General features: G+C 46.0%; 3 protein-coding genes and 1 pseudogene across 3 annotated transcripts; 3 read left to right on the top strand and 1 right to left on the bottom strand.

Moving 5' to 3' along the window:
- Positions 1 to 2,288: 2,288 nt before the first annotated feature.
- On the bottom strand, positions 2,289 to 4,000 carry LOC136523936 (aspartyl protease family protein At5g10770-like). The gene is made up of 3 exons (XM_066517450.1): positions 3,940 to 4,000; positions 3,726 to 3,878; positions 2,289 to 3,649 (listed from the first exon to the last, which is right to left on the bottom strand). Exons 1-3 carry the CDS (start codon positions 3,998 to 4,000, stop codon positions 2,406 to 2,408), a joined length of 1,458 nt encoding a protein of 485 aa, XP_066373547.1. The 3' UTR covers positions 2,289 to 2,405.
- A 633-nt stretch (positions 4,001 to 4,633) lies between these two features.
- LOC136524848 (aspartyl protease family protein At5g10770-like) lies at positions 4,634 to 9,091 on the top strand. Its single transcript, XM_066518088.1, has 2 exons — positions 4,634 to 4,750; positions 7,630 to 9,091. Exons 1-2 carry the CDS (start codon positions 4,693 to 4,695, stop codon positions 8,973 to 8,975), a joined length of 1,404 nt encoding a protein of 467 aa, XP_066374185.1. The 5' UTR covers positions 4,634 to 4,692; the 3' UTR covers positions 8,976 to 9,091.
- Positions 9,092 to 29,866: 20,775 nt separating this feature from the next.
- On the top strand, positions 29,867 to 31,170 carry LOC136519559 (aspartyl protease family protein At5g10770-like). The gene has a single exon (XM_066512946.1). The coding sequence runs from the start codon at positions 29,885 to 29,887 to the stop codon at positions 31,124 to 31,126; it is 1,242 nt and encodes a 413-aa protein (XP_066369043.1). The 5' UTR covers positions 29,867 to 29,884; the 3' UTR covers positions 31,127 to 31,170.
- A 28,806-nt stretch (positions 31,171 to 59,976) lies between these two features.
- Positions 59,977 to 61,325, top strand: LOC136519418 (aspartyl protease family protein At5g10770-like; annotated as a pseudogene).
- Positions 61,326 to 72,089: the final 10,764 nt, after the last annotated feature.

Genomic DNA, 72,089 nt, shown 5'->3' with positions numbered 1-72,089 from the left:
CAACTCCAACTTGTGATGGTCACCACGGTCGCATGCGGACTCGGATTGGGGCGTTCAAGTACTTCATGGAATTCATATGAAGTCTATTTTCACATGGATTAAGAATCAAGTCCATATCTGTTCTGAGGTGGCCGCAATGACCAAATTACTACCAAGAGGTTTTCTGTCCAAAGGTGTTGTGTCGCCTTAGTTTGGCCCAATAGGTCGTGTATCAAGTCGGGTCCATTAGGGACACGTCCTAGGGTTGGAGCACGACCCCAACACCCTGGTGGTCGTCCCTCCACCTTCATATACCCCTTAGCCGCCACCAAGAACAGTTGGGTTTTGTTTAGATCAAGTTTAGCTCTCGCTACTTGCTTGTAAGCGCACGTGCTGGATCAACCGTCCGTCTTCTTGTCTCCGGAACCCCACCTTATTTGAAATTGAGTTTGAAAACCTTCATCTTCATCTAGTAAATTCAGTACTTGTTATACTTGTTTTTGCTAGTTCTTCGATTGCTTGCAGGACGAGTGCTCTAGTGGACGGGTGATGCGCTCCACAAGATCACGACAGCCATTGGAGGTGGTGTATCAGTTGCTAAGGCGCAGCTTGGAAGGCTGTAGTCGGGCCGTGAACGTCGTCTCCATCCACCAATCGAGTTATCCCACGCCCTCTCATCAAAAGTTCAAGATTCAACCCTAGCGGGTTCATACCAAGTGCTTTGTGAGGGGTGTTGTACCCGCCCCGTGGGAGACACGAAGAACAACTATAGTTGAGCGAGATGTGAAGAGCGTCAAGTGGTCCGGCTATATCAAGTGCTAGAGCTTGTGGTAAGCACTCCACGTGGAAGAGTGTGACTTGCGGGTCACCACTAGCAAGAGGACCAACGACAACCTTGAGCTTGTCTCAACAGGGATTAAGTGGTTGGCAAACCACTGAACTCCGGGATAAAAATCATTGTGTCATCTTCTTTCCATTGGTTTGCAATCTCCGTACACAAGCTTGTATTTACTTGTTCATATATCGTGCTTGTGTTGTTGCTCTTGTGTAGCTACTAGCTTGTTTTGTAGCTAAATAGTTGCTCTCTTACGTAACTAGTTGGCTTGTGTAGCCTTGTTAGTTACATTGCTTAGTTTGTGTAGCTAAGTAATTTGAGCTCTCTAGTTTTGTTTGTGTAGCCTTGCTATTGAGCATTGCTAGTGAGCTTAGGCTCTGTGTGCTTTGCATACTAGCATTTGTAGGTGCTCTCTGGTTGTTTGAGTATTAGTTGCATAGGTTTGTGTGACCTTACAAATTAGAATTCTTTGGGTGAGCTCTATCTAGCTCGGCACCTTAGTTGCTCATATTAGGGTCTTTGTAAGGTGCTTCAGAATATAGATAGAGGGTTGTAGTCTTAGCTAGACCGATTATTTTAATTTCGCAATTATTTTGGTTAACCGGTGCAATTAATTTTAGAAAGGACTATTCACCCCCTCTAGTCCACTATCTCGACCCTATAAACGCTCCTGCTTCCTTCCAATGTTGCACGATGCCCATCTTCTCGGATACGATCGAGAAAATCATGGAAGTTCTCATGGATGACTTTTATGTCTATGGGAAGAATTTAGATGATTGCCTCAAAAATATAGATAAAGTCCTGCAAAGGTGCAAAGAAAAGCACTTAATCTTAAACTAGGAGAAGTGCCACTTCATGGTTCGGGAAGAAATAGTGCTAGGACATAGAGTAGATAGCATGGGATAGAGGTGGATAGAGCAAGATCGATGTAATCTAGCAACTTCTACCGTTCACCAATGTCAAGGGAGTCCATAGCTTCTTGTGCCATGCAAGCTTTTATAGAATGTTTATAAAAGACTTATCTCCACTTGCTGGGCCTCTAACAAGTCTCTTAGCCAAAGATGTCCCCTTCGACTTCAATGATGAATGCTTGAGTTCTTCTCACATTCTTAAAAAAAGCTCTTGTTTTGGCTCCGATCATTCAAGCCCTTGAGTGGAACCTTCCTTCGAAATAATGTCAAAATAAGAAACATTCAAATAAGGATTTTTTCATTTTGCAGGACCAAGGAAGGGTTCATTTGAGTAGTGTCAAAATAAGAAATTCTCTCCACTATGAGAAAATATTCGCAGAGCAAAAGATTAAAAAGGAAGCTTTGTTTATGGTCCATAATAGTAGTAAGCTGCTGTACACATATATAATTCCCAACTGCACATATGAGGTGACTTTATTCGAGTTCCCTTACTAGATTATGAGAACGTTTAGAAGCAAATTAATACAACATGTCCTTATCAGAATATATTTAGTAATGCCAGATTGTGTGCTTGCCCCAGTAGGCTTGGAAGATGCTTACTATGAGGAACGCGGCCGTTTACAGAGCACGTATAACAAGAAAATCAATAAGCATCATGACACCGAACCACATATACTGCTTCAGCATGCATCGGCTCGGAATCCGACGATACCACGGCCGGCATCGTAGAGCACCTCGAGCGTGCGCTGATTAACGTTGCCGATGGTGCCGAGGCCGACGTCTGGCCCTGACTCCCGGAAGGCGAGGCAGTCCTTCACCAGAATCCCATTGGGGACGTCGAGGTCGATGGTGGCGCCGCCACGGAACGTGAACGCGACCCTCGGCACGGTGACATTGCTGTAACCGGTGAAGTTGTAGCAGGTGTCAAAGTCGTCGCTTGCCACCATGGGGTACGCCGCCAAGGCCGTCCGGAGCGCTGCCTCCACCGCGTTGTACGCAGTTTCCGGGAGCTCCGTGACGATCGTGCCGGAGTCTATGATCATGCCACCACGGAACGCCGATTGCGGGATGTCCAGCGGCTTCCCACCCACGCTGATGCCTGTCATGTTCACCATGTAAAACGTTGGCCACCCCGGCAGGTGCCCCATCGGCGTGAACACAAAGGCCGATGTGTTGGCGCTCGGCGCACCGAGGGATAGGAACCCCGCTTGGCTGTTCAGCGCCGGGAGGCAGTACGAGAAGGCGCCACCGTAGACCGAAGACGTCTGCACGGCTAGCGACTCCGGGGCGCCTCCAAGGCCCAAGAGGCCGTCGTACTTGTCATTAGGACCGCGCTGGTCGTGGCCACAGCCGAAACGGAAATCCTTGACGGTGACCCCCGGAGCCAGCGTTAGCGTCTCGTTGCTGTACACACCCCTCGTACGCGAGCCGTCTCCGTACCCGACGAAGTATCCGCACTCGGTGCCGCCGCTTGTGCAGCCGTTCTTGTAGCGTTTTCCAAGCTTCCGGCACGTGTCGGTGTCGCAGGCGATGGGAGCGTAGGTGGAAGACTTGCTGGGATCAAAGAGAGGATCCTTCTGCGGGTAGCACTTGGTGGAGTTGCATGGCGTGCACTGCACCCACGTGAAGGAGCTGCCGGTGTCCATGAGGAGGACCTGCGGCACGGATGGCGTGCCGAAGCCCAGCGTGACAACGTACTCCAGCGAGTCCACAAAACCACCTAGGTGGGTTGGGGCGGTCACGGCGGCATCGTCTGGTGTACTGCCCATGTCCATGGACGCTCGGCTCTTGATGTAGTACGTGCGGGCGCGGCTACGGCGTAGCGTCTCGGAGAAGGACGGCATCGGCACGTCAGAGTACCGTAACGGCGCGCACGGCCCGTACCGGTGCACTAGTGGCACTGAGCTGCTCCGCTCCAGGTTCACTGAAAGTCGTGATGCGTATATATGGTTACGTAATCTCAAATGAAGTGACGACCACGAAATACTGAGGTCCCGTACCTCTGGATGCAGAGCATACTGCTTGTGGCTCATAAGACCTGCGTGGCACCACTACAAACCCATGCTCGTCGCCTGCATGAGCGATGTAGCAGCAGTAGCTGCACAAGACAACGACCAGAAGCAGAGGAGAAGCCATGGAAGAATATGTGTATTCTGTACAAAGGAAAGGATTAGGACCATCTAATAACTTATCATAGATGAATTATATAAGCACGCCTCAACTTGGATTCGCTGATATCCGCCTTGAAGCTGCGAAGACTGCTAAGAATTCCCATTGTCGTTTGTGTTGCTGCTTTGCCACGTACCGCATCTCTTTCGTTGTAATTGACATGCACCTTTGAATCCTAAATCACCGCCATTAAGAATTTTGAGCATAGGTGTCTTCACCGCCGGGTGAATAGCTTCCCTCGAATTTTCTAAACCGTAGACTTACGCATCGTTAATCAATCATTGTCGAGGACAACCGGTATTGATGTTTGGACAATGATCGTGTGCTCTGACATAGTAAAACCTAAAATAATTTGACTTAAGATGATTATAGAAATTGGTTTATTTTGGCATAGAGAGTACGTTTTGCTTATAGCTCTGGTCCATCGATCATGTGCCAACCCTTGCATCCGCCGGCCCAGCTGGTCGAGGAAATTAAAAGAAAACCAACCTTTGCATCGATTGCATCGTGGTAATTTCGGTCGCCGTCGGGGCAACGGGTAGATACAAAAATGTATCTTAGTTTCCTCAGCCAAAGCTGATGTGCTCGTTTTGCGAGGCATAGCGCGGCTATTTACTGACCGGATCACGAGTCCACCCTCCATCAGCTCCACGGGGCCCTCGAAACCGGCTGTAGCATTAGCGATCGCTGCCGCACCTGCACGCAATGGCCTCGCAACGGTCGCTGGTGAGTGTGCTCGTGCTCTGCCTTCTCTGCGGCGCTTGTGCAGCGGCGAAGCGGCGATACCTCTCCGTCAGCATGGACCAACTGCTGAGGTCCAAGGCTCACCTCGACTGCCCTCCCTGGAAGAAGTCAGGTACGGACGAGCATCGAACCATCGTGTACTAATAACGGCCTTGCTGCACAAAATTGTTTGTATGAAATTATGTAGTGTGGTTATTTCATTTCGAGGCGCAAATGGCTATTCTAGTCCGGTTATGGAGCTTCAACGGGAGCGAGGCCATCTACTGATTTTGCCCTAAAATATAAAAGGACTGTCGATTTATTTTTGAAAAATTGTTAGCATTTTATACTGTCAATTTAGTATTAGTATATACTGATTTCCTAGTGAGGCCATCTATCTTATAGCAAAGTAATGTTTAATTTACCCTCTCAAACTTATCACTGAATATAAAAAGCATCCTCGCACTCAAATATCGGACAATTTACCACCTCAGCTTTCAAAATCGGATAAAAAATCCCTGGACATTTCAACATGGTTTCGAGGGTGGCTTGACTTAGACACGGTGGTGGGACACATATGTTGGGTGGTCTCTCTTTCTTCTATATCAAAAAATCTTAACATTTTCATATTGAGTTTGATGAAACACAAACTTTATATGAAACTGTAGAACTCAATGAGATCTACAATATTGTAGAAAACTTTTTTAGTTGATATTTTTTAGAGGCTTAGATATTCGTGTAAGCTATTAGATTTTGAAATACAAAATTTTAAATTCTTTTTTTTTGAATTTTTAAATGACCTCACACGTTGGCATGGTCTATACCAACTTATTGGTCTCCATATGATCTGTAACTTTATGGTTGAGAACCTTTTTTTTGAGATCGTTTAGACGCGTAAATATTTATTTTAAGTTATCAAGATTTTAAATTCAAAATTATGAATTTTCCAAACGATCTCGTTTGGAGACACGCATTGTACCTTGTAGCGCTCGAAGACATCTAAAACTTTCTAGTTGATTTTTTATTTGAGATCATTTAGGAGCATGTGACAAAACAACGATCGAAATCACTTGCCGCATCTACTTGCAGCATGTGAGATCTGCATGATTTTTTAATATGGCATGACAAAAAAAATGAGGACGTGAGATGTGTTTGCCGCATGTGTCAAAACAACAATCGAAATCACTCTGAACTATTTTAGGGGGTAATTTATCCTATTTTGAAAGTTAATAGGCTTCTGAATGTTTTTAACACATCCGCTAGAATTCAGTCGCTTGAGATCTTAGGCAATGAGCTCATGCTTTGTCAGCTGAGCTGACGTAAGCAACAAGAGAAGCCTGACCGATGGCCAGCAACGTGGCCTGATCATTTGCAAAACAAAAAGGAGGCGTTTGTATAATAGCAATTCCCTTTTGTTAATTCAACGATAAGTTTAAGGGGCAAATCGACTTTACACATTGAATCATGTATACTGCAAGAAATCTTGTGATACATAATTACATATTGAATACATATTTTATGACAAATTGTCGGAATAAGTAACCTGACGCTTTTATTTGCAAATATCTGGACGCTACAAATTATCCGAATAAATAACCAGACGTGATATCTCCACATTTAAGAAGCTAAATACATGATAAGTGGCCATGCCTTGACCTTTCTCTCCATGTCAAATATGGTAAATTTTGGTTAGAATCTTGAGATACCACTAATAAGGTTGCTATGAAAACAGTTACCGTGCAATCACTCAAAGAAGAAATAATCCATATTAAAACACTAAAAATGGCCTATTAAAAAACTCTAAAATGTTACAGTGGGTTGCTGATGTCATAAATATGCAAATAAATAAGATTAAACTCAATTTTATTTGTAAAATTATCATAAATTATACATGTTTATGTAATATATGAATGTGATGTTTATTTCACAAAAAGAAAATCTGGAATTTTGAACACAAAAACATATCCATGAAATTTAGAAAATAGATCCCTTGTCCCTATATACTTGTAATGATAATAAAAAAGGGGATTGAAGAGGAAAAAGATAGCTCCAACAACTCTACTTTCCGGTTCTTTTTCCTAATTTTTTTCTTAATTTAGAAAACTCCTCTTGTAATCCTTCAACGAAAGGGGAGAACAATTCATCCCTTTCCCCCGGACGCCGAGCCACACCGGATGGGTAGCAGGCGAGGAGCAACTGGGCCATCCCCAAAGAAGTTGTCGTGGCAGAGCATATGGGCCACCCGTGCAAACGGGCAGACGGATCTACAACGAGAAGATAAGATAAGAGAAACGAGAACACAGGGAAGAAAGGAAAGATATTTTTTACTAAGCGATATGTGGATTCCATGCCTAAAGGAAGAAGAATCACAATTTGCAAGAGTACATCTCCTTTATTATATGTAGTTATGTTTTCTTAATCCTCTTTAGCCTGATATAGGGGATTAACTTTTCTCAATCAAGTGGAGTTACTCGGAGGTCCCTATAAAATCTTGAACAAGCTCAATAAGTAAACATTATTGGACAACTTTTTAGACAATAGAAGGAACATGGAGGTTCATCATCTACGAGCACTACGGGAAACCAAGATTCCCCTATTGGGTTGCCTTGAACCGACAGGAAGATTATACATTGGTATGTTGGTTAGAAACTGACAAGGAAAATTGAAAACCGACAGAACAATTCTGGTTTCCAGTAGTGGACGAGTATCTTATTAAAAACATTACTTCAACACATACTGTCAGACAAATGAACAGTTTACTGATCGTTCGAATGCAGTAGCTGCTTACTGGTACATGGTAATAGACACCTCCATAATGCATACTAAAACTGGCAAATTGATTTTTTTTGGTAAAAAAGAAAGCAATATTAATACGCGGGTCCTCTAGAACCAATTTTCAGTTCAATGTGTAGAACCATTGTTTCAGGTTTGCAATATACAAACACAGCTGATCGATAATATTCAAGCTTAACGTGTACCTGACTCCGTTTACTGCATGCCAATGACCCACAGTGACATCTTCTGGCAACAAGCTCACAATCCCAGCAGTCTGCGGGCTTCCAGGTCCTCCACCGAAATGTTGCGGCGCATTTGAGCGCCACGTCCTCAACCACGACATGAATCGGCTGAGCACACTCCTCCAGAGGTCCTCCGTGTCATCATCAGCTGCCGCACCAGCTCCATCGGCAGACCCCTTCCCCGGGATTCCCTTCGGTCCAGCTCCGTCGCCTCGCCCTCGAGGAATTCCGTTTTATCCTCCGGTGGCGCCGCCAGCTGAGGCGCCGGCCGTGACGATCCCGGACAGCACCGGGACGTCCCTCGACACGCTGGAGTTCGTGGTCACCGTCGGCTTCGGCACGCCGGCCCAGAATTACACGCTGAGCATCGACACCGGCAGCGACGTGTCGTGGATCCAGTGCCTACCCTGCTCCGGGCACTGCTACAAGCAGCACGACCCTGTCTTCGACCCGACCAAGTCCACCACCTACTCCGCCGTCCCCTGCGGCCACCCGCAGTGCGCGGCCGCCGGCGGGAAGTGCAGCAACGGCACTTGCGTCTACAAGGTCGAGTACGGCGATGGCTCGTCCACCGCTGGGGTCCTGTCCCACGAGACGCTGTCGCTCACCTCCACGCAGGCACTCCCCGGGTTCGCGTTCGGATGCGGCCAGACAAACGTCGGTGGCTTCGGCGACGTTGATGGGGTCATCGGCCTCGGCCGCGGCGCGCTGTCGCTGTCCTCGCAAGCCGCCGCGACGTTCGGCGCCACCTTCTCGTACTGCCTGCCGTCGTACGACACCTCGCCTGGGTACCTCACCATCGGCTCCACCACTCCGGCCTCCAACGACAACGTGCAGTACACGGCGATGATACAGAAGAAAGATCACCCGTCCTTGTACTTCGTGGAGCTCGTCTCCATCGACATCGGCGGCTTCATCTTGCCGGTGCCACCGACGGTGTTCACAAAAGACGGCACGCTCTTCGACTCCAGCACCATCCTCACCTACCTCCCAGCGGAGGCGTACACTTCGCTCCGCGACCGGTTCAAGTTCACCATGACGCAGTACAAGCCGGCGCCGGCGTACGACCCCCTCGACACGTGCTACGACTTCACGGGCCAGAATGCAATCTTCCTACCGGCTGTGTCTTTCAAGTTCAGCGACGGCTCCGTGTTCGACCTCAGCCCCGTCGCGATCTTGATATACCCTAATGACACGGCACCCGCCACCGGCTGCTTCGCGTTCGCGCCGAGACCTTCGACGATGCCGTTCAACATCATCGGCAACACGCAGCAGCGGGGCACCGAGGTGATCTACGACGTTGGCGCGGAGAAGATCGGATTTGGCCAGTTCACTTGCTGATTTTTAATATAACTCCTCGATGATACATATATAATATTCAGTGAAGACAAGGGTTGTGTCGTTGGAGTCATTTTGATATGCTCTTTCTTGTATGATTTACAGATAGGAATAAAATGAGCGTGCTGCAAGTTCTGAGTTTCCGCACAGTATTGCTTTGGTCTGGTTATAAAAATCTCTAGTGAACTAGCAGGTAACCCTGCGTGTTGCGTGGGAAAAAAATAAGCAAAAAACAAAAAAAACCCGAAAAAATGATCTGCCAGTAGGTAAGGGACAAAAAAAATAGAAAAAAGGAAAAATATAGATATGGTACCCGTGAACAGTACAAATCTCTTTCAATGATACGAGTGGTTTTGATTATGGGAGATCGTAAAGAATAACGGGGGAGAACCCTATTTTGGGAGATGGTCCAAGAAAGGAAGGAAGTGGATTAATACCACACATGGGGACATTAGCATGGACAAGATATGTTCTCAAAGTTTGTTACAAGCAGTATCTTTTTAGCATCATATGATTTTGCCTTTGCATTGTAACCTAGTAAGTATATCGCATTTTAATTTTTGTATCTATTATTTGCTTTCTTTGGTCGTGTTATCATCGGTCACCAAAATGAGAGATTGTAAGGAATGGAGCTTTGGCCCATTTAGTTTGGATTTTGGTGTTTGATGATCAAAATGACCATTTGGACTAATATTGTTTGCTAGTGCTTTTCGATAAAGTTCAAACGACGCAAAGTGGACTTGGACTTTGGCAACGTGGTGACACGGATGTTCAACCCCTCTAGCAAGACATTAGAAGACATGTAGAAGACCTACAAGAACAAGTAAGAGTCCAAGACACAAGAGGGAAGAAGCATGGACGAAGACTCGTGAAGAAACAACGACTACTGCAACTGCAGCACCGGACGTGTCCGGTGCAGGCAATTGGGGTACACCGGACGCCAAAGTGTGCACGAAGCATAGTCACAGGCGTTCACCAGACGTGTTCGGTGATGCACCGGACGGGTGCACCAAACTGGGTTTCTAGAGACGATGCAAGGGGGTTGGAGAAGGTCAAAATGCACTGGACGTGTCCAGTGGCGCACCAGACATCACAGCGGATGCCCGAGTCTTCAACCGTCGGCAACGGCTAGTGCCTAATGGCTAGCTAACGTGGACGCATCGGACATGTCCAGTGACTGCACGGAAAGTTTTTGTAGCCTCCAACGGCTAGTTTCAAGTGAGGGGCTATATATACATGACTAGTGTTTATTGAGATTTGCATACCACTTGATCATATGGTGCTTGCGCACACCGTGTTTATACTCGGAGCGGCTCTATAGAATTGGTCATCCCTGCCGGCAACGTGAGATGTCTAGGTTTCTAACCATCCTACGTGACAACGTGCGCGAAATGTTCTCAAATTTTTACCATAGCCTCCACATGTGATGTAAAGACGCGTCACCAAGTTTCATGATTTTCGAACTTTGTTTGCATTTTATATAATTAAAAAACACTTCACCCACAATTTTGTCGCCATGTTTCGTGCGTGAGATGTTTGAAACTTCAGGCGTGCTCCTGGAAACGGCATCAAAATACAATAAGTAACACGAATATCATTTTTCCACTCGTCAAATTCCATGATTCGATGCACCTGCAGTTCAAACTTACATTTCCCGGAAAAATGCAATTAAATGAAATAAATTAAGGATATATAGCAAAAAGATCGAGAAATGTGCCAAATTTGAGGATGTACTTCAACTTAATGTGTAAGGGCTGAAGAAAAAGTTTGGAGGCAAAAACAAAAAAAAAATATGCTTTGCCGAGTGCCCAACTCTGGCACTCGGCAAAGCCTCTTTGCCGAGTGCCTAACGGGGGGCACTCGGCAAAGGTGAAAGTTTTTAAAAAAAACGCGGACGATTTTGGTTTTTTAATCTGAGCTTTGCAAAGAGGTAAGTTTTTTTCTTTTAAGTACGGTTGTTTTTTTTAAAAAGAAAACTCTTTGCCGAGCGCCATATCTACGGCACTCGGCAAAGATATTTGAAAAAAAAAATTAAAAATCCTTTGCCGAGTGCCAGTTCGCGGGCACTCGGCAAAGGAAAGGAATTTCCTTCGGCCGGCCCACCCGGAGGCCCCATCGTCCACACACGCCCCCCCCCGCACCCGTCTCTGTGGCCCGCCGCCGCCGCCGCCCGCCCGCCCCCCCCGCCGACGAGCCCTGCCCCCGCCGGCGACCCCCGCGCCCCCATCCCCGCGCCGCGTCCCCACCCGGCGCCCCCAGCCCCGCCGCCCGCGCCCGCCCCCAGCCCCGCCGCCCGCTGCTATGGGCCCACGCCGCGCCGGCGGCCACCGACCCCGCCGCTCCGGCCTACCCGCCCCACCCGCGCGCCTGCCTCTCCTCCCCTCCCCTCCCCTCCGCGCCCCCGCCGGCGTCGCTGAACGCCGGTGGCCCACTGCCGCCAGAGAAGGAGAGGGAGGGCCGCCTTCACCTCCCCTCCCCGTGGGGGCCGCGCCCAGCCCGCCGCCCCCCCCTCGCCGTCGGTTCTTGGAGGGGAGGAGGCAGAGGTGAAGTAGGAGGAAGGAGAAGAGGAGAAGGAGGAAGGGGAAGAGAAGGAGAAGAAGAGGAAAAGAAGAGAAGAAGGGGAAGAAGGAGAGGAGGAAGGAGGAAGAAGGAGGAAGGGGAAGAGAAGGAGAAGGAGGAGGAGTTCTCAGCGTCTTCTTCTACGCGTGCACGTCCCACCACCGCCCAAGGTATATGCACCGTCCCTTTGTGAATGTCGGCCTTCGTGCCGTGAATGTTGGCCTTCATGCCGTTATGAACGTCGTGAATGTCGGCCTTCGTGCCCTTGTGAATGTCAGCCTTCGTGCCGTTATTTTTTGCAGGTTTTGGAAACCTCCCTGTACAGGGGAGGTTTTGCCGAAATTTTCAACTTATAGTGTTGTGTTTCTTGTTTTACAGAGCAGGACCTGTCAGAGGGGACCCATAGTACCTAGGCGACCCCAATCGTCTTCGTCGGTGTTGCGGTCCTGCCTGCACAGCCTCGCTTCGCCACTGCACCGACTCGCCACTGCCCCGCTAGCCTGACTCCACCGCCACCCTAGGTATAAATAACCTCTCTTCCTTATCGTTGTCGTAGATCGGTGTAACCCAGTTAGGCATCTCCCGTCCAAAAGAGATACGGTTGGAAGTATGCAGATCTTTGCATATGTATAACCGTATCTGTTTTGGATTGTCCATGTTTTCTGGACAGCCCGCGGATGCGTAGACGAGGTTAGTTTCCATGGTCTGCTCCAATCCGAGACAGAGTTTTGGCATCACCTCCGTGTTGTTCTCCGGATACACACTCTCCCTGCCAGGACGTGTATCTGGAGAATAGCGGGGAGGTGCTACTGAAATTCTGTCTCGGCTCAGAGTAGACCATGGAAACTGACCTCGTCTACGCATCCGCGGGTGGGATTAGGACATATCCTCACCTATTAGATAGTAGGAACACCATGTAGATGCAATTGATGGTTACATTACTCGTTGATATCTATTTTAGAGGATGGATGACTGTGAGTGGATGTACACGGGATACAGAAGTTAGAGTGATTTCAGCACTGAATGGGGGCAGAAGACCGAGGCTTTCTTGGACCGTGCATTCGGCAGGGGTGCGAATAGAGCGCATCTAATGAAGTGTCCCTGCAACATGTGTGCAAACAGAAAATGGCAAAAGAAGGACAACATGGGTATACATCTTTAGAAGCATGGCTTTATGCCGGACTATACCCGATGGATCCACCACGGTGAAGCCCATCGGATGAGAGAGGAAGTGGTGAGACCACGCCTCGAGCATGTTGATGATGATGGCGGGGTTGCACACATGTTAGATGACTATCAACAAGCACAGATCCCTGATGGACGTGCGGAGGAGACGGAGGCATCCGCAAAGGCGTTCTATGACATTATGTCTTCGGCATAGAAACCCCTTCATGATCGGACAATGGTTTGTCAACTCGATGCCATTGGACGCGTGATGGGGTTCAAGGCCGAGATCAACATGGGTCGACAACACTTTGATGGTATGTTGGCCTTGATTGCTAGCATGCTTTCGGAGGGCCACGTTCTGCCAAAGAGCCTATATGAGTGCCAGAAACTCCTTGATGGACTCAAGATGTCTTACGAGTAGATACATGCTTGTACGAATGGGTGTGTCCTCTTTAGGAAAGAACATGAGCATGAAAAGTACTGTCTGAAGTGCAAATCCTCCAGGTACCAGGAGGTAGACTCTGGGGATGGCCACAAGAAGCAGCTTACCGTCCCGATGAAAATCTTACGGTACCTCCCATTCATGTCGAGGATCCAACGTTTATACATGAGCGAGGAATCCGCTAAGCAGATGATGTGGCACTAACAGGGCACACGATACAATCCTGACAAGATGGTACATCCGTCCAATGGTGAAGCATGGAACCACTTTGATGGCATTCATCATGAGAAAGAATCAGAGCCTCATAACGTACGTGTTGCGCTGGCAACAGATGGGTTCAATCCTTATGGTTTGATGGCTACCCCCTACTCATGTTGGCCCGTGTTCGTCATCCCCCTCAATCTCCCCCCCGGCGTCGCCTTTGAACGTCAGAACGTATTCTTGTCATTGATAATTCCTAGACACCCGGGGAAGAAGATGGGTGTCTTCATGGAGCCTCTGATTGATGAATTGGTCAGTGCTTGGGAGGATGGGGTATGGACATACGACAGAGCTACAAAGACATCCTTCAAAATGCATGTTTGGTACCAGTACTCCATGCATGACTTCCTAGCGTATGGGATATTCTTCGGTTGGTGTGTCCACGGGAAGTTCCCATGTCCATTATGCAAGGATCGTCTGAGGTTCATCTGGCTCAAGAAGGGTGGCAAGTATTCATCGTTCGACAAACATCATCAATTCCTCCCTCTCGAGCATCCATTTAGGCAAGACACCAAGAACTTTACGAAAGGTGTCGTAGTGACAGAACCTGCACCACAGATGATGACTGGTGCCGAGGTTCATGCTCAGATAGATGCTCTTGTGGAGAATCAAGAAGGTGATGGCTTCGTGGGATACAGCGAGGAACACATGTGGACTCATAAGTCAGGCTTGACGAGGCTCCCCTATTTTGATGACCTTCTTATGCCACATTACATTGATGTCATGCACACAGAAAAGAATGTCGCCGAGGCACTCTGGGGAACAATCATGGAAACTGAAAAGTCAAAGGACAACCCTAAGGCTAGAGTGGACCTGGCAGAGTTGTGTGATAGACCACATCAAGAGATGCGTGCTCCTAGAGGCGGCAAGACATGGAAAAGGCCTAAGGCAGATTTCGTCTTGACCCCCAGACAAAGGAGGAAAGTACTCCAATGGATCTAGACATTAATGTTCCCTGATGGGTATGCAGCGAATCTGAGGAGGGGAGTGAACTTAACTACTCTCCGAGTGAACGGGATGAAGAGTCACGACTACCACATATGGATTGAGCGGCTTCTTCCGACGATGGTTCGAGGCTTTGTCTCTGAGCACATATGGACAGTGCTGGCAGAGTTGAGCTACTTCTTCCGCCAGCTCTGTGCCAAGGAGTTATCTCGGACCGTGATTGCTGACTTAGAAAAAGTGGCACCTGTCTTGCTTTGCAAGTTGGAGAAGATCTTTCCACCTGGCTTCTTCAATCCGATGCAACATCTGATATTGCACCTCCCGTATGAGGCATGAATGGGGGGGCCGTGCAGGCCCGTTGGTGCTATCCAATCGAGAGATGCCTAAAGACACTTCAGAAAAAGTGTAAAAACAAAGGCAAAATTGAGGCTTCCATTGCAAGTGCATTCACTATGGAGGAGGTGTCAAACTTCACAACATTGTATTATTCTGACAACCTTCCAAGTGTGCATAATCCACCTCCTCGTTACAATGCTGACGAAAATGCCTCAAGCCTCAGCCTTTTCCGAGGGCAACTTGGAAGAGCAGGTGCATCGACCAATAAGCCCCTGACAAATGTGGAGTGGCACAAAATCATGTTATATGTGCTGACCAACCTTGAAGAGGTGGACCCATATATTGCGTAAGTTCTCAACGAACTTATTTCAATAATCCCGCACTATTCTACATCCAACCCCCTTGTTTGTCGTTACAGGGAATTCATTCATGAATACTGGCCCCATTCAAGGGAACCAACCCCACCGGAATGTGATACCCTTCTTTCCAAGGGTGCGGGACAAGGGAGCCCCGATTTTATTTCCTGGTTCAAAACCAAGGTACCGTCCAATTTAGCCCCGATTTGTTGTTGCTCATATGTCCGATTAATATAATGATGTATCCTGCTTGAGCTTGCAGGCCCGAACCGATGCATCTATCAGTGCCGAGTTGAGACAGGTTGCCAACGGCTATGACCAAAGGGTCAAGTCATCGGACGCCTATGACGTGAATGGATATCGATTTCACACATGAAGCTACGAGTGGAGGCGGCCCAATCGAAGATCCACAAATAGCGGGGTTTTTACGCCCGGCACTGATGACATAGACTATTATGGAAGAATTGAAGAAATATATGAACTTTCATTCCGTGGTAGCACAAATCTTTATCCTGTCGTATTCAGATGCCATTGGTTTGATCCGGGAGTAACGAGGAAGACCCCTCATCTTGGTCTAGTCGAAATTCGACAGGATTCCGTCTATCCAAGAGACGATGTGTACATTGTGGCGCAACAGGCCACACATGTTTATTATACGCCATATGCTTGCAAGACTAGACCGAATCTTAGTGGTTGGTTTGTTGTGCACAAGGTCTCGCCACACGGCCGACTACCTATCCCAAACGATGAAGATTACAACTTCAACCCAAGCACGTATGACGGAGAGTTCTATCAAGAAGATGGGCTACAAGGGAGGTTTGAGATAGACTTAACCGGCGAGATAGGAATGGATGTAGACAATGTAATGGTTGATGATGATGACGATGGAGATGAAGTGTGAAATGCAAAGGACTTACAAATGCTTGAGCGATTACATGTAGGTAATGACAATGAAGACAACATTCCTCCATCGGATAGTGTTGATTATTTCGACATGGTTGATAGTGATGATGAGACTTACGATCCAGCTAATCCCGATCATGAAGATTATTTGTAACATACATGTAATACTTTGTAATTTTGTAATTTTGTTTTGTTTATTTTGCATCTATTTCTAATTACTTCTTTCTTCTTTTTAATTGCAGGTGACTGAACAAAAATGCCGGGCGGTCGGCAGAGGAACCTGAGCTCGTTCTACCATGGAGCCTCTGGTGTAGGAGCCTCCAGCGGAGGGGGCGAGGAGGAGCAGGGGACGTCTTCGACGAAGCGGAGGAGCACGAGGACCACGACCAGGAGGAACAGGAGGACCACGCCCGTGGTCCAGCAGCAGCAGTAGGAGGAGGAGCAGGTGCAGCAGGAGGTGGGCGAGGAGGAGACGCCGGTCCAGGAGGAGGCGGACGAGGACGAGGACGAGGACGAGGGCAGGACGGGAGCTAGCGCTTCCTCTAGTTCATCAAGTGTCTACTTGCGAGGACCCTCCACCTTCCCTGACCGACCACATACTCGTCTATGTCCAGTGATTCGCCCAGAGGGGCAAAGGTAAGTGCCTTTGCATGTTATCACTTTTACTTCATATGCTATGTTCGATATCGAAATAGAGACTAATATGTTTTCTTAATCACTTCTGTAGGGGGTGGGAGATTGTGTCGGGGAACACTACCTCCCGCCATGTCAATGGCATCCTAGGTCTCCTGTGCAGGAGACACTTCCCTAGCATGGTCATGCATGCCGGGAACCTCGAGCCCGCCTTCACGTTTGCCCACTACGAGTCCGCCCCCCACATGGAAGCAGGCACCGTGGCTGCGCTCGTCATTCGGGAGTTCTAGGTAAGTCTTCCTCGCACTACATGGCTCAATACAATGCACTCATTGGACTCTACTTGAAATAACTAATGCATACATCGTGTCTGTATATGCAGGAGTACTTCAAACTTGACGACGGATTCGAGGGCACGGCGGAGGCAGTGGCTAAGCGAGCTTGCAGGAAACGCGTCGTCGACGTCCATCATGAGGCACGACTCCAGGCCATCATAGATTACTATGGGACGAAGCTCGGACAGAAGGTCACCAAGAAGGACATCCGAGAACAAGACTTGACGCTGACCAAACCCTAGTTCCTTGAGGTAGCTAAAGAACATTAAAATTGGTTCCTTTTGAGATTAAGTATGAATCACTTGTTTTTCTAATATGTCAACTACTTGATGACGTGTAGGTGATTCCTTGGTGGTGCAACAGGTGCCTCGTGGCTTGGGCGAAGATGGTGGACAGGTGGTTAAGCGCGGAGTGAGCCGCTCAGCACGCGGCTGCCCGGCAGCGGCGTTTGTTCATGCCAGGTGCATCACACCATCAAGGCAACCGCAACCTCTCCAGATACGCCCGAGTGTGGGTACGTGGTCATGTTTCTATTCTTCTTGCTTTCGTTGAACTCGGCAAAGAATTCTAATCATCTTGTTTTCGTTCTTGCAGTCGGCGGCACATCAAGGCCAAGAGTGCTCCAACTTCGCCGCATTTGCCATGGCACACAAGGGCAAGGCGTCGTCCGACGTCTCCTTCAACCCGGACGACCCGGCCGAGGCGTACACAAACTCGAGCGCCTACGAGAAAATCATGGAGTACACGTCGGCGGCAAGGTCGATCCATGGGCCGGAGTACGATCCATGGACCGACAACATTGATGCAAACACCGTCATGAGGATTGGACAAGGCAAGAAGCATGGCCGCTACTGGATTGGCGACAGCGTGATCGACATAGCCACTACTCCCACTCTCTCCCAGATCCGAGCACAGAGCACGACCGCCTCCTCACTCCCAGCGATACGCTCATGGCCGAGCATTTCACAGCACCGGGTCGATACACTCCAGGTTATTCATGTTTTACTCATCGTACATTGATCTTTACACAACTCTATTTCCTTTGCATTATTGTAACATTAGCTTTGCAACAATTTGTAGGCCCAGGTGGAAGAAGCAAACAGGAGGGCCCAGGGGCTGGAGCTGGGGTTGACGGCCGAGCGGGCCACGTGGGAGGCCGACAAACTCGCCCAGGAGAAAAGGTTGGCGGACATTATTGCCTAGATTCAAACTACGACGGGTGCTGCTATGCCTCTTGGATTAATGGGTCCACCTCAGCCTCCTCACTCCGCTACTCCAGTGAGTAATATCACACATGCAAGGAATTGCTACAATCGCTATTCAACTAATCTTGTCTCATGCAATCTCTTCTCCTGTGTGCAGCCTCAGTCGGCGGGTTCGAACAACCCAGCTCAGGGCACTCTGAACCGGCAGATGTTTCCTTCCCCGTCGTCAGCAGGATGGCCACATCAAGGGCCGCTTCAGTGAGTAGCGCTTGTAGTTTCATGTCTTGTTCTCTTCGCAATGGATTTCTGTCCGAGACAATGTTGTTGTCATGCATGTGTTATTGTGACATGTGGTGATGGATTTGAACTACTTGTTGAATGATGTGGAATCCTATCGAATAATGGATGGAATTACTGTGACATGTGGTGAACGGATGTGATTCATGTGGTATGTGTGATGGATTGTGACATATAAGGTGCTGGATGTGGTATATATGTGATGAATGTGATATATATGCTATATGTTGTGTTTGCAGTGATCGATAGCAAAAAACAAAAAAAAAAACAAAAATTTTTGGTCACTTTGCCGAGCGCCTGCCAAAAAATGCGCTACCAGGTCTCTTTGCCGAGTGCCAGTACCCAGGCACTCGGCAAAGCTGTGTACACTACCATGTGTTTCCCAGCTTTGCCGAGTGCCAGGACTCTGGCACTCGGCAAAGAATTTTCCAAAAAAAAATATTTTTTCTTCGCCGAGTGCCGTCTCAGCTAGGCACTCGGCAAAGGATTTTTTTTAAAAAAATATTTTTTTCTTTGCCGAGTGCCAGGTCAGGAAGGCACTCGGCAAAGGATTTTTCAAAAAAAAAAATTCTTTGCCGAGTGCCGGGTTAGGAAGACACTCGGCAAAGGATTTTTCAAAAAAAAAAGGAAAAAGCTTTGCCGAGTGCCTTCCTGACCCGGCACTCGGCAAAGACACCGTCAACGGCTGACGGCCAATTTTCTTTGTCGAGTGCCGTCCTAGCACTCGACAAAGCCTTTGCCGAGTGCCCGACAAACGGCACTCGGCAAAGAACCCTTCGCCGGATGCGGCTTTGTCATTTGCTCTTTGCCGAGTGTGGCACTCGGCAAAGCCTTTGCCGAGTGCAATAGGGCCCAGGCACTCGGCAAAGAGCGCGTGAAGGGTCGAGATGGCGACTAGAGGGGGGGTGAATAGTCTTTTCTAAAACTTAATCACGTCGGCTAACCGATACAAATGCGGAATTAAAACTATCGGTCTAGCCAAGACTATACCACACTATATATGTTCACTAGCACCTTGCAAATATAACAATTATGCAACAAAGGTGCCGGGCTAGTTAGAGCTCTCCTAAACAATTCTAGGAGCAAGGTTACACAAACCTATGCCACTAGTATTTTAAGCAACAAGAGAGCTCCTACACATGCTAGTAAGCAAAAGCACAAAGCTAACAAAGCTCACTAGCAATGCTCAATAACAAGGCAACCAATGCCTAATTAGAGAGTGCAAATACTTAGCTACACAAACTAAGCAATGTGACTAACAAGGTTATTAAGACCAAATTAGCCACGCAAGGGAGCTACTTCTATGCTACACAAGCAAGAAGGTAATTAGCAAGCTACACAAGCTATCTAATTACAAGAGCAACTACACAAGCTTAATATGTATAAAAGTAATTGCAAGCTTGTGTAATAGGGATGCAAACCAACGGGAAGAACAAGGTTCACACGATGATTTTTCTCCCGAGGTTCACGTGTTTGCCAACACGCTAGTCCCCGTTGTGTCGACCGCTCACTTGGTGGTTCAGCGGCTAATTAGCATCACCCGCTAAGCCCGCACGTCGGGCGCCGCAAGAACCTACCCCTTGAGTGAGGGTAGCTCAATGACACGCTTTACTAGAGTTGCTCTTCACGGCTCCTGCGGGGCGAGCACAATACCCCTCACAAGCACTTCTCCGGAGCGCCGCACAAGCTTCTTGCGGGCTTCGACGGATACCACCACCAGGCCATCTAGGAGGTGGCAACCTCCAAGAGTAACAAGCACCACCGGCTTGCAACTCGATCACCTAGTGCCACTCGATGCAACCTCACGATGCAATCGCACTAGTATCGCTCACTCACACAATCGGATGATCGCTATCAAGTATGTGTGAGATGGAGGGCTCCTAAGCACTCTCAAGCATGGACACAAAGTCCCCCAAGGTGCTCCCACCAGCCATGGCCGAAGGCCACTTCTATTTATAGCCCCAAGGGCTAAACTAGCCGTTACCCCTTCACTGGGCAAAAATCGGGCCGACCGGACGCTCCGGTCGTGTTGACCGGATGCTGGACCTCAGCGTCCGGTCGCTCGCAGACGACCACGTATCCCGATTCCAACAGTCACTTGACCTGACCGGACGCAGCAGCTTCAACTGACCGGACGCTGAACCCCCAGCGTCCGGTCGTTTCCAGTAAGCTCTCCGAGGTGTATTTCTTCGACTGGACGCGTCCGGTCCACCTTGACCGGACACAGACAGCGTCCGGTGCAATACCCTCGGTACTGTGCCGACCGACCAGCTCGACCGGACGCATGCTCCCAGCGTCCGGTGCTTTCAGACCCAGTGTCCGGTCAATTGACCAAAGCCAGCGTCTTCGCGACCAACTCGTTTTCGCTTCTAACTTCTTCACCCTTGCTCCAATATGCCAACCACAAGAACTTGCATCCGGCGCAATAGAAAATAGGCATTCCATTTTCCCGAAAGCGCCGAACCCATCTCAACCCTGCAAACACCACCACCTTTGTAAATGTGCTAACACCACTAAGTGTACACCACCATGTGTATGTGTGTTAGCTTTTCACAATCATTTCTCAAAGGATGTTAGCCACTCAACTTGCCACGCCACTCGATCCTAGCGACGATGCAAAGTTAGATCACTCGAGTGGCACTAGATGACCGATATGCAAACAAGTTTGCCCCTCTTGATAGTACGGCCATCTATCCTAAACCCGGTCATAAACTTCTTTACACACCTATGACCGGTGAAATGAAATGCTCTAGGTTATACCTTTGCCTTGCGCATTCCATTCCATCTCCTCCAATGTCGATGCAACACATGCACCAACACGATCAACAATGATATGATCCACTTCATATCATCACGTGATCATATTGGTTCATCGATCTTGACTTCACTTGCTCTTCACCGTTGCCATCGTCCATCGGCGCCAAGTCTTGCTCAAGCTTCACCGCCACGCGGTCCATCACTCCAAAGCCTTCGACTTGCCCTTCACGCTTGTAACCGGTCCATCAAGCCAAGTCTTGTCTTGATCTTCTCCACCTTGATCACATGACTCAATGTCATGTCTCATGTGCAATAAGCTCCTTCATCATCACATGTGTGAGTTTTGCAACTTCTCCAAGCCATTTTCACCTCCATGGCATATGTTGCTCATACACATGTACCTGTGGACTAATCACCTATGTATCTCACATAAACACAATTAGTCCACCTAAGTTGTCACTCAATTACCAAAACCAAACAAGGACCTTTCAGCGCATCTCCAGTAGTATACTTGCAGCATGTGAGATCTGCATGATTTTTTAATATGGCATGAAAAAAAAATGAGGACGTGAGATGTGTTTGCCGCATGTGTCAAAACAACAATCGAAATCACTCTGAACTATTTTAGGGGGTAATTTATCCTATTTTGCAAGTTAATAGGCTTCTGAATGTTTTTAACACATCCGCTAGAATTCAGTCGCTTGAGATCTTAGGCAATGAGTTCATGCTTTGTCAGCTGAGCTGACGTAAGCAACAAGAGAAGCCTGACCGATGGCCAGCAACGTGGCCTGATCATTTGCAAAATACGGTGTAGAGCCGCTCTGAGTACAAACACGGTGTGCGCAAGCACCATATGATCAAGTGGTATGCAAATCTCAATAAACACTAGTTATGTATATATAGCCCCTCACTTGAAACTAGCCGTTGGAGGCTACAAAAACTTTCCGTGCAGTCACTGAACATGTCCGATGCGTCCACGTTAGCTAGCCATTGGGCACTAGCCGTTGCCGACGGTTCGAGACTCGGGCATCTGCTGTGATGTCTGGTGCGCCACTGGACACGTCCAGTGCGTTTTGACCTTCTCCAACCCTCTTGCATCGTCTCTAGAAACCCAATTTGGTGCACCCGTCCAGTGCATCACCGAACACGTCTAGTGAACGCCTGTGACTGTGCTTCGTGCACACTTTGGCGTCTGGTGTGCCCCAATTGCCTACACCGGACACGTCTGGTGCTGCAGTTGCAGTAGCCGTTGTTTCTTCGCAAGTCTTCGTCCAGGCTTCTTCCCTCTTGTGTCTTGGACTCTTACTTGTTCTTGTAGGTCTTCTACATGTCTTCTAATGTCTTGCTTGAGGTGTTGAACATCCGTGTCACCACGTTGCCAAAGTCCAAGTCCACTTTGCATCGTTTGAACTTTATCGAAAAGCACTAGCAAACAATATTAGTCCAAATAGTCATTTTGATCATCAAACACCAAAATCCAAACTAAATGGGCCAAAGCTCCATTCCTTACAATCTCTCATTTTGGTGACCGATGATAACACGACTAAAGAAAGCAAATAATAGATACAAAAATTAAAATGCGATATACTTACTAGGTTACAATGCAAAGGCAAAATCATATGATGCTAAAAAGATACTGCTTGTAACAAACTTTAAGAAATCGACAGTGATAGTCCATCACTGTCGGTTTTTTGCTAAAACCGACAGTAATAGGATCAACCGACACTGATATTCGGGTCTTCACTGTCGGTTCATATCACTATCGGTTTTAGCCAGAAACCGACAGTGATATTGGGTCATCAGTGCCGGTTTCAGCCAAGGACCGACACTGATACTATCACTGTCGGTTCGTGGCTTGAACCGACAGTGATATGCTGCAAGAAAACTTCATAAGTTTCTCATATGATGTTCGGTCAAGACGAACTTTATATCAAAGTTATAGAACTCGACGAGATCTACAACTTTATAGTTTAAAAGTTCTTAATTTGAGATCATTTGAATGTCCAAATATTTTTATTTGAAAACATCTATCTCACGAAAATTACGTTGGATTTCTCAAATTAAAAATTTGAAATTTTCAAACGACCTCGGATGGAGAAATGCCCAAAACAAAAGTTGTAGATATCGAAAAGTTATGCAACTTTGTGGTTGACAACTTTTTCATTTGAAATCATTTACTAGTTCAAAATGCTGTTTGAAATTAAATTTTAAAATTATTGAAAAACTCCGATTTGTCTTTTTAATCTCTGGCTAAAACTTGTAACTAGTCTTTCTTCCTCATACTAACTTCAAATTTGATGATTTTTTTTCTAAAAAATTCTAAAATCATGCTTTATCAATTTATTATGTTCTTAAAACTATTATTTTATCCATCTTTTTATGTGATTGTATTTTATCTATTTGAATTTTGAATTTCAAAAAATGCCAACTTCAAATGTTATTTTGGAACACTAAATGGTTTTAGCTGAAAAAACCATAAGCATAGAAGTTGTAGAACTTATCAAGATCTATAACTTTTATTTTTGTCATTTCTTCATCCGATAAAGTGGTAGTGACATTGTTCACAAAATTTATGTATCTCTCTTATAGTTTCATAAACTATAAGAGGGATATTTTACATTTATGAATAATGTTACTACCACTATGTCAGATGGATAAATGATCAAATGACCAAAAATAAAAATCATAGATCTCGGAAAGTTATGAAACTATGTAGTTGACAACTTTTTGATTTGAAATCATCTCGAGGAAAACTATGTTTGAATTTCTAAAATTTAAAATTTAAATTTTATAAACGATCTCGGATGGAGAAACTATCAAAATAAAAGTTGTACATCTCAAGAAGTTATGAAACCTTGTAGTTGACAACTTTTTGATTTGAAATCATCTTGTCAAGAAAAACTACGTTTGAATTTTTAAAAATTTAAAATTTAAATTTTTTAAATGACCTTGGATGGAGAAACAGCAAAAACAAAAGTTGTGGATATCAAAAAGTTATGAAACTTTGTAGTTGATAACTTTTTGATTTGAAATCATCTTGTCATAGAAAGCTACGTTTGAATTTCTTAAATTTGAAATTCAAATTTTGTAAACGACCTTGGATGGAGAAACTACCAAAATGAAACTTCTAGATCCCAAAAAGTTATAAAACTTTGTAGTTGACAACTTTTTCATTTAAATTTGATTAGGGTCCCAAATACGCATTTCAAAATCAGATAAATATAAAATGGCTAGGACGAAAATCTCATTCGAACACAGACAACTTGCAGGTGGAGTGATTAGGGGCTGAAGACCAGAAGTAGGAGGTGAGGGGTTCGAGCGTCGGTGGCCGCAAAGTGTGTGGTTTTTGCGTGAAAAATCGTGTGACTTGTGACTTGCGATGCCCGACCGTGTGGCTGTCCAATGGGGCGTCTCCCAAAATTTAAAAAAAAATCCTTATTTTTTACCTGTTTTTTGGATTTCCTAAAAATCATATCAGTGTCGGTTCATAAGAACTGGCTGTGATGTCAACCCACATCACTGCCAGTTCAAAATCAGACAGTGAAGGGGGATTTTGAACGGACAGTGAGGTCGAAAACTGGGGTAGTGACACCGGACGCCAAAGTGTGCACCAAGCACAGTCACAGGCGTTCACCAGACGTGTCCGGTGATGCACCGGACGGGTGCACCAAATTGGGTTTCGAGAGACGATGCAAGAGGGTTGGAGAAGGTCAAAATGCATTGGCCGTGTCCGGTGGCGCACCAGACATCACACCGGATGCCCGAGTCTCCAACCGTCGGCAATGGCTTGTGCCCAATGGCTATCGGACATGTCCAGTGCCTGCACATAAAGTTTGTGTAGCCTCCAACGGCTAGTTTTAAGTGAGGGACTATATATATATAACTAGTGGAGTGAGGTTTGCATGCTACTTGATCATAAGGTGCTTGCGCACACCGTGTTTATACTCGGAGCGGCTTGTAGTGTCTTATGAGACCACACCAACTGCGTTTAAAGTGTGGTCGGCCGCCACCGTGTACCGAAGGGAATGAGGCCCGCAGCAGTTTGGCTGAAAACTCGATTGTGAAGACGGCGGGAAGCGGTACAGGTGAGGCATTCCGGAGACTCACTTGCACGTGGGGAAGACCCGGTGGTATCCACAGAGTTACTCGATCGGGAGCTTGGCCCTTGTGAGGGCTTCCTTGAGAGGGGCTCCAACGAGGACTAGGGGGCAAGCTTGCGTGCTTCTTGATACCTCGTTAAAAGTACTAGCGTCGTCAAACAGGAGTTTGCATTCTATCACCATTTACCTTTCGCATTTACTTTGTGTACATTGGTTGTGTGCTTTACCTTGTTAGCTTAGTTGATGGGCTAGTGGATTGGACTGGAACATAGGTTGTATAACTCTTTTGTGATAGAAATAGCAACACACCAAACAAACTCTTAGTTGCACATCTATATAGTTTATCATTGCATAGGTTTTGCTTTGATTGAAATTAGATACCATAGTTTAGAATTAGAGTTTTAATATAATAAGTTACGTAGATCACCGCCCCTCTTAGCTGCTCCGCTCCAGGTTCACTGAAAGTCGTGATGCGTATATATGGTTACGTAGTCTCAAATGTGGAGACGGCCTAACAAGTGACGACGACGAAATACTGAGGTCCCGTACCTCTGGATGTACAGCATACTGCTTGTGGCTCATAAGACCTGCGTGGCACCACTACAAACCCATGCTCGTCGCCTGCATGAGCGATGTAGCAGTTGTAGCTGCACAAGACAACGACCAGAAGCAGAGGAGAAGCCATGGAAGAATATGTGTATTCTGTACAAAGGAAAGGATTAGGACCATCTAATAACTTATCATAGATGAATTATATAAGCACGCCTCAACTTGGATTCGCTGATATCCGCCTTGAAGCTGCGAAGACTGCTAAGATTTTCCATTGTCGTTTGTGTTGCTGCGTTGCCACGTACCGCATCTCTTTCGTTGTAATTGACATGCAACTTTGAATCCTAAATCACCGCCATTAAGAATTTTGAGCATAGGTGTCTTTACTGCCGGGTGAATAGCTTCCCTCGAATTTTCTAAATCGTAGACTTACGCATCGTTAATCAATCATTGTCGAGCACAACCGGTATTGATGTTTGGACAATGATCGTGTGCTCTGACATAGTAAAACCTAAAATAATTTGACTTAAGATGATTATCGAAATTGGTTTATTTGGGCATAGAGAGTACGTTTTGCTTATAGCTCCGGTCCATCGATCATGCGTCAACCCTTGCATCCGCCGGCCCGGCCGGTCGAGAAAATTAAAGGAACATCGATTGCATCGTGGTGTTTTGCATCGGGGCAACGGGTAGATACAAAAATGTATCTTAGTTTCCTCAGCCAAAGCTGATGTGCTCGTTTTGCGAGGCATAGCGCGGCTATTTAGTGACCGGATCACGAGTCCACCCTCCATCAGCTCCACGGAGCCCTCGAAACCGGCTGTAGCATTAGCGATCGCTGCTGCACCTGCACGCAATGGCCTCGCAACGGTCGCTGGTGAGTGTGCTCGCGCTCTGCCTTCTCTGCGGCGCTTGTGCAGCGGCGAAGCGGCGATACCTCTCCGTCAGCATGGACCAACTGCTGAGGTCCAAGGCTCACCTCGACTGCCCTCCCTGGAAGAAGTCAGGTACGGACGAGCGTCGAACCATCGTGTACTAATAACGGCCTTGCGGCACAAAATTGTTTGTATGAACAACTTTAAAGCTTGCAGCACAGTTGCAGCATGTTAGTGCTACACATGCTACCCGTCAGGCCAAGCTAGAAATTATGTAGTGTGGTTATTTCATTTCGAGGCGCAAATGGCTATTCTAGCCCGGTTATGGAGCTTCAACGGGAGCGAGGCCATCTACTGATTTTGCCCTAAAATATAGAAGGACTGTCGATTTAGTTTTGAAAAATTGTTAGCATTTTATACTGTCAATTTAGTATTAGTATATACTGATTTCCTTGTGAGGCCATCTATCTTATAGCAAAGTAATGTTTAATTTACCCTCTTAAACTTATCACTGAATATAAAAAGCATCCTCGCACTCAAATATCGGACAATTTACCACCTCAGCTTTCAAAATCGGATAAAAAATCCCCTGGCCATTTCAACGTGGTTTCGAGGGTGGTTTGATTTAGACACGTGGTGGGACACATATGTTGGGTGGTCTCCCTTTCTTCTATATCAAAAAATCTTAACATTTTCATATTGAGTTTGATGAAACACAAACTTTATATGAAACCGTAGAACTCAATGAGATCTACAATATTGTAGAAAACTTTTTTAGTTGATATTTTTAGAGGCTTAGATATTCGTGTAAGCTATTAGATTTTGAAATACAAAATTTTAAATGCTTTTTTTTTGAATTTTTAAATGACCTCACACGTTGGCATGGTCTATACCAACTTATTGGTCTCCATACGATCTGTAACTTTATGGTTGAGAACCTTTTTTTGAGATCGTTTAGACGCGTAAATATTTATTTTAAGTTATCAAGATTTTAAATTCAAAATTATGAATTTTCCAAACGATCTCGTTTGGAGACACGCATTGTACCTTGTAGCGCTCGAAGACATCTAAAACTTTCTAGTTGATTTTTTATTTGAGATCATTTAGGAGCATGTGACAAAACAATGATCGAAATCACTTGCCGCATCTACTTGCAGCATGTGAGATCTGCATGATTTTTTAATATGGCATGACAAAAAAAAATGAGGACGTTAGATGTGTTTGCCGCATGTGTCAAAACAACAATCGAAATTACTCTGAACTATTTTAGGGGGTAATTTATCCTATTTTGAAAGTTAATAGGCTTCTGAATGTTTTTAACACATCCGCTAGAATTCAGTCGCTTGAGATCTTAGGCAATGAGCTCATGCTTTGTCAGCTGAGCTGACGTAAGCAACAAGAGAAGCCTGACCGATGGCCAGCAACGTGGCCTGATCATTTGCAAAACAAAAAGGAGGCGTTTGTATAACAGCAATTCCCTTTTGTTAATTCAACGACAAGTTTAAGGGGCAAATCGACTTTACACATTGAATTATGTATACTGCAAGAAATCTTGTGATACATAATTACATATTGAATACAGATTTTATGACAAATTGTCGGAATAAGTAACCTGACGCTTTTATTTGCAAATATCTGGACGCTACAAATTATCCGAATAAATAACCAGACGTGATATCTCCACATTTAAGAAGCTAAATACATGATAAGTGGCCATGCCTTGACCTTTCTCTCCATGTCAAACATGGTAAATTTTGGTTAGAATCTTGAGATACCACTAATAAGGTTGCTATGAAAACAGTTACCGTGCAATCACTCAAAGAAGAAATAATCCATATTAAAACACTAAAAATGGCCTATTAAAAAACTCTAAAATGTTACAGTGGGTTGCTGATGTCATAAATATGCAAATAAATAAGATTAAACTCAATTTTATTTGTAAAATTATCATAAATTATACATGTTTATGTAATATATGAATGTGATGTTTATTTCACAAACAGAAAATCTAGAATTTTGAACACAAAAAACATATCCATCAAATTTAGAAAATAGATCCCTTGTCCCTATATACTTGTAATGATAATAAAAAAGGGCATTGAAGAGGAAAAGGATAGCTCCAACAAGTCTACTTTCCGATTCTTTTTTCCTAATTTTTTTCATAATTTAGAAAACTCCTCTTGTGATCCTTCAACGAAAGGAGAGAACAATTCATCCCTTTCCCTTTTCCCCGGACGCCGAGCCACAACGGATGGGTAGCAGGCGAGGATCAACCGGGCCATCCCCAAAGAAGTTGTCATGGCAGAGCATATGGTCCACCTGTGCAAACAGGCCGACGGATCTACAACGAGAAGATAAGCTAAGAGAAACGAGAGCACAGGGAAGAAAGGAAAGATATTTTTTACTAAGCGATATGTGGGTTCCATGCCTAAAGGAAGAAGAATCACAATTTGCAAGAGTACATCTCCTTTATTATATGTAGTTATGTTTTCTTAATCCTCTTTAGCCTGATATAGGGGATTAACTTTTCTCAGTCAAGTGGAGTTACTCGGAGGTCCCTATCAAATCTTGAACAAGCTCAATAAGGAAACATTATTAGACAATTTTTTAGACAATAGATGGAACATGGGGGTTCATCATCTACGAGCACTACGGGAAACCAAGATTCCCCTATTGGGTTGCCTTGAACCGACATGAAGATTATACATTGTTATGTTGGTTAGAAACTGACAAGGAAAATTGAAAACCGACGGAACAATTCTGGTTTCAAGTAGTGGACGAGTATCTTATTAAAAACATCACTTCAACACATACTGTCAGACAAATGAACAGTTTACTGATCGTTCGAATGCAGTAGCTGCTTACTGGTACATGGTAATAGACACCTCCATAATGCATACTAAAACTGGCAAATTGATTTTTTTTGGTCAAAAAGAAAGCAATATTAATACGCGGGTCCTCTAAACCAAGTTTCAGTTCAATGTGTAGAACCATTGTTTCAGGTTTGCAATATACAAACACAGCTGATCGATAATATTCATGCTTAACGTGTACCTGACTCCGTTTACTGCATGCCAATGACCCACAGTGACATCTTCTGGCAACAAGCTCACAATCCCAGCAGTCTGCGGGCTTCCAGGTCCTCCACCGAAATGTTGCGGCGCATTTGAGCGCCACGTCCTCAACCACGACATGAATCGGCTGAGCACACTCCTCCAGAGGTCCTCCGTGTCATCATCAGCTGCCGCACCAGCTCCATCGGCAGACCCCTTCCCCGGGATTCCCTTCGGTCCAGCTCCATCGCCTCGCCCTAGAGGAATTCCGTTTTATCCTCCGGGGGCGCCGCCAGCTGAGGCGCCGGCCGTGACGATCCCGGACAGCACCGGGACGTCCCTCGACACGCTGGAGTTCGTGGTCACCGTCGGCTTCGGCACGCCGGACCAGAATTACACGCTGAGCATCGACACCGGCAGCGACGTGTCGTGGATCCAGTGCCTACCCTGCTCCGGGCACTGCTACAAGCAGCACGACCCTGTCTTCGACCCGACCAAGTCCACCACCTACTCCGCCGTCCCCTGCGGCCACCCGCAGTGCGCGGCCGCCGGCGGGAAGTGCAGCAACGGCACTTGCGTCTACAAGGTCGAGTACGGCGATGGCTCGTCCACCGCTGGGGTCCTGTCCCACGAGACGCTGTCGCTCACCTCCACGCAGGCACTCCCCGGGTTCGCGTTCGGATGCGGCCAGACAAACGTCGGTGGCTTCGGCGACGTTGATGGGGTCATCGGCCTCGGCCGCGGCACGCTGTCGCTGTCCTCGCAAGCCGCCGCGACGTTCGGCGCCACCTTCTCGTACTGCCTGCCGTCGTACGACACCTCGCCTGGGTACCTCACCATCGGCTCCACCACTCCGGCCTCCAACGACAACGTGCAGTACACGGCGATGATACAGAAGAAAGATCACCCGTCCTTGTACTTCGTGGAGCTCGTCTCCATCGACATCGGCGGCTTCATCTTGCCGGTGCCACCGACGGTGTTCACAAAAGACGGCACGCTCTTCGACTCCAGCACCATCCTCACCTACCTCCCAGCGGAGGCGTACACTTCGCTCCGCGACCGGTTCAAGTTCACCATGACGCAGTACAAGCCGGCGCCGGCGTACGACCCCCTCGACACGTGCTACGACTTCACGGGCCAGAATGCAATCTTCCTACCGGCTGTGTCTTTCAAGTTCAGCGACGGCTCCGTGTTCGACCTCAGCCCCGTCGCGATCTTGATATATCCTAATGACACGGCGCCCGCCACCGGCTGCTTCGCGTTCGCGCCGAGACCTTCGACGATGCCGTTCAACATTATCGGCAACACGCAGCAGCGGGGCACCGAGGTGATCTACGACGTTGGCGCGGAGAAGATCGGATTTGGCCAGTTCACTTGCTGATTTTTAATATAACTCCTCGATGATAAATATATAATATATATTCAGTGAAGACAAGGGTTGTGTCGTTGGAGTCATTTTGATATGCTCTTTCTTGTATGATTTACAGATAGGAATAAAATGAGCCTGCTGCAAGTTCTGAGTTTCCGCACAGTATTGCTTTGGTCTGGTTATAAAAATCTCTAGTGAACTAGCAGGTAACCCTGCGTGTTGCGTGGGAAAAAATAAGCAAAAAACAAAAAAAAAACGAAAAAATGATCTGCCAGTAGGTAAGGGACAAAAAATAGAAAAAAGGGAAATATAGATATGGTACCCGTGAACAGTATAAATCTCTTTCAATGATACGAGTGGTTTTCATTATGGGAGATCATAAAGAATAACGGGGGAGAACCCTATTTTGGGAGATGGTCCAAGAAAGGGAGGAAGTGGATTAATACCACACATGGGGATATTAGCATGGACAAGATATGTTCTCAAAGTTTGTTACAAGCAGTATCTTTTTAGCATCATATGATTTTGCCTTTGCATTGTAACCTAGTAAGTATATCGTATTTTAATTTTTGTATCTATTATTTGTTTTCTTTGATCGTGTTATCATCAGTCACCAAAATGAGAGATTGTAAGGAATGGAGCTTTGGCCCATTTAGTTTGGATTTTGGTGTTTGATGATCAAAATGACCATTTGGACTAATATTGTTTGCTAGTGCTTTTCGATAAAGTTCAAACGACGCAAAGTGGACTTGGACTTTGGCAACGTGGTGACACGGATGTTCAACCCCTCTAGCAAGACATTAGAAGACATGTAGAAGACCTACAAGAACAAGTAAGAGTCCAAGACACAAGAGGGAAGAAGCATGGACGAAGACTCGCGAATTGGGGCACACCGGACGCCAAAGTGTGCACGAAGCACAGTCACAGGCGTTCACCAGACGTGTTTGGTGATGCACCGGACGGGTGCACCAAACTGGGTTTCTAGAGACGATGCAAGGGGGTTGGAGAAGGTCAAAATGCACTGGACGTGTCCAATGGCGCACCAGACATCACAGCGGATGCCCGAGTCTTCAACCGTCGGCAACAGCTAGTGCCTAATGGCTAGCTAACGTGGACGCAGCGGTCATGTCCAGTGCCTGCACGGAAAGTTTGTGTAGCCTCCAACGCTAGTTTCAAGTGAGGGGCTATATATATATGACTAATGTTTAGTGAGCTTTGCATACCACCTGATCATAAGGTGCTTGCGCACACCGTGTTTATACTCGGAGCGGCTCTACAGAATTAGACACCACTGTCGGCCTCATCACTACCGGATTTTAAGAAACCGACAGTGATAGTCCATCACTGTCGTTTTTTTGGCTAAAACCGGCAGTAATAGGATCAACCGACACTAATATTCTGGTCTTCACTATCGGTTCATATCACTATCGGTTTTAGCTATTAACCGACAGTGATATTGGGTCATCACTGTCAGTTTTAGCCAAGAACCGACACTGATACTATCACTGTTGGTTTGTGGCTTGAACCGATAGGATATGCTGTAAGAAAACTTCATAAGTTTCTCATATAATGTTCGATTAAGACGAACTTTATATCAAAGTTGTAGTACTCGACGAGATCTACAACTTTTTAGTTTAAATTTTTTTAATTTGAGATCATTTAGATTTCCAAATATTTTCATTTTAAATCATCTATTTAACGAAAACTACGTTCGATTTCTCAAATTAAAAATTTGAATTTTTCAAACGACGTCGAATAGAGAAACGCCAACCCGTAGAGAGCACTTGATCCTTGCGCGGATCAAGGGGGAGCTACACCCTTGCACGGGTGCTCCAATGAGGACTAATGGGGAGTGGTGACTCTCTGATACCTCGGCAAAACATCGCCGTGTTCCTCTTTCTCTCTATTTACTTTGAGCATTTACTTTGAGCAATTCAATACTTGTTTTTACATTCATAGAATTTCCATGCTAGAGTAAGTTTGAAACATAGGTTGCAAGTCCTTTGTGCATTAGTTTAATAGAAACACCTTTGTAGGCACAAGGGGTTAATTGGGCTAACCGTAGGATTTAATTATTGCAAAAAAATTTAGAATTAGCCCAATTCACCCCCTCTCTTGGGCATCTTAATTCTTTCAATTGGTATCGGAGCCTCGTGCTCTAGTTTTAAGCTTAACCGCTTAAGAGCAAGATGTCTCACGAGGATGGACCTCCTCCTATCTTTGAGGGAGATGACTTTCCATATTGGAAAATCCGCATGGAGGAGTACTTAGAAGCTCTAGACGTTGGTATACTTAGAGCCGCCTCACAAGGCTTCCCAAACCTCGGGATGCTACACACTTACAAGGCGATGAGGTTAATTATGAAAAGTGGAATGCAAAGGCTCGAAACACCATCTTTAGAGGCCTTTGTAAAGATGTGTTCAACCGCGTAAGGAACCATAAAGACGCCCATACACTATGGTCGGACGTTTGTGCACTCCATGAGAGAACCAAGAGTGAGCGTGAGGAACGCTATCATCTTGTAATCAAAAAGCTAAATTCATTTGAGATGCTTCCCAAAGAATGTGCTAATGAGATGTATTCACGTTTGAATGTTCTTGTAGAGGAAGTCAATGGGCTTGGACTTACTCAAATGTCACCATCCGACGTTGTGAGAAAGATCTTGAGTGTCCTCCCCATTGACAAGTATGGGCATATTGTGACCGTGCTACACCAAGGTGATCTTTCCACTGCTACACCGACACAAATCTTGGGAAAGATCAATGCTCATGAGATGTATATGCACATCACACCACAAGATGGCTCATCCTCTACCAAGAAGAAAGAGAAGGACTTAGCATTCAAAGCTAGCCAAGATAAGGGCAAAGCAAGACTTGAGTATGAGAGCTCAAGTGATGAAGAAGATGAAGATGAGGATCTTGCTCTCATGGTGAAGAAAGCCACCAAAATGCTAAAGAAGCTAAACAAGAGTGGCATCAAGTTCGACGGCAAGAAGAAGAAGTTCTTCACAAGCTCTAGAAGAAAGCCAATCTCCAAAATGGATTGCTTCAATTGTGGTGAACTTGGTCATCTAGCACATCAATGCACCAAGCCCAAGAAAGACAAGTTCAAGAACAAGAACAAGGGCAAGAAAGATGACTCAAGTAACGAAGATGAAGATGAGAAGAAGAAGAACAAGCCATACAAGAAGAGAGATGGCAAAAGAGTGAAAGGGTCGAGATGGTGACTAGAGGGGGGGTGAATAGTCCTTTTTAAAACTTAATCACGTTGGCTAACCGAAACAAGTGCGGAATTAAAACTATCGGTCTAGCCAAGACTATACCCCTCTATCTATGTTCACTAGCACCTTGCAAAGATACTAATAAAGCAACAAACGTGCCGAGCTACCTAAAGCTCACCTAACCAATTCTAGGAGCAAGGTCACACAAACCTATGCCACTAGTACTTTAAGCAACAAGGGAGCTCCTACACTTGCTAGTAAGCAAAAGCACAAAGTCAACTAAGCTCACTAGCAATGCTCAATAATAAGGCAACCAATGCCAAATTAGAGAGCGCAATTACTTAGCTACACGAACTAAGCAATGTGACTAACAAGGTTATACAAAACAAATTAGTCACGCAAGGGAGCTACTTCTATGCTACACAAGCAAGAAGGTAACTAGCAAGCTACACAAGCTAACTAATTACAAAAGCAACAACACAAGCTCAATGTATATGAATGTAATCGCAAGCTTGTGTAACGGGGATGCAAACCAACGGGAAGAACAAGGTTGACATGATGATTTTTCTCCTGAGGTTCATGTGTTTGCCAACATGCTAGTCCCCGTTGTGTCGACCGCTCACTTGGTGGTTCGGTGGCTAATTGGCATCACCCGCCAAGCCCACACGTCAGGCACTGCAATAACCTACCTCGAAAGTGAGGGTAGCTCAATGACACGCTTTACTAAAGTTGCTCTTCGCGGCTCCCGCGGAGCGAGCACAATGTCCCTCATAAGCTCTTCTCTGGAGCGCCGCACAAGCTTCTTGCAGGCTTCGATGGAGACCACCACCAAGCCGTCTAGGAGGTGGCAACCTCCAAGAGTAACAAGCACCACCGGCTTGCAACTCGATCACCTAGTGCCACTCGATGCAACCTCACGATGCAATCGCACTAGAATCACTCACTCACACAATCGAATGATCACTATCACGTATATGTGTGATGGAGGGCTCCCAAGCACTCACAAGCATGGACACTAAGTCCCCTTAGGTGCTCAAGACCAGCCATGGCCGAAGGCCACTTCTATTTATAGCCCCAAGGGCTAAACTAGCCGTTACCCCTTCACTGGGCAAAAGTCAGGCCGACCGGACGCTTCGGTCGTGTTGACCGGACGCTGGACCTCGGCGTTCGGTCACTCGATGACAGCCACATGTCACCTGCGTTCAATGGTATTCTTCTGATGTCAACGGTCATCTTCTGACCAGACGCAGTAGCTTCAACTGACCGGACGCTAGACCTCAGCGTCCGATCATTTACAGTAAGGTACCAACCTTGACCGAACGTGTTCGATCGCCCGTGATCGGACACAGCCCAGCGTCCGGTCAAACTCCAGCTCCTGCATCATCATGCATCAGCCTGACCAGACACGCCCAGCCAGCGTCTGGTCACTTCCAGTGCCAGCGTCCGGTGCACCCAGTGAGACTCTATCTTTTCTGTGTAGGGCGCCGGTGGCACCGTCGGACAGTCCGTATTCTATGGGCAGACACTCCGCCAGTGGAGTTTCTTCACCAAGTTGATCCACATCAACTCCAACTCCCTCTCCTTTATAAATGTGCCAACACTACCAAGTGTACACCACCATGTGTATGTGTGTTAGCTTTTCACAATCATTTCCCAAAGGATGTTAGCCACTCAACTTGCCACGCCACTCGATCCTAGCAACGATGCAAAGTTAGATCACTCGAGTGGCACTAGATGACCGATATGCAAACAAGTTTGCCCCTCTTGATAGTACGACCATCTATCCTAAACCCGGTCATAAACTTCTCTACACACCTATGACCGGTGAAATAAAATGCCCTAGGTTATACCTTTGCCTTGCGCATTCCATTCCATCTCCTCCAATGTTGATGCAACACATGCACCAACATGATCAACAATGATATGATTCACTTCATATCATCATGTGATCATATTGGTTCATCGATCTTGACTTTACTTGCTCTTCACCATTGCCATCGTCCATCGGCGCCAAGTCTTGCTCAAGCTTCACCGCCACGCGGTCCATCACTCCAAAGCCTTCGACTTGCCCTTCACGCTTGTAACCGGTCCATCAAGCCAAGTCTTGTCTTAATCTTCTCCACCTTGATCACATGACTCAATGTCATGTCTCATGTGCATTTAAGCTCCTTCATCATCACATGTGTGAGCTTTGCAACATCTCCAAGCCATTTTCACCTTCATGGCATATGTTGCTCACACACATGTACCTATGGACTAATCACCTGTGTATCTCACATAAACACAATTAGTCCACCTAAGTTGTCACTCAATTACCAAAACCAAACAAGGACCTTTCAAAGAGGGACTTTCACAAGAAGAAGAAGAGTGGAAAGGCCTACAGCGTCGGTGATTGGCTCACGGACATTGATTCATCTAGTGGATCATCCGATGATGATAGTGAAAATGAGAAGGTGGCTGCCATTGCTATTGATCTTTCATCTTCACCGCCACCATCGCCATCATGAAACAACGACTACTGCAACTGCAGCACCGGACGTGTCCGGTGCAGGCAATTGGGGTACACCGGACGCCAAAGTGTGCACGAAGCATAGTCATAGGCGTTCACCAGACGTGTTCGGTGATGCACCGGACGGGTGCACCAAACTGGGTTTCTAGAGACGATGCAAGGGGGTTGGAGAAGGTCAAAATGCACTGGACGTGTCCAGTGGCGCACTAGACATCACAGCGGATGCCTGAGTCTTCAACCGTCGGCAACGGCTAGTGCCTAATGGCTAGCTAATGTGGACGCATCGGACATGTCTAGTGCCTGCACGGAAAGTTTGTGTAGCCTCCAACGCTAGTTTCAAGTGAGGGGCTATATATACATGACTAGTGTTTAGTGAGCTTTGCATACCACCTGATCATAAGGTGCTTGCGCACACCGTGTTTATACTCGGAGCGGCTCTACAGAATTGGACACCACTGCCGGCCTCATCACTGCCGGATTTTAAGAAACCGACAGTAATAGTCCATCACTGCCGTTTTTTGGCTAAAACCGGCAGTAATAGGATCAACCGACACTAATATTCGGGTCTTCACTATCAGTTCATATCTCTGTCGGTTTTAGCTATTAACCGGCAGTGATATTGGGTCATCACTGCCAGTTTTAGCCAAGAACCGACACTGATACTATCACTGTCGGTTTGTGGCTTGAACCGATAGGATATGCTGTAAGAAAACTTCATAAGTTTCTCATATAATGTTCGATTAAGACGAAATTTATATCAAAGTTATAGTACTCGACGAGGTCTACAACTTTTTAGTTTAAATTTTTTTAATTTGAGATCATTTAGATGTCCAAATATTTATCATTTGAAATCATCTATTTAACGAAAACTACGTTCGATTTCTCAAATTAAAAATTTGAATTTTTCAAACGACGTCGGATAGAGAAACGCCAAAACAAAACTTGTAGATATCGAATAGTTATGCAACTTTGTAGTTGACAACTTTTTCATTTAAAATCATTTACTAGTTCAAAATATTTTTTGAAATTAAATTTTAAAATTGTTTAAGAACTCTGATTTATCTTTTTAATCTCTGGCTAAAATTTGGAACTAGTCTTTCTCTCTTATACTAACTTCAAATTTGATGATTGTTTTCTTAAAAAATTCTAAAATCATGCTCTATCAATTTATTGTGTTCTTATAACTATTATTTTATCCATCTTTTCATGTGATTGTGTTTTATCTATTTGAATTTTGAATTTCAAAAAATGCCAACTTCAAACGTTATTTTGGAACACTAAATGATTTTAGCTGAAAAAACCATGAACATAGAAGTTGTAGAACTTATCAAGATCTACAACTTTTATTTTGGTCATTTCTTCATCCGATAAAGTGGTAGTGACATTGTTCACAAAATTTACGTATCTCTTTTATAGTTTCATAAACTAGAAGAGGGATATTTTATATTTATGAAAAATGTTACTACCACTATATCGGATGAATAAATGATCAAATGACTAAAAATAAAAGTCATAGATCTCGGAAAGTTATGACACTATGTAGTTGATAACTTTTTGATTTGAAATCATCTTGAGAAAAACTATGTTTGAATTTCTAAAATTTAAAATTTAAAATTTATAAACGATCTCGGATGAAGAAACTATCAAAATAAAAGTTGTAGATCTCAAAAAGTTATGAAACTTTGTAGTTGACAATTTTTGATATGAAATCATCTTGTCAAAAAAACTACGTTTGAATTTTCAAAAATTTAAAATTTAAATTTTTTAAATGACCTCGGATGGACAAACAGCAAAAACGAAAGTTGTAGATATCAAAAAGTTATGAAACTTTATAGTTGATAACTTTTTGATTTGAAATCATCTTGTCATGAAAAACTATGTTTGAATTTCTTAAATTTGAAATTCAAATTTTATAAACGACCTCGGATGGTGAAACTACCAAAATGAAACTTCTAGATTCCGAAAAGTTATAAAACTTTGTAGTTGACAACTTTTTCATTTGAATTTGGTTAGGGTCCCAAATACGCATTTCAAAATCAGATAAACATAAAATGGCTAGGACGAAAATCTCATTCGAACACAAATAACTTGCAGGTGGAGTGGTTAGGGGCTGAAGACCAGAAGCAGAAGGTGAGGGGTTCGAGCGCCGGTGGCCGCGAAGCGTGTGATTTTCGCGTGAAAAATCGTGTGACTTGTGACTTGCGATGCCCGACCGTGTGGCTGTCCCTCTCCCGAAATTAAAAAAAAATCCTTATTTTTTTGCCTGTTTTTTGGAATTCCTAAAAATCATATCAGTGTCGGTTCATAAGAACTGGCTATGATGTCAACCCCATATCACTGCCAGTTCAAAATCCGATAGTGAAGGGGGGTTATGAACCGGCAGTGAGGTCAAAAACTGGGGTAGTGACACCGGACGCCAAAGTGTGCACCAAGCACAGTCACACGCGTTCACCAGACGTGTCCGGTGATGCACCGGACGGGTGCACCAAACTGGGTTTTGAGAGACGATGCAAGAGGGTTGGAGAAGGTCAAAATGCACTGGACGTGTCCGGTGGCGCACCAGACATCACACCGGATGCCCGAGTCTCCAACCATCGGCAATGGCTATCGGACATGTCCAATGCCTGCACGGAAAGTTTGTGTAGCCTCCAACGGCTAGTGTTAAGTGAGGGACTATATATATATAACTAGTGTTTAGTGAGGTTTGCATACTACTTGATCATAAGGTGCTTACGCACACTGTGTTTATACTCGGAGCGGCTTGTAGTGTCTTGTGAGACCACACCAACCGTGTTTAAAGTGTGGTCGGCCGCCACCATGTACCGAAGGGAACGAGGCCCGCAGCGGTTTGGCTGAAAACTCGATTGTGAAGATGGCAGTGAAAGCATCTAGGCCCCTAATTGGGTTTTGGTGATTAATGACAATACAAGATTACTATGACTAACGTGTGTTTTACAGAGGCAATCAAGTTAGGTCATGGTAATGGAGATCAATTGGGCAATCAAGGTGGTCATGCCCCTACGATGGAAATTGTTTCGGTTTTCAAAGGATGGACGACAAGGCTAAGGATGACTAGTTCTAAGTGTCGATTGGAGTTGGAGAGACACTTAGAGTAGTTTAGGACTTTGTTTTTTTTGTCGTACTATTAAGGGGGGTATGGACGGGTAGCTTGACCTAGATGAGTCTAGTGAGTTAGGTGTGGTGCACACTTGTCAAAACTAGCGCTAGGTAGCTCCTACATATGCCTATGATCCTATGGAGCAAACTTCATTCACATATGATCGAGAGTTGGAAGTGAATGGAGGGTCAAATGCTGACCGGACGCTGGCTCCGGTTGGACCGGACGCTGGCTGCAGGGTTCGGTCAGTTCATTTGATCAAGGAGAATGCATCTGGCGCGACCGGACGCTGAGTGGTCGAGTGACCAGACACTGAGGGCCAGTGTCCGGTCGACTCCAGTAAGGTTCCAGAAGAGAAAATCTGCGACTGGATGCGTCCGGTGAGTACTGACTGGACCCTGGGGGTTCAGCGTCCGGTTGAGTACAGTAAGGTTCTAGTGAGGGTTAAATGCGACCGGACGCGTCCGGTCAGTGGTGATCGGACCCTGCCAGCATCCGGTCAGCACTAAAACACTGGTGTGCGGGTTGAACTGACCGGAGCATCCAGTCAACATGACCAGAGCGTCCGGTCACCCCGTAGAGGCACATAACGGTTCATTTTTCAGCCAATGTTATAAATAGAATCTCCACTCGTGTGTGGAGTCACTTTTGCTCATTTCAACAGCTGAGAAACACGTTTGTGAGTACCAAGAAGAGCAAGGTCCTAGTAAGATGATTGAGATTCGAGAATTCAAGAGAGTAGCCTCATTAGTGAATCAAGAGTAGCAAAGTGTGCATCCACCGTTCTCATTAGGCTTCGCGTGGTCAAGTGAGAGTTCGTGCTTGTTACTCTTGGTGATCGCCATCACCTAGACAGCTTAGTGGTGATTGGGAGCTTGGTGATCACCCAGCGGAGCTTGTGGGTGACCCAACTCAAGTTGTGAGCGGTTGTGGGTGATTCACCGTGACGGAGTGTCGAAGAATCAACCCGTAGAGAGCACTTGATCCTTGCGCGGATCAAGGGGGAGCTACACCCTTGCACGGGTGCTCCAACGAGGACTAGTGGGGAGTGGTGACTCTCTGATACCTCGACAAAACATCGTCGTGTTCCTCTCTCTCTCTATTTACTTTGAGCATTTACTTTGAGCAATTCAATACTTGTTTTTACATTCATAGAATTGCCATGCTAGAGTAAGTTTGAAACATAGGTTGCAAGTCCTTTGTGCATTAGTTTAATAGAAACACCTTTCTAGGCACAAGGGGTTAATTGGGCTAACCGTAGGATTTAATTATTGCAAGAAAATTTAGAATTAGCCCAATTCACCCCCTCTCTTGGGCATCTTAATCCTTTCAATTAGTATCGGAGCCTCGTGCTCTAGTTTTAAGCTTAACCGCTTAAGAGCAAGATGTCTTTCGAGGATGGACCTCCTCCTATCTTTGAGGGAGTTGACTTTCCATATTGGAAAATCCGCATGGAGGCGTACTTAGAAGCTCTAGACGTTGGTATACTTAGAGCTGCCTCACAAGGCTTCCCAAACCTCGGGATGCTACACACTTACAAGGCGATGAGGTTAATTATGAAAAGTGGAATGCAGAGGCTCGAAGCACCATCTTTAGAGGCCTTTTGCAAAGATGTGTTCAACCGCGTAAGGAACCACAAAGACGCCCGTGCACTATGGTCGGACGTTTGTGTGCTCCATGAGGGAACCAAGAGTGAGCGTGAGGAACGCTATCATCTTGTAATCAAAAAGCTAAATTCATTTGAGATGCTTCCCAAAGAATGTGCTAATGAGATGTATTCACGTTTGAATGTTCTTGTAGAGAAAGTCAATGGGCTTGGACTTACTCAAATATCACCATCCGACGTTGTGAGAAAGATCTTGAGTGTCCTCCCCATTGACAAGTATGGGCATATTGTGACCGTGCTACACCAAGGTGATCTTTCCACCGCTACACCGACACAAATCTTGGGAAAGATCAATGCTCATGAGATGTACATGCACATCACACCACAAGATGGTTCATCCTCTACCAAGAAGAAAGAGAAGGATTTAGCATTCAAAGCTAGCCAAGATAAGGGCAAAGCAAGACTTGAGTATGAGAGCTCAAGTGATGAAGAAGATGAAGATGAGGATCTTGCTCTCATGGTGAAGAAAGCCGCCAAAATGCTAAAGAAGCTAAACAAGGGTGGCATCAAGTTCGACGGCAAGAAGAAGAAGTTCTTCACAAGCTCTAGAAGAAAGCCAATCTCCGAAATGGATTGCTTCAATTGTGGTGAACTTGGTCATCTAGCACATCAATGCACCAAGCCCAAGAAAGACAAGTTCAAGAACAAGAAAAAGGGCAAGAAAGATGACTCAAGTAACGAAGATGAAGATGAGAAGAAGAAGAATAAGCCATACAAGAAGAGAGATGGCAAGAGTGAAAGGGTCGAGATGGCAACTAGAGGGGGGGTGAATAGTCCTTTTTAAAACTTAATCACGTTGGCTAACCGAAACAAGTGCGGAATTAAAACTAGCGGTCTAGCCAAGACTACACCCCTCTATCTATGTTCACTAGCACCATGCAAAGATACTAATAAAGCAACAAAGGTGCCGGGCTAGCTAAAGCTCACCTAACCAATTCTAGGAGCAAGGTCACACAAACCTATGCCACTAGTACTTTAAGCAACAAGGGAGCTCCTACACATGCTAGTAAGCAAAAGCACAAAGTCAATTAAGCTCACTAGCAATGCTCAATAATAAGGCAACCAATGCCAAATTAGAGAGCGCAATTACTTAGCTACACGAACTAAGTAATGTGACTAACAAGGTTACACAAACCAAATTAGTCACGCAAGGGAGCTACTTCTATGCTACACAAGCAAGAAGGTAACTAGCAAGCTACACAAGCTAACTAATTACAAAAGCAACAACACATGCTCAATGTATATGAATGTAATCGCAAGCTTGTGTAACGGGGATGCAAACCAACGGGAAGAACAAGGTTGACATGATGATTTTTCTCCCGAGGTTCACGTGTTTGCCAACACGCTAGTCCCCGTTGTGTCGACCGCTCACTTGGTGGTTCGGTGGCTAATTGGTATCACCCACCAAGCCCGCATGTCGGGCACCGCAAGAACCTATCCCGGAAGTGAGGGTAGCTCAATGACACGCTTTACTAAAGTTGCTCTTCGCGGCTCCCGCGGGGCGAGCACAATGCCCCTCACAAGCTCTTCTCTGGAGCGCCGCACAAGCTTCTTGCGGGCTTCGACGGAGACCACCACTAAGCCATCTAGGAGGTGGCAACCTCCAAGAGTAACAAGCACCACTGGCTTGCAACTCGATCACCTAGTGCCACTTGATGCAACCTCACGATGCAATCGCACTAGAATCACTCACTCACACAATCGAATGATCACTATCACGTATATGTGTGATGGAGGGCTCCTAAGCACTCACAAGCATGGACACTAAGTCCCCTTAGGTGCTCAACACCAGCCATGGCCGAAGGCCACTTCTATTTATAGCCCCAAGGGCTAAACTAGCCGTTACCCCTTCACTGGGCAAAAGTCGGGCCGACCGGACGCTCCGGTCGTGTTGACCGGACGCTGGACCTCGGCGTCCGGTCGCCCGATGATAGCCATGTGTCACCTACGTTCAATGGCATTCTTCCAATGTCAACGGTCATCTTCTGACCAGACGCAGCAGCTTCAACTGACCGGACGCTGGACCTCAGCATCCGGTCATTTACAGTAAGGTACCGACCTTGACCGGACATGTCCGGTCGCCCGTGATCGGACGCAGCCCAGCGTCTGGTCAAACTCCAGCTCCTGCGTCATCATGCGTCAGCCTGACCGGACGCGCCCAGCCAGCGTCCGGTCACTTCCAGTGCCAGCGTCCGGTGCACCCAGTGAGACTCTATCTTTTCTGTGTAGGGCGCCGGTGGCACCGTCGGACTGTCTGCACTCTATGGGCGGACACTCCGCCGGTGGAGTTTCTTCACCAAGTTGATCCACATCAACTCCAACTCCATCTCCTTTGTAAATGTGCCAACACTACCAAGTGTACACCACCATGTGTATGTGTGTTAGCTTTTCACAATCATTTCCCAAAGGATGTTAGCCACTCAACTTGCCATGCCACTCGATCCTAGCGACGATGTAAAGTTAGATCACTCAAGTGGCACTAGATGACCGATATGCAAACAAGTTTGCCCCTCTTGATAGTACGGCCATCTATCCTAAACCCGGTCATAAACTTCTCTACACACCTATGACCGGTGAAATGAAATGCCCTAGGTTACACCTTTGCCTTGCGCATTCCATTCCATCTCCTCCAATGTTGATGCAACACATGCACCAACACGATCAACAATGATATGATTCACTTCATATCATCACGTGATCATATTGGTTCATCGATCTTGACTTTACTTGCTCTTCACCGTTGCCATCGTCCATCGGCGCCAAGTCTTGCTCAAGCTTCACCGCCATGCGGTCCATCACTCCAAAGCCTTCGACTTGCCCTTCACGCTTGCAACCGGTCCATCAAGCCAAGTCTTGTCTTAATCTTCTCCACCTTGATCACATGACTCAATGTCATGTCTTATGTGCATTCAAGCTCCTTCATCATCACATGTGTGAGCTTTGCAACATCTCCAAGCCATTTTCACCTTCATGGCATATGTTGCTCACACACATGTACCTGTGGACTAATCACCTATGTATCTCACATAAACACAATTAGTCCACCTAAGTTGTCACTCAATTACCAAAACCAAACAAGGACCTTTCAAAGAGGGACTTCCACAAGAAGAAGAAGAGTGGAAAGGCCTACATCGTCGGTGATTGGCTCACGGATATTGATTCATCTAGTGGATCATCCGATGATGATAGTGAAAATGAGAAGGTGGCCGCCATTGCTATTGATCTTTCATCTTCACCGCCACCATCGCCATCATCCTCTACACACCTATGCCTTATGGCCAAGGGTGAACGCAAGGTAACTAATAATGATGATAGTAGTGATGATGAGCAAGCTAGTGATGATGATAGCGATAGCGATGATGATGATTCACCTTCATATGATGATCTTGTCAAAATACTAAGACAATACAGTAATATCATTAGAAAGAGTAGAGCTAAAAATGAAAAGCTTGATGCTAAAAATGATTCACTCTTAGCAAAATACGATACATTGGAAAAGGCTAATGTTGAGCTTAAAGAAACAAATGATGCCATATTATCCAAACTCAAGGAGCACAAATCTTCTAAGAAAGAGCTTAAAGATAAACATGATAAACTTGAGTGGGTGCACAATGAGCTCATCACTAGCCACAACAAGCTAAAAGATGAATTTACAACTCTAAAGATCAATTATGATACTCTTGTTATTGCTCAAGAATTTTTACCAAATGAGCCACATGATGCTACTAACCATGTTGTTAAGATTGATATAGCTACATCATGTGATGATTTAATTGATGAGAGCATTGAGCAAGGATCTAGTGGCAAAGGCAAGAAAGTGGTTGAGTGCAATGAATATGATGAATATGTCAAGCTCAAGAATGCAAATGAAAAGCTCATGAAAGATCTTGAAGAGATGAAAAGCCACAACACCATTGTGCTAGAAACTCTTGATCATGATGAAGAGTTGATCCTTAAGAATGAGAAGCTCAAAGAAGAGAACAAGAAGCTCAAGGAAGAGAAGAACAATGACGTTCTCAAGGAAGAGAACAACAAGCTCAAGATGGAGAAAGAGCATCTCAAGATGGGATTGAGAGAGTTTGCAAGAGGCAAGCATCTCCAAAGTGAGCTACTCATGAACACCGTCATGAAGATGGATAGAAGTGGCATTGGATATGTGGTGAGTGTAGAGAAGAAAAAGGCTCAAGTTCAACAACAACAATCAAAGCCAAAGCCAAAGCCAAAGCCAAAGAGATGTTTTGAGTGTGGACAAGAAGGCCACTTTGCTCATGAGTGTCAAACTCCACCGCCACAACCCTTGCCCAAGCATGCTAGACCCTTTGCCTTCAATGCTCACTACATGCTTAGAAAGGATTCTAGTGGAAAGATGAAAGTCATGTTCTTAGGACCCCCTAACAAGAATAGGCCTAAGAAGATTTGGGTGGCTAAGTCACTTGTTGAGAAGGTGAAGGGCCCTCAACAAGTTTGGGTTCCTAAAGCTTGAATCTCTTGTGTATGGGTGAACTACAAGACCGGTGAAAGTCATTGGGTTATTGATAGTGGTTGCACTCAACATATGACCGGTGATCCTCTTATGTTCACCTCACTAGATGAAGAGGTAGATGGACAAGAGAGAATAACATTTGGAGATAACTCAAAGGGCAAGGTTAAAGGATTGGGCAAAGTGGCAATATCAAATGATCATTCCATCTCCAATGTGCTTTATGTTGCTTCATTGAGCTTTAACTTGCTATCCGTTGGACAATTGTGTGATCTTGGCTTCTAATGCTTGTTCACCGAGAAGGAGGTTGTTGTATCCAAGGTAGATGATAATCAAGTGATATTCAATGGATTTAGATACAACAACTTATATCTAGTGGACTTCACCTCCGAAGATACAAATTTGAAGACTTGCCTATTCACCAAAACAACACTTGGGTGCCTATGGCATAGAAGACTTGCTCATGTTGGGATGAGCTCACTCAAGAAGCTTATGAAGAATGATTTGGTGAGAGGGTTGAAGGATGTGAAGTTTGAAAAGGACAAGCTTTGTAGTGCATGTCAAGTCGGCAAGCAAGTTGCAAATACTCATCCAACCAAAGCTTTCATGTCAACCACAAGAGTGCTAGAACTCCTTTACATGGATTTATTTGGACCAACAACATACAAGAGTTTGGGAGGAAATCTTTATTGTCTTGTGATTGTTGATGACTATTCAAGGTATACATGGGTATTCTTTCTTCATGACAAATCCGAAGTTGCATCTTGCTTCAAGAAGTTTGCTAAGAGAGCACAAAATGAATTTGAAGTGAAGCTCAAGAAGATAAAAAGTGACAATGGGAAAGAGTTTGACAACACAAACATTGAAGCCTATTGTGATGAGGTTGGAATCAAACATGAAGTCTCCGCAACTTATACTCCTCAACAAAATGATGTAGTTGAGAGGAAGAACCGGACATTGATCACTCTTGCAAGGACAATGCTAAATGAATACAACACCCCTGAAGCTCTATGGGTAGAAGCAATTAACACCACATGCTATGCATCCAACCGCCTATTCCTTCAAAAGTTCCTTGGCAAGACACTTTATGAGTTGCTCAATGGGAAGAAGCCGAACGTCTCCTTCTTTAGGGTGTTTGGATGCAAATGCTACATCTACAAAAAGAGGCAACACCTAGGGAAGTTCCAAAGACGTTGTGATATTGGTTTTCTTGTTGGTTACTCATCAAAGTCCAAAGCATATAGAGTATTTAATCATGCCACCGGCTTGGTTGAAGAAACATATGATGTGGAATTTGATGAATCTAATGGCTCCCAAGGAGCACATGAGAATCTTGATGATGTAGGTGATGAACCATTAAGGGAGGCTATAAAGAATATTCTGGTGGGAGACATCAAGCCAAAAGATGATGTACAAGTCATTGACCAACCTTCTTCATCAAGTGTGCTACAAGATGGTGAAAAAGATAGGAGAGTAGAAAATGAAGATACTCATATCTCCCATGAGCAAATAGTGGTACAAGCACAAGATGTTGATGCTCAACAACCTCTTCCTCAAGTGGTCAATAGAAGAAATACACCTCTCCTACAAGATCATCCACAAGATCTCTTCATAGGGAGTCCATCAAAGGGTGTAATGACTCGATCACAAAAATTTGCTTCATTTATTGCTCATCACTCTTTTGTCTCTTGCTATGAGCCTACCAAGATAGAAGAAGCTCTTAAAGATCCGGATTGGATCAATGCCATGCATGAAGAGTTGAACAATATCACTCGCAATGAAGTTGGGACTATTGAAGAGCGACCAAAAGGTGCAAGAGTCATTAGAACAAAGTGGCGTTCCGCAACAAGCAAGATGATCAAGGTGTTGTTGTGAGGAACAAGGCAAGACTAGTTGCAAAGTGGTTCTCCCAAGTTGAAGGTTTAGATTTTGGAGAGACCTTTGCACCGGTTGCAAGATTAGAAGCCATCTATATCCTACTTGCATATGCATCACATCATGAAATCAAACTATATCAAATGGATGTGAAAAGTGCATTTTTAAATGGCTTTATTAATAAACTAGTCTATGTTGATCAACCTCCCAGGTTTGAAGACCCTAGATATCCTAATCATGTTTATAGGTTGTCCAAGGCACTATATGGGCTTAAGCAAGCCCCAAGAGCATGGTATGAGCGCCTTTGGGACTTCCTCATTGAGAAGGGCTTCACCATTGGGAAGGTCGACACCACACTATTCACCAAGAAGCTTGATGGTCATATCTTCATTTGTCAAGTATATGTTGATGATATCATCTTTGGATCATCAAATGAAGACTCATGCAAAGAATTTGGTGAATTGATGTCAATGATTGGTGAGCTTACATTTTTTCTTGGTTTTCAAGTCAAGCAAATGAAAGAAGGCATCTTCATCTCTCAAGAGAAATACACAAAAGATCTTCTCAAGGGATTCAAGATGGATGAATGTAAGCCAATCAAGACACCAATGCCTACCAATGGACATCTCAACCTAGATGAGGGAGGTAATCCGGTTGATCAAACTCTCTACCGTTCCATGATTGGTAGCTTGTTATATTTAACCGCATCTAGGCCCGACATCATGTTTAGTGCGTGTATGTGTGTTAGATTTCAAGCTAATCCTAAGGAAACACATTTAATTGCCATAAAAAGAATCCTTAGGTATCTTAAGCACACACCAAGCATTGGCCTATGGTATCCCAAAGGAGCTATATTTGAATTAGTTGACTATTCCGATTCGGATTATGCCGGTTGCAAAGTTGATAGAAAAAGCACATCCGGAGGGTGCCATTTGCTTGGTAGATCACTTGTGTCTTGGTCCTCCAAGAAACAAAATAGTGTGGCTTTGTCCACCGCCGAAGCAGAATACATTGCCGCGGGTGCTTGTTGTGCACAAATATTATATATGAAACAAACTTTGCTAGACTATGGTGTAGTTCTAGAAAAGGTACCTCTTTTGTGCGACAATGAAAGTGCGGTAAAACTTGCAAATAATCTGGTTCAACACTCTCGCACCAAGCACATAGACATCCGCCGTCACTTTCTAAGAGATCATGTTGCTAAAAATGATATATCACTAGAAGGTGTAAGAACCGAAGATCAATTAGCGGACATCTTCACTAAACCGCTAGATGAGGCAACTTTTTGTAAATTGTGGAATGAGCTCAATGTACTTGATTTTAGTAACTTCACTAAAAGATGAGCTTGTGTTGTCCCTTGCATTCATTGTAATATACAACATGCTTAGCGATTTATAATGCATATAGGGCTTGTCTAACATGGTTAAGATAACCGCTGAAAAGCATGTGAAGAAGCTTAACCTTGGATCAGATTTGACAAGCAACTAGATTTACTTACAAGTATTGCATATGCATGAATGTTGTTTTGTCATTTTGTTCCATTTGCTCTCTTATTGCCTATTTTCTTAAAAAGAATTATAGCCTAAGGAAAAATATTTTGAAAAATATGAGGGTTTGAGAGAGGTCACTCACATTAGTCCCAATTGGTGTTTATTTGCATCTTATTTGAGTTGGGACTTGATTGAGAACAGACATCACGGAGGAACATTGAAGATTTACTGGAAAAGAGTAACCGGACGCTGCACCAGACTCTGTAGTCCAGCGTCCAGTCAGTTCACAGGTGGTGAACTCACTGCGAAGGAGTGACCGGACTCTGTCTATTAGCGTCCGGTCAGAAGACGTCTCAGCGTCCGGTCGTGTGAAGAACATGAAGGCTAAGTTGATTGGACTCTGGCTGCGTCTGGTCGGTGTCCACCGGACGCGTCCGGTCGTGATTCCAGAGGAATTGGACCTCTTTAGAATCGACCAAACGCTGGGTGGTAGCGTCCGGTCGCTACCACCGGAGCGTCCGGTCAGTAGAAAACGTGTGTTTTTCGGACTTCTCATCCGTTTCCTTTTCTACTCACGTGGGGGACCCTTTATAACCAAATCCAGCCGTACCTATCCCGCATCCGCTCCCTGCCCTAACCACCGAGTCGCTGCAGCCACCGCCTCCTATGCCCAGGCCGCTGTCTCCAGCCGCCAGCTCGCCGCCCCAGTGCCACCGCACGCCGCCGCGCTGCCTAGCTCCACCACCACAGTGTCCATGCTGCCTTCTGCTAGTGCTCACCGTGCCCGTGCCGAAGGTCTGCCTGTGACGTAGATCCCTCGCCGTGGCTTGCATCGCCGAGCTCCCTCGCCGCCGTAGCAAGTCCTCTGCCTAGGCCATTGCCGAGCTCGCCGTGTTTCTATCTAGCGTCGCCGTGTTTCCTCACCCACTGCCAAACTAGCGCCAGTAAGGCCTTACTCTAACACCGTCGTGCCCTAACCTGCACTGCTATTACAAGCATTGACTTCAAATTACAACCAGGGCCATCGATTCATCGCAAACCCTAACCCTAGCGGTCCCGGTGATCCCATGCATGGCACTTCTCTCCTTTTCTTCGGATCATCGGTTCGTCAGGTAGCAAGCCAGTCGATTCAATTTTGTACCTACATTGCTTGCTCTCATAGGGTTTCGCATCTATTAGATATATCATATTTATTTGTATATCTATCTATTCCATCGTGTAGCGAGTCGGTGTCGTTGAGGTGTCAGGTGCTATTGTCAGTTAACTCGGAGCCAAGCTCGCGAGTACGGATCGAGGCCAAGCCTCAAAAGTGTTAGTGGACTGTTGATCTTGTTAGCGGCAGTGGTTCTAGTCAGATCAGATGGCTCACACCAAGAATGTTGGTGGTGCTCCAGGAGATGATGATCGGAGGCCTTCGCCTCGCCTGCCTACAGGTCCTAAAGGCAAGGTGACGAAGAAGGTTGCATCAAAGAAGTGCAAGTACCCTGATGCAGAGACAGCCAAAGCAGCAGCAGTTGCTGAGGCCGCAGAGCATGCCAAGAGAGGAGGTGCCCGCAGTGGAGTTGTCATTGCAGATCAGCTGCTTTCACCAGAAGCAAGGGCTGGAATCGAGCTAGTTGAGCGCCTTCATGGTGGTGCACCTAGGACTGTCACGGTTGCAGGAAGGCATCATGCTATTGATGAGAGTCAGCCATATGGGGAGACACAGCAGGTGCCACAGCAGACTCAGGAGCCTCAGCCAGCTCAGGAGACACAGGAGGGACAACCGTCACAGCAGCATTAGGAGGGTGAGCAGGGCCAGCAGACCGAGGAGGCTGAGGAGACCGAGCAGGCACCCTAGCCACAGCTATGCCGCTCTGGTTGTACCCGTGTTCCAGTCTCACCAAGGCTGCCGACACAGCAGAGGGGATCATGTCCACCGCCTAGACCATAGGGTCTGCCTCCAGTGACCCACCTTGACTTAAGGGCCACCACGGCCAAGCAGGTTCAGCAGCTTCGCTTTGTGGAGTTTGATGTGTGGTTTCCACCCAGGAGGGATGAGAGAGCAGCAGAGGGTTTCTACACGCCACTGCAGGAGGATTTCTATAATGCTTATCTAAACAGTGGAGCAGTCTTCAGATCTCAGAGAGTCTACAGCATAGAGGCTATAGTCGCAGCAGTTGGAGAGCACATTCGCCCCTACCTTGCATATCTACCAGGGCTGATAGATCTGATTGGACGGATAGGATTGTATGTACCATCTTGGGTTTGGCAGTTCTATGCTTTGCTCTATATTGACCCGCATCATAGCTTTATACACTTTGCATTCAGAGGCAGAGACTATAGGATGATGAGTCAGAGGGCCAGGGAGATACTGAGGCTACAAGAGCAGCCTGTCAAGTTACATGAGGTATGTTATGGACAGCAAGAGCCTCCCAGCCATCCTCATGGTGGTATGGTGCCCCTACAGATCTTGTGCGCCATTGCTTCAAGGATCCCTTTGGTGAGGGGTCGAGGAGGAACCCCAGTGACCTTACTCCTATAGCTAGAGTGCTAGAGGCTATCATAAGGAGGACACTACTTCCCAGGATGGGATACAGAGAGGGTTTGACTCGCATCCAGCTTTGGTTCCTCAACGCCCTGATGCAGCAGACAATGTTTGATATTTAGGACCTCCTTCTATCAGAGATGGAGGATACTATAGCTGAGGGCTTCAAGGGTCGCAGGCAGCTTACATATGCACATTGGATCACATTCCTTATTCTCAAGGCTGTGCAAATTAGGACACCAGAGATGGTTGCAGAGTATAGAGGTGCCACCATAGAGTTTCCAGCTTATAACATGGCATAGAGGATCAAGCATAGCACACCATAGGCACCCACTCAGCCTTACCGTCATCCAGATATACCAGAGTCCGTAGCTGAATAGGACGAGATTATCAGAGGCATAGCCGCTACTGAGGAGGAGCAGCTTGAGGCTCAAGAGGAGAGGAGCGAGTCTAGTGACAATTTAGATGACGACTACCTGCCTATTCCTCAGATGCCTCTATGTAGACATGATGCAGAGGCCGACAGTTCTAGCTCTGCTCCGCCTACACCGCAGACGAACCCCGCTTTGATTGCTATCCTTGAGTGGATGCAACAAGATCAGGCTAGACAGGCTCAGGAGACTGCTGCCAACTTTGCATAGTTTCAGGCTCATCATGACGAGTTCTAGCGATAGCAGCAGGTCCTCCAGCAGCAGCAGCAGCAGATGCATTAGCAGCAGTTACTCATGCAGCAGCAACTTTTGGGATTCATGCAGCATATAGTGATAGCCATTGGGGCCCCACAGCCACAGCCTTCGCCCTAGATTGGTCAGCCTACTACCACTATGACGACTCTAGCAGTACAGCCCAGTGGGCTTCAGAGTCAGGGATAGCCTCCAGCTCCGTTTGCTTCCCCCACAGTACAGGTGTCCTAGTGGTTATCCTCGCCAGAGGTAGCCCCGCAGTTCACACCACTTCAGACGGGCTTCACTCCGGATCAGTCACCCTCGCTATTTGTGCCTGACACGTCAGTCTCTAGGAGTCTTGGAGCACCTTTTAGCGAGTTGACAGGGATGCCCACACTGCCACATATGCATGCCCTAGGTCCTTCTACAACAGCTCCCATCGCCATGACTACTCAGAGGCTCCCTTCTTCTATCGCATCATCAGATCCTACGACAGACATACCTGTAGCATCACAGGCAGCACCTGCCCTAGCTCGGACCTAGACTGCTTCAGCGATGCTTCCAGCCATAGAGGGTCAGTTAGTACAGAGCTCAGGGTCAGATCAGTTCCAGCTTGCCCCTCGTACCTCAGCGCTTGGCTCGTCCGCTGTAGCCCCGCCGACCGACCCTTAGGTTTTGGTGTTTGACGCCAAAGGAGGAGAGGGTTCGAGTATGTAGACTCAGGGGGAGCGACTTTTAGGGGGAGCCTAGTTAGCTATTAGTCTATTATATACATTTGGAGTTTTATTTGTGTGATACACTATTACTATTATGCATTCATGTGTTTATTTTCATGCATACTATTATATCTATGTGATAGTCATATCTACGTGATTGTGATATATGATATGTGTGCTCTCTACTTTGAATTCCTTTATATGTCATATCACTTGTGTTATGCTCATTTGCTTTTGCTTCCGCGCTTTACTCCGATGCAAATGAGCTTCACCACTTGTACTCATGCTTATTTCATATCTTTTGAGTACATCGTGTTGGCTTGGGTCATATAAGCTTGCCTAACTATTTTGTTCTTATTGACAAAAGCTTATATGAACCAAGCATGTCAAAAACCTCACTCTTTCACATACTCAAGGTGGTATTGTCATCAATCACCGAAAAGGGGGAGATTGAAAGCATCTAGGCCCCTAATTGGGTTTCGGAGATTAATGACAATACAAGATTACTATGACTACATGTGTTTTGCAGAGGCAATTAAGTTAGGTCATGGTAATGGAGATCAATTGGGCAATCAAGGTGGTCATGCCCCTATGATGGAAATCGTTTTGGTTTTCAAAGGATGGACGATAAGGCTAAGGATGGCTAGTTCTAAGTGTCGATTGGAGTTGGAGAGACACTTAGAGTAGTTTAGGACTTTGTTTTTCCTTTGGCTGTACTATTAAAGGGGGTATGGACAGGTAGCTTGACCTAGATGAGTCTAGTGAGTTAGGTGTGGTGCACACTTGTCAAAACTAGCGCTAGGTAGCTCCTACATATGCCTATGATCCTATGGAGCAAACTTTATTCACATTTGATCGAGAGTTGGAAGTGAATGGAGGGTCAAATGCTGACCGGACACTGGCTTCGGTCGGACCGGATGCTGGCTGCAAGGTCCGATCAGTTCATTTGATCAAGGAGAATACGTCTGGCACGACCGGACGCTGAGGGCCAGTGTCTGGTCGACTCCAGTAAGTTTCCATAAGAGAAAATCTGCGACCGGATATGTCCGGTCAGTACTGACCGGACCCTGGGGGTTCAGCGTCCGGTCGAGTACACTATGGTTCCAGTGAGGGTTAAATGCGACCGGACGCGTCCGGTTAGTGGTGATCAGACCCTGCCAGCGTCCGGTCAACACTAAAACACTGGTGTGCGGGTTGAACTGACCGGAGCGTCCGGTCAACATGACCGGAGCATCCGGTCACCCCGCAGAGGCACATAACGGTTCGTTTTTCAGCCCATGTTATAAATAGAATCTTCACTCATGTGTGGAGTCACTTTTGCTCATTCCAACTGCTGAGAAATACATATGTGAGTGCCAAGAAGAGCAAGGTCCTAGTGAGGTGATTGAGATTCGAGAATTCAAGAGAGTAGCCTCATTAGTGAATCAAGAGTAGCAAAGTGTGCATCCACCGTTCTCATTAGGCTTCGCGTGGTCAAGTGAGAGTTCGTGCTTGTTACTCTTGGTGATCACCATCACCTAGATGGCTTAGGTGGTGATTGGGAGCTTGGTGATCACCCGACGGAGCTTGTGGGTGACCTAACTCAAGTTGTGAGCAGTTGTAGGTGATTCACCGCGATGGAGTGTCGAAGAATCAACCCGTAGAGAGCACTTGATCCTTGCGCGGATCAAGGGGGAGCTACACCCTTGCACGGGTGCTCCAACGAGGACTAGTGGGGAGTGACGACTATCCGATACCTCGGCAAAATATCGCCGCGTTCCTCTCTCTCTATTTACTTTGAGCAATTCAATACTTGTTTTTCCATTCATAGAATTACCATGCTAGAGTAAGTTTGAAACATAGGTTGCAAGTCCTTTGTGTGTTAGTTTAATAGAAACACCTTTCTAGGTACAAGGGGTTAATTGGGCTAACCGTAGGATTTAATTATTGCAAGAAAATTTAGAATTAGCCCAATTCACCCCCCCTCTTGGGCATCTTGATCCTTTCAGGCGGGGAGCGGTACAGGTGAGGCATTCCGGAGACTCACTTGCGCGTGGGGAAGGCCCGGTGCTGTCCACAGAGTTACTCGATCGGGAGCTTGGCCCTTGTGAGGGCTTCTTTGAGAGGGGCTCCAACGAGGACTAGGAGGCAAGCTTGCGTGCTTCTCGATACCTCATTAAAAGTACCAGCAGTCGTCAAACATGAGTTTGCATTCTATCAACATTTACCTTTCGCATTTACTTTGTGTACATTGGTTGTGTGCTTTACCTTGTTAACTTAGTTGATAGGCTAGTGGATTGGATTGGAACATAGGTTGTATAACTCTTTTGTGGTAGAGATAGCAACACACTAAGCAAACTCTTAGTTGCACATCTATATATTTATCATTGCATATGTTTTGCTTAGATTGAAATTAGATGGCATAGTTTAGAATTAGAGTTTTAATAAGTTACGTAGATCACCGCCCCTCTTAGCTGCTCCGCTCCAGGTTCACTGAAAGTCGTGATGCGTATATATGGTTACGTAATCTCAAATGTGGAGACGGCCTAACAAGTGACGACGACGAAATACTGAGGTCCCGTACCTCTAGATGCAGAGCATACTGCTTGTGGCTCATAAGACCTGCGTGGCACCACTACAAACCCATGCTCGTCGCCTGCATGAGCGATGTAGCAGCAGTAGCTGCACAAGACAACGTACGACCAGAAGCAGAGGAGAAGCCATGGAAGAATATGTGTATTCAGTACAAAGGAAAGGATTAGGACCATCTAATAACCTATCATAGATGAATTATATAAGCACGCCTCAACTTGGATTCGCTGATATCCGCCTTGAAGCTGCGAAGACTGCTAAGAATTCCCATTGTCGTTTGTGTTGCTGCTTTGCCACGTACCGCATCTCTTTCGTTGCAATTGACATGCAACTTTGAATCCTAAATCACCGCCATTAAGAATTTTGAGCATAGGTGTCTTCACCGCCGGGTGAATAACTTCCCTCGAATTTTCTAAACCGTAGACTTACGCATCGTTAATCAATCATTGTCGAGGACAACCGGTATTGATGTTTGGACAATGATCGTGTGCTCTGACATAGTAGAACCTAAAATAATTTGACTTAAGATGATTATAGAAATTGGTTTATTTTGGCATAGAGAGTACGTTTTGCTTATAGCTCTGGTCCATCGATCATGTGCCAACCCTTGCATCCGCCGGCCCAGCTGGTCGAGGAAATTAAAAGAAAACCAACCTTTGCATCGATTGCATCGTGGTAATTTCGGTCGCCGTCGGGGCAACGGGTAGATACAAAAATGTATCTTAGTTTCCTCAGCCAAAGCTGATGTGCTCGTTTGCGAGGCATAGCGCGGCTATTTACTGACCGGATCACGAGTCCACCCTCCATCAGCTCCACGGGGCCCTCGAAACCGGCTGTAGCATTAGCGATCGCTGCTGCACCTGCACGCAATGGCCTCGCAACGGTCGCTGGTGAGTGTGCTCGTGCTCTGCCTTCTCTGCGGCGCTTGTGCAGCGGCGAAGCGGCGATACCTCTCCGTCAGCATGGACCAACTGCTGAGGTCCAAGGCTCACCTCGACTGCCCTCCCTGGAAGAAGTCAGGTACGGACGAGCATCGAACCATCAGTGTACTAATAACGGCCTTGCGGCACAAAATTGTTTGTATGAACAACTTTAAAGCTCGCAGCATGTTAGTGCTAGCATTAGTGCTACCCGTCAGGCCAAGCTAGAAATTATGTAGTGTGGTTATTTCATTTCGAGGCGCAAACGGCTATTCTAGTCCGGTTATGGAGCTTCAACGGGAGCGAGGTTATCTACTGATTTTGCCCTAAAATATAAAAGGACTGTCGATTTATTTTTGAAAAAATGTTTGCATTTTATACTGTCAATTTATTATTAGTATATACTGATTTCCTAGTGAGGCCATCTATCTTATAGCAAAGTAATGTTTAATTTACCCTCTTAAACTTATCACTGAATATAAAAAGCATCCTCGCACTCAAATATCGGACAATTTAAAAACCTCAGCTTTCAAAATTGGATAAAAAATCCCCTGACCATTTCAATGTGGTTTCGAGGGTGATTTGACTTGGACACGGTGGTGGGACACATATGTTGGGTGGTCTCTTTTTCTTCTATATAAAAAAATCTTAACATTTTCATATTAACTTGGATGAAACACAAACTTTATATGAAACTGTAGAACTCAATGAGATCTACAATATTGTAGACAACTTTTTTAGTTGACATTTTTTAGAGGCTCAGATATTCGTGTAGGCTATTAGATTTTGACATACTAAATTTTAAATTCTTTTTTTTTGAATTTTTAAATGACCACACGCATTGGCATTGGTCTATACCAACTTATTGGTCTCCATACGATTTGTAACTTTATGGTTGAGAACCCTTTTTTGAGATCAGTTTAGAGGCGTAAATATTTATTTTAAGTTATCTAGATATTAAATTCAAAATTATGAATTTTCCAAACGATCACGTTTGGAGACACGCATTGTACCTTGTAGCGCTCGAAGACATCTAAAACTTTCTAGTTGATTTTTTATTTGAGATCATTTAGGAGCATGTGACAAAACAATGATCGAAATCACTTGCCGCATCTACTTGCAGCATGTGAGATCTACATGATGTTTTAATATGGCATGACAAAAAAAAATGAGGACATGTGAGATGTGTTTGCCGCATGTGTCAAAACAACAATCAAAATCACTCTGAACTATTTTAGGGGGTAATTTATCCAATTTTGAAAGTTAATAGGCTTGAGAATGTTTTTAACACATCCGCTAGAATTCAGTCGCTTGAGATCTTAGGCAATGAGTTCATGCCTTGTCAGCTGAGCTGACGTAAGCAACAAGAGAAGCCTGACCGATGGCCAGCAACGTGGCCTGATCATTTGCATAAAAAAAAAAAAAGGAGGCGTTTGTATAATAGCAATTCCCTTTTGTTAATTCAACGACAAGTTTAAGGGGCAAATCGACTTTACACATTGAATTATGTATACTGCAAGAAATCTTGTGATACATAATTACATATTGAATTTAGATTTTATGAAAATATCTGGACTGCCACAAATTATCCGAATAAATAACCAGATGTGATATCTCCACATTTAAGAAGCTAAATACATGATAAGTGGCCATGCCTTGACCTTTCTCTCCATGTCAAACATGGTAAATTTTGGTTAGAATCTTGAGATATCACTAATAAGGTTGCTATGAAAACAGTTACCGTGCAATCACTCAAAGAAGAAATAATCCATATTAAAACACTAAAAATGGCCTATTAAAAACTCTAAAATGTTACAGTGGGTTGCTGATGTCATAAATATGGCAAATAAATAAGATTAAACTCAATTTTATTTGTAAAATTATCATAAATTATACATGTTTATGTAATATATGAATGTGATGTTGATTTGACAAACAGTAAATCTGGAATTTTGAACACAAAAAACATATGCATGAAATTTAGAAAATAGATCCCTTGTCCCTATATACTTGTAATGATAATAAAAAAGGGGATTGAAGAGGAAAAAGATAGCTCCAACAACTCTACTTTCCGGTTCTTTTTCCTAATTTTTTTCTTAATTTAGAAAACTTCCTCTTGTAATCCTTCAACGAAAGGGGAGAACAATTCATCCCTTTCCCCCGGACGCCGAGCCACACCGGATGGGTAGCAGGCGAGGAGCAACTAGGCCATCCCCAAAGAAGTTGTCGTGGCAGAGCATATGGGCCACCCGTGCAAACGGGCAGACGGATCTACAACGAGAAGATAAGCTAAGAGAAACGAGAACACACGGAAGAAAGGAAAGATATTTTTTACTAAGCGATATGTGGATTCCATGCCTAAAGGAAGAAGAATCACAATTTGCAAGAGTACATCTCCTTTATTATATGTAGTTATGTTTTCTTAATCCTCTTTAGCCTGATATAGGGGATTCACTTTTCTCAATCAAGTGGAGTTACTCGGAGGTCCCTATAAAATCTTGAACAAGCTCAATAAGTAAACATTATTAGACAATTTTTTAGACAATAGAATGGAACATCGAGGGTTCATCATCTACGAGCACTACGGGAAACCAAGATTCCCCTATTGGGTTGCCTTGAACCGACAGGAAGATTATACATTGTTATGTTGGTTAGAAACTGACAAGGAAAATTGAAAACCGACAGAACAATTCTGGTTTCCAGTAGTGGACAAGTATCTTATTTAAAACATCACTTCAACGCATACTGTCAGACAAATGAACAGTTACGGATCGTTCCAATGCAGTAGCTGCTTACTGGTACATGGTAATAGACACCTCCATAATGCATACTAAAACTGGCAAATTGATTTTTTTGGTCAAAAAGAAAGCAATATTAATACGCGGGTCCTCTAGAACCAATTTTCAGTTCAATGTGTAGAACCGTTGTTTCAGGTTTGCAATATACAAACACAGCTGATCGATAATATTCGTGCTTAACGTGTACCTGACTCCGTTTACTGCATGCCAATGACCCACAGTGACATCTTCTGGCAACAAGCTCACAATCCCAGCAGTCTGCGGGCTTCCAGGTCCTCCACCGAAATGTTGCGGCGCATTTGAGCGCCACGTCCTCAACCACGACATGAACCGGCTGAGCACACTCCTCCAGAGGTCCTCCGTCTCATCATCAGCTGCCGCACCAGCTCCATCGGCAGACCCCTTCCCCGTGATTTCGTATCCTCCGGTGGCGCCGCCAGCTGAGGCGCCAGCCGTGACGATCTCGGACAGCTCCGGGAGGTCCCTCGACACGCTAGAGTTCGTGGTCACCGTCGGCTTCGGCACGCCGGCCCAGAATTACACGCTGAGCATCGACACGGGCAGCGACGTGTCGTGGATCCAGTGTCTACCCTGCTCCGGGCACTGCTACAAGCAGCACGACCCTGTCTTCGACCCGACCAAGTCCACCACCTACTCCGCTGTCCCCTGCGGCCACCCGCAGTGCGCAGTCCGCCGGTGGGATGTGCAGCAACGGCACTTGCGTCTACAAGGTCGAGTACGGCGATGGCTCGTCCACCGCTGGGGTCCTGTCCCACGAGACGCTGTCGCTCACCTCCACGCAGGCACTCCCCGGGTTCGCGTTCGGATGCGGCCAGACAAACGTCGGTGGCTTCGGCGACGTTGATGGGCTCATCGGTCCTCGGCCGCGGCGCGCTGTCGCTGTCCTCGCAAGCCGCCGCGACGTTCGGCGCCACCTTCTCGTACTGCCTGCCGTCGTTCGACACCACGCATGGGTACCTCACCATCGGCTCCACTACTCCGGCCTCCAACGACAAGGTGCAGTACACGGCGATGATACAGAAGAAAGATCACCCGTCGTTGTACTTCTTGGAGCTCGTCTCCATCGACATCGGCGGCTTCATCTTGCCGGTGCCACCGACGGTGTTCACAAAAGACGGCACGCTCTTCGACTCCGGCACCATCCTCACCTACCTCCCACCGGAGGCGTACACTCCGCTCCGCGACCGGTTCAAGTTCACCATGACGCAGTACAAGCCGGCGCCGGCGTACGACCCCCTCGACACGTGCTACGACTTCACGGGCCAGAATGCAATCTTCCTACCGGCTGTGTCTTTCAAGTTCAGCGACGGCTCCGTGTTCGACCTCAGCCCCGTCGCGATCTTGATATACCCTGATGACACGGCGCCCGCCACCGGCTGCTTCGCGTTCGTGCCGAGACCTTCCACGATGCCGTTCAACATCATCGGCAACACGCAGCAGCGGGGCACCGAGGTGATCTACGATGTTGGCGCGGAGAAGATCGGATTTGGCCAGTTCACTTGCTGATTTTTAATATAGCTCCTCGATGACTAAATATATAATATTCAGTGAAGACAAGGGTTGTGTCGTTGGAGTCATTTTGATATGCTCTTTCTTGTATGATTTACAGATAGGAATAAAATGAGCGTGCTGCAAGTTCTGAGTTTCCGCACAGTATTGCTTTGGTCTGGTTATAAAAATCTATAGGGAACTAGCAGGTAACCCTGCGTGTTGCGTGGGAAAAAATAAGCAAAAAAAAAAACAATAAAATGATCTGCCAGTAGGTAAGGGACAAAAAAAAATATAGAAAAAGGATAAAATATAGATACTATGGTACCAGTGAACAGTACAAATCTCTCTCAATGATACGGGTGGTTTTGATTATGGGAGATCGTAAAGAATAACGTGGGAGAAGCCTATTTTGGGAGATGGTTCAAGAAAGGGAGGAAGTGGATTTAATCCTCCCGACTTCGATTTGCAAGCATCGTACGTGACAACTTACGCGAAACATCCTCAATATTTTATCACAGCCTCCACACATGATATCTTGACATCTTGACAAGTTTCATGATTTTCGGACTTCGTTTGCTTTTTATATAATTTAAGAACCACTCGACCGCAAGTTCGTGGTCATGTTTCGTGAACAAGATGTTCGAAATTGGTGGTCTGTTCCTAGATATGGCCTCACATTATACTAAATAATATGAATATCATTTTTCCATTCATTTTTTTCATTATTCGAATGACTAGCAGTTATAATTTGAATTATCCAAGAAAATTCAATTAAATGAAATAAATTAAAGAAATATAGAAAAAGTCCCAGAAATGTGGCACATTGGAACATGGAGTACAAGGTATTGTCTGAGGATTGCAGAAAAAGTTTGGAGGTCAAAAGTGAAAAAAATATGGTTTACCGAGTGTAAAAAAATGACAGTCGGCAAATGAGCCTCTTTGCCGAGTGTCAGGAGAAGACACTCGGCAAAGGAGTCTCTTTGCCGAGTGTCAGGACCTATGGCACCCGGCAAAGATTTTTTTAAAAAAATTAAAAAAACCCTCTTTGCTGAGTGCCCGCCGATCTGGCACTCGGCAAAGAATTAAAAAAATAAAAAAAACTTTGCCGAGTGCCAGATCGGGGGCACTCGGCAAAGAGGGGATTTAACCTCCCGGCCCAGTCGGCCCACACACTGCACGCACGCACACACGCACGCCTGTGCCAGCACCGCTGCCGCCGCCCTGTCCCGCGCTCGCGCCGCCAGAGGAGGAGGAGAAAGAGAGGAGGAGGAGAGGAGGAAGAAGGAGGAGGAGGAGGAGGAGGAGGAAGAAGGAGGAAGGAGGAAGAAGAAGGAGGCGCCAACCCCGCCGCCGCCCCCGGCACTTCCCCAGCCGTCACCTTGTCCATCGGCTCCCTGGCCCCTTTACCACCGCCGCCCTACGACGCCCACTAGGTATGCCCTACCATCGTCGTCGTCGTAGTATTACTAGTAGTTGCGGTAGTAGTAGTGGTAGAGTAGCAGTGGTGGTAGTCATAGGAGTGGTCGTGACATTGTTATATATATGGTTGGATATAATCTTGTGTATGTCGGCCATCGTGCCGTTGGTTTTCTTGCAGGTTTTGGAAACCTTACCGTGCAGGGGAGGTGCTGCCGAAATTTTGTATTGATAGTTTTATGTTTCTTTTTTTTGTAGAGAAGAGCCCGTCGGAGCAGAGCCAGAGTACCTCGGCGACCCCGATCGCCTTCCTCGCCGCTGCGGGTCTGCCTGCACCGCGTCGCCTCGCCACTGCACCGACCCGCCATGGCCCCCCCGTTAGCCTGACTCCACCGCCACCCTAGGTATAACCCCTCTTTGCATATCATGGTCGTAGATCATGTAACCTAGTTAGGCGTCTCCCGTTCGAAAGAGATACGGTTGGAAATATGCAAATATTTCCATATCTAAAATCGTATCTATTTTGAATTGTCCACATTTTTTGGACAGCCCACGGATGCGTAGGTGGGGTTAGTTTCCATGGTCTGCTCTGATCCGAGACAGAGTTTCGGCATCATCTCCCTGTTGTTCTCCGGATACACACTCTCCCTAGCAGGACGTGTATTTGGAGAACAGCGGGGAGGTGTTGCCGAAATTCTATCTCGGATAGGAGTAGAGCATGGAAACTAACCCCACATATGCATCCTCGCGTGGGATTAGGACCTATCCTCACCTATTAGATAGTAGGAATGTCGTGTAGATACAATTGATGTTTGTATTACTCGTCGCTATATATGTTAGAGGATGAAGGACTGTGAGTGGATGTACAAGGGCCACGCAAGTCAGGGTCAGGTCACCAATGAATAGATCGATAAGACCGATGCTTTCTTGGAATGGGCATTTGGCGTGGCTGCTAAAGGAGCGAGTAAAATTTGCTGTCCCTGCAGTAAATGTGCAAACTGGAAAAGACAAACGAAGAAGGTCATGGGGGAACATCTTTGGAAGAATGGATTTACGGCAGACTATACCTGGTGGGTCTATCATGGTGATGCCGATCGTATGAGAGAGGAGGTGGTGAGACCATGCGTTGAGGATTATGATGCTGATGCCGGGGTAGCAGACATGTTAAATGACGATCACGAGGCACAGAAACCCCTTCACGGCCAGACAAAGGTTTCTCAACTAGATGCCATTGGACGCATAATGGCGTTAAAGTCCTAGTATAGCCTGAGTCGAGACGCCTTCGATGGTATGTTGATAGTTATTGGCAGCCTACTTCCGGAGGGTCACCTTTTGCCAAAGAGCATGCATGAGTCACAGAAACTCCTTCGTGCACTTAAGATGCCGTATGGACAGATACATGCTTGCCCAAAGGGGTGCGTCCTATTTAGGAAAGAATACATGGAAGCAAAGTACTGTCCAAAGTGTAAATCCTCTAGGTTCCTAGAGGTAGATTCTGGTGATGGCTAGAAGAGGCAGCTTGACATTCCCATGACAATCCTACGGCACCTTCCGTTCATACCGAGGATCGAACGACTATATATGACCGAGGAATCCGTGAAACAGATGACATGGCACAAAAATGGCAAATGATACAATCCTGACAGGATGGTACATGCATCCGATGGTGAAGCTTGGACCCACTTTGATGGCATTCATCATGAGAAAGCTAAAGAGGCTCGTAATGTACGTGTTGCACTGGCAACAGATGGGTTCAATCCTTATGGAATGATGGCTGCCCCATACACATGTTGGCCCATGTTCGTTATCCCCCTCAATCTCCCCCAGCGTATGCTTTCAACGACAGAACATATTCTTGTCGTTGATAATTCCTGGACACCCGGGGAATAATATGGGTGTGTTCATGGAGCCTATGATTGATGAATTGGTCCGTGCTTGGGAGGAAGGGGTATGGATATACGACTGAGCTATAAAGAAAAACTTCAAAATGCATGTTTGGTACCACTACTCCCTGCATGACTTCCTGGCGTATAGGATATTCTGCGCCTGGTGTGTTCACAGGAAGTTTCCATGTCCAGTATGCAAGGAAGGTCTGAGGTTCATTTAGTTGCAGAAGGGTGGTAAGTATTCATCGTTCGACAAACATCGGCAATTCCTCCCTCTTGACCATGCATTCAGACGAGACATCAAGAAGTTTACGAAAGATGTCGTAGTGACAGACCCTACACCACCGATAATGACTGGTGTCATGGTTCGTGAACAGATAGATGGTCTCATGGTCAATCCAGAAGGTGGTTTTGTGGGATATGAAGAGCAACATATGTGGACTCATAAGTCGGGCCTGACTCGGCTCCACTATTTTGATGACCTTCACCTTCCACACAACATTGATGTAATGCACACTGAAAAGAATGTCGCCGAGGCACTTTGGGCAACAATCATGGATATTCCTAACTAGTCAAAGGACAACATTAAGGCTAGAGTGGATCTAGCAACATTATGCGATAGACCAAACCAACATATGAAGCCTCCTAGTCGCGGCAAGACATGGAGAAGGCCTAAGGCCGATTTTGTCTTGAGCAAGCCCTAAAGGAGGGAAGTACTAGAATGGATGCAGATGTTAATATTCCTTGATGGGTATGCAGCTAATTTGAGGAGGGGAGTGAACTTATCTACTATGCAAGTCTTAGGGATGAAGAGTCATGACTACCACATATGGATTGAGCGGCTTCTTCCGGTGATGGTTCGAGGCTATGTCCCTGAGCATGCCTGGCTAGTGCTCGTAGAGTTGAGCTATTTCTTTTGCCAGCTTTGTGCCAAGGAGTTATCTCAGACCGTGATTGCTGACTTGGAAAGAATGGCACATGTGTTGCTCTGTAAGTTGGAGAAGATCTTTCCACCCGGCTTCTTCAATCCGATGCAGCATTTGATTTTGCACCTCCCATATGAGACATGAATGGGGGGCTTATGCAGGGCCGTTGGTGCTATCCAATCGAGAGATGTCTAAAGGTTCTTCGAAAGAAATATAGAAATAAATGCAAAGTCGTCATGAGGGTGGGAGGAGGCAACAAGCATGGGCGGTACTGGAATGGCGCCAGCACAATCGACTCAGCCGCTAGTCCTAGTCTCTCCTAGATTCGAGCAAGCAGCACAAGCAGGAGCCGGGCCATACGACCTTGGCAGGACACTTCACACCATCGAGTGGAGGCACTCGAGGTTATTCCTAGTTTATTCGTCGTTCATTGGTTTTTTCATACATTTCCTTTGCATTATTGTAACATTAGGGTGAATATATTGTAGGCCCAGCTAGAACAAGAGATGAGGATACGGGAGCAGATACAGACGAAGATGGAGAGGGTGGAGGCCGAGCGGGAGGCCGAGCAGCGGAGGATGGTGGAGATTCTTCAAAACATGCAAAGTCTTGGCGCCGCTACGGGTGTAGCTCCGCCACCTTCGCTATTCGCTCCACCTTCACCTCCTCACTATTCTACTCCTGTGAGTATAAATATTTTAGTTTGTATGTTCATGCTTACGGTCAAACCTAGTGGAGTATGAAAGTTTTATTCATGTATGGTATATATTTATCTTGTCTCACACATGCAATCTCTTCTCCTTTGTGCAGAATCAATCGGCGGCATCGAACGATCCTCATGCTTCAGCGAATCATTCACCAAATCAGTGATGATACTTGTGGTTGCTAATGATACTTCTATTTGCAATTGTGGTTGACGATGATGGAGCACTTGGATTGCTTGTGAACTTATTTGTGATATATTGTGAGACATATGACGTTTGTGATATATATATGACGTTTGTGATATATATGTGGTGTTGGTGATATATATGTGATGTTGATGATGTTTGTTATATATATCTTCTGTTTGTTTGGATGGATGTAAAAAAACAAATAAAAAAGACTGTTTTCAGTCACTTTGCCGAGTGCAATGGCCATGACACTCGGCAAAGTGACCATCTGGGAACTACCTGGGAACATGCTTTACCGAGTGCAATGGCCATTGCACTCGGCAAACATCACAAATTTGTTGAGTGCTACGATCCAGGCACTCAGCAAAGGTCACCACTTTGCCAAGTGTCTTGTCGGCGACACTCGGTAAAGTGGCCACCTTTGTCGAGTGTCTAAGTCAATAGCGCTCGGCAAATCGGGTACTTTTGCCGAGTGCTTGACCTTGACACTCGGCAAAGCCGCCGTCATGGTGGCACTCGCCGTCGCGGCCACTTTTCTTTGCCGAGTGTCGGATTGGCACTCGGCGAAGCCTTTGCCGAGTGCCAGATAAAGTGCACTCGTCAAAGAGGTCTTTGTCGATAAACTGTTTACCGAGCACCCTTTGCCACTCGGCAAAGGCTTTGCCGAGTGTATATCGGCCTTTGCCGAGTGCCTCAGGCACTCGGCAAAGAAGCCGCCTCCGGTAGTGATAGGACTATATTTGTAATTCTAATAGTTGCATTGATCTCCCTTACGTATCCTGAGTGTGTACTGGCAAAAGGAGAGTGCATGCTAACTATAGCATGCAATCTACCGTGTCGCCGTGACCGTGACTATATCCCACGTAAATCGTGCTCCTCTATGGGCACGTGGTAGTACATAACCATACCTTCGCTATGGGCAATTTGCGCATCAGAGCATGCCAAGCGTTGGCGCAGACCACCTCTCATCGACATGGGGCAGCGACGTGTCATGGGTGCACGGCTCTATCCAGTAGCTGCATAGTCGTACCACTGGCAAAAACAAGAACTTCTCTTTATCCAAACAAAATCTAGCCGCTATCTCCCATTGCGCTCCGCACTACTACAGGAATCAATTTGCGCAGCGTGGCCAAAATGGGCTCTGTGGCGGGCACCTCTTTTGCCCGCCACGGTTAACCGGTGGCCAGCCACCGAGGCACCCGCTGTGGGAAAAGGGTTTATCGGGGCGGGCCACCTTACTTGCCCGCCACAGGAAATCGTTATTTACCGCGGTGGGCGGTATGAATCGCCCGCCGCGGTTAATACGATTTACCGTGGCGGGCTCTTTAAACTACCCACCGCGGTAAAGAGTTGATTTACTGAGGTGGGCGTTTTATCTTGCCCGCCGCGGTAAAGCCTATACAAATACACACACCACCCCTTCATCTTCTCCACGGGTCTTCCTCTCTCAAACTCAGGGGGAGGCTTTGCCCTAAAATTTGAGGAAACTTTTGATTTGAGTTGAAGGGCTTGGATTTGAGGGAGGAGGACATCATAAGAGGTTCATAAAGGCTCTCCCTCTCTCCTTCCATCCTCTCTCTCTATTTCCATCACCTAGTGTTCTCTCTAGATCTAGATAAATTTTAATGGAAAAAATGATGTCATGTATTTCTTTAACTTTAGATTCATCATAGATGCATGCTTCATCTTTCACATCGTCATTTCCTCTCTTTTTCATGATTTTGGACGTAAAAATCATCAATTTCTCCTAATTCTTCTTTATTTGTTGATTGTGACGGATAATGTTCGCAGGTATGATGAATAGGTCAGAATGGATGTACCGGATCGATAGAGTGAATGATCCGTGGTACCTCTTTGAATTAAGGAAGTTTATTGCTGCTGGTAAAGCTCACCATGAGAGACTGATGTGGATGACAACCATATGTCCATGTTCTCATTGCAAGAACCTAAAAGCCCACCGAGACAGCGAGGTGCAAATTCATTTGATCATGTATGGTTTCGTCGAGGGCTACACAGTCTGGACATTTCACGACGAAAGAGTTGGTGCGAGTGGTGGTGCATCTGGAGTGAGCTCTTCGACGTCGACGACGACAGCACCACCGGTGAATAAAGATCCTTTAGGAGCACCCGGCTCCTCATCATCTTCAGCAGCAGCTGCGCCAGCCGACAGTGACAATAGTTATCGTGATTACATCACGGTGGATGATCTAATGCAAGACATGGCCGATGAAGCTGGCGATGATGGGGATGGTCAGGATACTGTGAGCCAACCCGAGGATGTGCAGCTTGTTGAAGATCTAGTCAAACACTTCGATGAAGACGACATTGTGTTGGGTTGCCCAAAGTGGTTGGAGAATTTCAGAGAGTTGAAGCAGGCGGCAGTTGATCCTCTCTATAAGGACGGCGGTGATTGTCTGAAGGAGTGCACGACACTCCGTTTTAACCTCCATATGTTGATGTTGAAGGCTTGTCATGGTTGGTCTGACACTAGCTTCAATGAGTTGTTAAGCTACCTTGCCACCATGTACCCAACGGCTAACAAGGTGCCCACCAATACTTATCGGGCCAAGAAGCTGATCCGGCCAGTGGCGATGAAGCTTAGAAAGTTTGATGCATGCCCTAACCACTGCATCCTGTATCGGGGCAATGAGTATGAGAATTTGATGAGTTGTCCGCACTATGACTTTAGTCGGTACGAGAAAAATGCTGGTTGTCACGTGGATGCAGAAGACGAGGGAGGCTTGTGGGGTGGTCGGAAGAAGAACAAGAAGGGGGCAAAGAAGAGCAGTGTGGCCAAATAGATCTCGGCTCAGCAGGACAATGAAGAAGAGGGTTACATGCACAGGAAAAGTCCAGCACTATCGGTGTGGTACCTGCCCATGACCGATCACCTGCGTGCAATATTTGGGAACCCGGATGATGCCAAGCTCATGTCCTGGCATGCATCAGCTGACCGCCTGAAAGACGATGGCAAGCTACGGCACCCATCCGATGGCAAGCAGTGGAAGGATTTTGATGAGGCCTACCTAGAGTTTGGCAAGGAGCCAGGCATGTTAGGTTCGCGCTGAGTACCGACGTGATGAACCCGTTCGATGAGCTTAGCAGCTCGCACAGCACTTGGCCCGTCGTGCTCACCATGTACAACCTACCTCCCCATCTATGTCAGAAGCATAGGTACCTTATGCTGACCATGCTTATCTCCAGACCGAAGCAGCCCGGCAACGATATAGATGTGTTCCTGGAGCCATTCATGGAGGAAATGAAGATACTATTTGCTGTTGGGGTCCAGATGGTGGATGCATCCCGTAAGGAGAAGTTCACACTAAAAGCAATCATCTTTGTCACCATCACCGATTATCCCGGTCTCTTCTCACTGTCGGGGCATATCAAAGGGAAGACCGGCTACGTAATTTGCATTGGCGGGACCTACTACACTTACCTTAAGGGATCCAATAAGATGGTGTACACAAGGCACAGACGGTTCCTCTCCAAAAATCACAGGTATAGAAGAAGTATTATGAACAAATACTTTGACAATCAGGACGAGCCGCAGCTTGATCAATCAACGCAGACTAGTTGGGGGACAAAGGTGTATGAGATGGTCAAGGACATGGATCAGGTGGAGTTTGGAAAGAAGAAGAAGTCGCCTGAAGAGGGGACTAAGCAGACAAGGAAGCGAAAGCGGGACCAGACGAAGGAAGTCCCCACCACCGTTCCTTTCAAGAAGAAGTCAATTTTCTTCAAGTACCTGTCGTATTGGAAAACACTGAATACACCCCATGCCATCGACTGCATGCACCTAGAGAAAAATGTCTTCGAAAGCATGATCGGTGTCCTACTAGACATCAAGGGCAAGACAAAGGATGGTATCAAGTCACGGACGGATCTTGTGAATCTGGGCATCAGGCCGGACCTTCACCCGGGACCACCTCAGAACGGTAAAATCGATATCCCGAGTGCGGCCTGGAACCTAACGCAAGACGAGAGGACGACTTTTCTTAAGTTGCTTAGGTGTATCAAGGTGCCGACTGGTTTCTCTTCCAACATCAAGAGCCTGGTCTCCATGAAAGACCTCATAATGACCGGCGACAACTCACACGACTGCCACGTCATGCTGACGGTGTTCCTACCAATTGCGATTAGGGCTATCCGTCCAGAGTACGTGAAGATGGTCATCACACAGATGCCATACTTCTTTAACTGCATCACCCAGAAGGTCATTGATAAGGCTGAGCTGCCTACCCTGAAGGAGTTCATCGCGGAGACCCTTTGCCAGCTCTAGATGTGCTTTCCACCATCTTACTTTGATATTATGCCACACCTAATGATGCATATGGTCGATTAGATCCATCAACTAGGCCCCGTGTACCTACACCAGATGTGGACGTACGAGCGGTTCATGTCCACCCTCAATAGATACGTCCATAACCGCGCTTACCCGGAGGGCTCTATGATCGAGGCATACACAACGGAGGAGGCCGTGAACTGGTGTATGAGGTACATAAGAGATGGGAGGGTGATTGGGCCACCTGTCCATCACCACGAAGGCAAAACCTTAGGGATGGGGTGCACAGGCCGAAAAGTACGCACCGATGTGGCAAACCAAACGGTGCAAGAAGCTCATTACAACATCCTTCATCAGTTAGTGAGCATGGAGAAATACATTAAAAAGCACCTGGAAGACATCCACGCCGCTAATGACGGACAGCACACGGAGGCATGGGTCCAGAACCATCACAAGAGCAATTTCATAGAGTGGCTCAAAGAGCAACACATACCCCTTGAAGGATGCCCTGATGAAGATACGGAGACCATTAGAGGCTTGTGTTAGGCCCATCCAGCCAAATCACCATGTGGCAAGGGTATGACGTCTAGGGCTACAGGTTCCACACGAAAGACAAGGACAAGAAGAGGTCGGCACAGAACTGTGGTGTTCGATACGAGGGTGAAGAAGAGTCCACGGGCTAGAGGAGGCAATACTATGGGCAAGTCGAAGAAATATGGGAACTTGACTACGGCCAAAACCTATGCATAACCGTCTTCCGTTGCTAGTTGGTCAAACCGAATGCGGTTGCAGTGGATAGTTATGGGCTAACCACCATGGACCTCAAAAGTATTGGCTACAAAGATGACCCGTGGGTACTAGCAACCAATGTCACGCAAGTGGCCTACTATATATATATGCAGAAGACCCAAAAAGGCATGTGGTTGTGTCCGAAAAGCAGCGGATTGTGGGAGCTGATGGGGTGCAGAGTCCTGATCAATACAACAACTACGCAGAGCTCAAGATTTTTACCAATCATCCAAAGAAGATCAAGGCCGTCAAGGACCGATTCAACAAGTCCAGGATGATGCCGTGGGCCTGCCCCGACGGTGAGAAGAGGACGGTGAAAGCACCTGCACCAAAATGATATATGTATCCCAGAGACATATATGTAATAATATAGCTCAATCTATTGAAGACAAGTTTTGTAACTTATTATTAATATCATGGAACCATACTACTCTACTAGTACTACTGAATCTACTACTACTACTATACAATACTACTCTACTAGTACGACTCAACCTACTACTACTATAGAATACTATAAAATATTAACCGTGGCGGGCACATAACAGCGCCCGCCGCGGTTAATCGATTAATCGCGGCGGGCAGTCTAAGGTGCCCGCTGCAGTAAACATTTACCGTGGTGGGCGGCTGATATTGCCCGCCGCGGTTAATCTGTGGCTATATCTGTGCCGCTGCTCGCCCAAATTTTCTAAGTCTTTCGCGCCCTCGAATTC

The sequence above is a fragment of the Miscanthus floridulus genome, chromosome 18, assembly GCF_019320115.1.
Source record: "Miscanthus floridulus cultivar M001 chromosome 18, ASM1932011v1, whole genome shotgun sequence".
Taxonomy (NCBI): domain Eukaryota; kingdom Viridiplantae; phylum Streptophyta; class Magnoliopsida; order Poales; family Poaceae; genus Miscanthus; species Miscanthus floridulus.
This window is presented reverse-complemented; position numbering and strand designations above follow the sequence as displayed.

What these genes read in the sequence shown, in the direction of transcription:
- LOC136523936 (XM_066517450.1), bottom strand. Translation starts at nt 4,000, where the DNA reads ATGGGAATTCTTAGCAGTCTTCGCAGCTTCAAGGCGGATATCAGCGAA. An exon ending in CAGCGAATCCAAGTTGAGGC is followed by an intron (nt 3,879 to 3,939) that starts GTGCTTATATAA and finishes TCCTTTGTACAG; the next exon opens with AATACACATATTCTTCCATG. An exon ending in AGTATGCTCTGCATCCAGAG is followed by an intron (nt 3,650 to 3,725) that starts GTACGGGACCTC and finishes CACGACTTTCAG; the next exon opens with TGAACCTGGAGCGGAGCAGC.
- LOC136524848 (XM_066518088.1), top strand. Translation starts at nt 4,693, where the DNA reads ATGGACCAACTGCTGAGGTCCAAGGCTCACCTCGACTGCCCTCCCTGG. An exon ending in CCCTCCCTGGAAGAAGTCAG is followed by an intron (nt 4,751 to 7,629) that starts GTACGGACGAGC and finishes AATGACCCACAG; the next exon opens with TGACATCTTCTGGCAACAAG.
- LOC136519559 (XM_066512946.1), top strand. Translation starts at nt 29,885, where the DNA reads ATGAATCGGCTGAGCACACTCCTCCAGAGGTCCTCCGTGTCATCATCA.